The following is a 72089-nucleotide window of genomic DNA, read 5'->3' as shown; positions in this document are numbered from 1 at the left end:
TATCCAGTTCAGGGTCGCAGTGCCACATTAGTCAGCAAACTAAAATATTAAAAGAGGAACCAGCAACCCAATTCTTTGCAATAACATTACTCAAATACCATGCTTGTGTGTCAAAGTGCTTACGAAAATGCAAACAGAGCAGATTGCATTCTCATTTCCATAGACTTCCCCATCTGTCAATCATCCCATTAGGACAGGGTCGACAACACACACTGCTAATGTGAAAATGGATATAAACTCCATGTTTATCCTTGCCTGAGGGGTTTAAAAAAACAAATAAAAACAATAAAACTAACTTGAGCCTCTTGTGATGCTTAAGTCTGTATATATGACTCCATGTGAAAATATCTAATTGACCCAGACCAAGTTTCCTTGCCAGAGAGATGCCATTTCCCCCTGTAACATTTGAATATTGCCATCTGTCAAGCATGGTGGGGAGTGTAAATAAATTCAAACTTAGGATTACATTGCCATTTTGCATATTACAATTTCAATGTAATTTTAATTCATTTTCATTTGTTATGCTTCCATAGTCCTAAACCCTGTAGTCAATCAATCAGGAACCGCCTAGAAATGCTTGTCATTTCACATTGGATGAAGCGTTCTTATATTGTAAGAGGTATAGCATTTACATCTATATCTTTGGCAATTATAGATAAAGGTGTTGTTAGAATATAAAGATTTATTTAGAAATTTAGAATCTATTTAGAAATTACAGCAAGAAATATCTAGAAAACGCTAGCAGGTGTTTAAAGTGCATTTCAAAAGTTGATCCAAAATATATTTTTACATTTGATAAGCACATTATACTCCAGTGCTGTCCCTCACATACTCCTTAAATTGATACACATGAAAATGTACTGTGTGTCAAAGTGGTGCTGCAAGTGGCATGTTTACAACGCCTGGTGTAAAAATGGGCTTGACATGTTTATAAACATCTGAGTATTCTTACAGTGCCACAAAGCTGAAAACGGATGCAGCTTTTATGCTGTGGTTTGGACACTGGGTGACACTCCAGATCCCAGAACTGAGCATAGTCCCCACCATCTCGTGGAAGGAAAGTTATTGGTACCTGGAAAACAGGAGTGAGTGAGTGAGTGAGTGAATGAAAGAACCTCATGGCTCCAGAACATGCATCAGTGCTGCAAAGCAGTTAAAAACAGACATAATGGAAAGGTGTATACTGCAGTGGTTTTCTTAATGTTCTCACCTGCAGTTTTTCTTTAATCCCCAACATGCCAGACACTCTTTCACATCTAAATGCTGAATAGGTTGCACGATAGACATCTCCACTACCATCTACACCCTAAGTCAACACAATAAAAGTAGACTACATTCATTAAAACTAACAGGATGAAAAAGTATTTACACACTTGAGAAATTGGAAAATGTAATAAATACCTTGACGTATGGTGGTGCAAAAGATGAAAGGTACCATCTTACTTCCTCCCCGTTGTTCTCTACTTCTAGAAAACATTCTGGGGGAGGGAGATAAATAACTTGAATTAACTGGACAATGTTCAAGTTATCACAGAACACCTTTCAAATAGGTGATGGGTTGATCCACATTTTTTTTTTTAGTTCCAATCCACCAATACAGATACAGACTCTGATGAAAGCCCTTTTTACTTTTTATTTTATTATTTTTATTAAAAAAAAAAAAAAAAAAAAAAAAATAGAACACTTACTATCAAATATATATATATAAAAAATAAATTGCTGGAGTTGCTGTGGGGTCATGGTAAGATGTGGAAAGGAACGTAGGTCAGTGATGGTATGTTATGGCAGATACACATGTCCAGCACAAGCGGTGGACTGGAACAAATATTGGTAAATGAATCTGCACTCTCCGTCTGATATCCGATTAGTGAATGACTTCAATAGTCAACCTGATACCAGTATAGGACTGGATCCATCTCTACTTTTCAAATGACATTTTGCATTCATGTCCACTACAACGTTATTTGTTTGTCTCTTCTGTATAAAAGTTAAAGTATTAAAGTATTTAAAAAAAAAAAAAAAAATAGAGTGATGGTTACAATAAAATATTCAAATATTACAAGTAATTTTAAAGTGGGTCTTATGACCATGTGTTACCTGAGGATTCTCCAGAGTGTGTGGAAGGTAAGACAAGAGTGCGATTCTTTATTGTGACCTGGGGCTGAGGGCTGCTGTGTTGGACTTTCAGTGCTGGGCCTATAGGGGTTTCAGCCTGGGGAGGCAGAGGACAGAGTGTTTGTTCTGTCGATGGCCCAGCAGTAGAGATATCCATTGCCAGATCTTGACGTATCTGCACTCTGATGAACTGTAAAGCATTAGAAAAGAGAACATTAGTATAATTGCTTAACAATGAAACACTGGACTAAATCATTACTTAAAATGAAAGGCCAAAAGTTGCAAAGAAAACATTTTCTATTTGAAGCTTATGAATACCTTCTGCTGATTGTCACACTGGACATAGATTTGGCCAGTCCAAGGAAGCATGGAGGTTTTGCCAGCCAGTGAGGGATTTGGGCTGATGAGGATTTGCAAGTGACTCCTAAAAAAGTGGGGTACGCAGAGTACAGAAAGACAATTTAACCAAAATGTAAAAGGCTTGATACTGGGTATATGTATTTTAGAGAGGTTGATGTGAGAGCATGTATACTGGGGTTCAATGACTCCATGCTGAGGTGTGATGGTGAGGCAGTGGGCAGGCCAAGACAGCTCAAAACTCAGCTCACGTATTGTATGGTTTATAACCTTCACATGTCTGGTATCAGCTGCACCATCTGTAATTAATTACAAATGAACACAATAAAAACTCCTAACACTAATGTCATTAACAAATTTCTGACTCTTTAAAAGTTAATAACGAGTCCAATTACACCACAACAGTTTTTGTCAACATGTCTATAAAACAAAATTAGTTTTGCTCAAGTGGGTGTATTGCGGTAAGTGCAATTAGCGTGTAAAACTCACTGATGGTGGGTGCAGTGAGCACCAGCTGCTCAGGTTGGATGCTCCAGGTGTTGCCCACAACAGGCTCTGTCTGTTTTGGCACAGGTTCAGAGATGCACAGAGGCGGACCCTTTACTGGTAACACGTCCAGGGAGACGTTACTGAAGTGACGCTCTGACATCCCCAAACCACTAACACAAGGTAATATGTAAGAAAGTAACATATTAAATACTGCTAAATTTGTAGGCATGGAGTATTTCAGGTTAGCTTTGTTACAGGATTGGATGTATTTACACACTGATAACCAAATTAGCCTTTACTGCTGATATCTGAATGGAAATACCTCTTTACTCATCTAAAGGACGTAAACAACAATATTTTTACCATTTACCAAACGAATAAAATGTACCAGCTGCAGTATCATGTGGATCAGCACACCGTAATTGTGATACTATATTACGCTCAGAATAAGAAACAGAGTCTTTACCTGTCTGAGTCTTTAGCAATGTGCTGAGACGGTCTGACAAACTCAACATGGTCACTCTCTCCTGAGTCAGATGTCTCTACCGTGCCAAACAGTGATAGAATAACTTTACTCATGTTGCCATAGAAAATTTGTCCCTCATTTGGCCTCTGGGGAAGGTCATAGGCTGGATAAAGACCAATGGGAGGAAAGTGTCAAAATTTATTTAAGAAGTCAACCTATTTAGGATGTTACAAATTCAGCTTGGAATATAGTTTATTATATAGTTTAAAAATAAATACATTTTATATATAGGATCTTACATTCCTGAACCAGCTCTTCTCCCAGAAAAGGCTCATCAAAAGAGATATTCTTTAGTAAGCTGTTCTCAGACAACACTTTATTTGCTGCCTCAGGTTTGATGCGCAGTAATCTAAGGGAAACACAAAAGAAAGCAATCTTATAATCATAATCATGAAAAAACGTAAGTGAGCTGAATTGGAAGATTTACTGAGAGACCATGCAAACATGGGAGGGGAATCACATGATGACAAATATCCTCAAGCTCAGTTGTTTATGCATAGTTAATTATAGATAACGAAGTATCTTTTTTTAATATTACAAGTAGAACACCAAATCAGAGAAAAAAAATTTAAAGCCACATCTCATCAAATCATCCTGACTTTAATGAAAACCCTTGACAGAATTATAACTTACTTCCTAAATTGCTGACGAGCAACCTCATCTCCACAAAAGAGGCAGACAGTAGCAAGGAGAGCAGTGTGTGACTGGCAGAGAGCCTGCTCCCTGTGTGAGGCCTTCATCACCACTGTGATCACCTGCAAACACAGCAGAAGAAAGAAATTATACTTTGGGGGGGGGCGCGGCAGGACATTTCATTTAATTACAAAATGTAATTACAAAGAAATTAGAACAGTTCTTAAGGCTCCAAAATCAAAATAAAGTAAAGAAAAATGCAGAAACCTCTTGTTAACGGATAAATGGCTATTCATCACAAAACTGAAGTCAACTTATTCTGAGTGAATATCCTCAAATTGCACATTGAGAATCTGTAACACACACTTTGAAGGTCACCTCACCTCTTGCGTCCTTTCCTTAAGTACAAACTGGGATGGTGATAGGCTTATAACGGTTGATTCCATTACTGTACGCTTCTCCAGGTCACTGTAGGGTACTGCTCGAACAAACGCAGCACGAGAGCCTGTGTTCCGTACACACACGCAAAGCTTGCTGATACGGCCTGCCTGAACACCGCTCAGTGTGGCCACATAACCATCACAACGCTTCCTCAAGTCCTCCAAAATCACATTACTTGTACCCCCATAGCCAGACAGTGGGATCTGAAAAGAGAGAACACTTTCATGTACGAATGTGCATTTGATGGATTAGACCAATGATTCCCAAAGTATGGCACACAAAGCATCCTGAAGTGTTCCATCAGATGACATCTGAAAATTTACTACATTCACTAATATTTCAGAGTTTTGATAATTCTGTTTAAATAAAATTTGTGTGTGTTTTGGATTAAAAAATATACCATATATATCTGGGCAAATATTAATTTAAAAATCTGAAACAGTGCACATCTATAATAAGGATATTGCCACCTGAGTTTAAAAATCCCAATAAACATCTTACAAAGTATAGCAAAATGGATTCTGAGCCATATCCGTACAAGTCCCTTCCACTGCACGGCTAGGCTCAGTCTTTTCACTAAAATGGTAAGCGGTAAATGCATTTGTGCATACTATGCACAAGTTGTGTTGTGATGTGTATGTTTGAGATGATTCAAGGTGGTACTTGGTGGTTTTGGTTTGATAATGAGTGGTACTTGATCTAAAGCGTTTGGGAACCTCTGATTTTGACAATTTAGCAATGTGTAATTAATAAAAAAGTTGGACACTTTTGATTAAGTCCTACATTTACATCATTTACCAGACAGACTCACAAAAGTCAAACAGTGTTAATTCTAGCTACAACAAATAGGTTGGAGTCCAATCTCCCCTTGAGCTCAGACACTGCCAGAACAATGGCCAGTGCTGATACCTAGAAAGAACTAAATACAGTAAGTGCAATACACAGTATCTAGTCAGTGCTATACCTAGAAGCTGCCTTACACCTTACAAAAGGTATTATTGGTTAGTTTAGTTAGTTAGTTATTTATACACATATGACGTAAAATATCCTATGCCACTAGAGGGTCACAGTTCCCAACCTGCAACCACATCTCCCACCTATCGAACATTTCCTACACCTAACCACTAGGGTTGCTGTGTCCTTTTATGATTAATTCTGCAACATCTAACAAGTAAGGTTACTCATCCCCTCACCTCAGCCACCAAGTCTGCATACTTCAGCTATTTCCTTTCTAAAGCTTCTTCTACTGCATCCTCAACTCAAACTATCCTTTTACTTTGAGTTTAAGTAGACCTCGTTTTAGTCAACGCAATGCACTCTGGAGCTTGCTGTTTTTTTTTTTTAAACAAACATCTGCCAGGCGGCAACATAAATTGTCCATAAATTTGATATGTAAAATTGACTTGTAGACAGCAAGTACGCATATATGCGCAGATTTTGTGAATTCCAACAAGCCACGTCCAACTCAGTGTAACTACAGCCTGCAGCGTTTTCTCCTAACATACTGCTGCTATGAATCCTATGTTATGATATGTTTTAGCAAAAGGAAAGTCTATCATTACTATACCTGATTGAAATCAGCATATTTAATTCCTATTGCGATTAATTATAGCCACTCTGGTCTGATATTTCATGTGAGTTAACATGATGTCAGTAGTTAACTTTAGCACGGCCACTCAAACAGTACCAGGAGAAAGGGGGAGGAGGGGTTTTGATGGGTCATGTAAAAAAATGTGAAAAGCAACAAAAATTGAGAAAATCAGAGAGCAAAGATATGCTTCAGCATGCCAACCCCTGAACATAATCTACAAGCAGGTTCTTCACCTACCCACTTTACATAAAGTTGAAGTATGTTGCAAGTTGCAATAACTCTCCTCCATTGCCTACAGCTCTTGCGATGTGATCTTACACGTCTCTAGATTTTCGCAACAAAGCCACTGTCCTTGTTTTGCCTGCAACTCTGCTGTTGCATACCTTGCCCCATCCTTGTTTCTCACAAATAAGGCTAGTCATTATTTGCCTTCTCTCTGATGGTGGCTCTACTAAAATCGTTCCACGAATCTCCTGACCCAAGGTCTGCCCTTCTGCATTGTACTTGGCCATTCACATCTGTTATTTCTAACAAGCTCCTTGCTACCTGCACTGCCACTTGCTTCCTGATTTTTAGAGTGGTGCTGCTGCTCATACCACTGCATCATTAGATCATGACAATCATCTCGAGACCTATGGCACATTTAAAGTCCTCAACTATTCTTGTGAGTGGTAGCTCAAGTACCACTCTCCCATGCAACACAACTTAAACACCCCAAGCCACTTCCTTATAGCCTAGTTCATAACTCTTTGGATTCTCTCTACTTTTATCATCATAAACTGTCAACGGCCATCTAATGTGTGGCAGACACTGCATTTTAGTTTAAGATGTATATTACCATTTATGAGTAGTAATTCATGATTCTATAAGAAGAGTACTGATCTTACATTGATTTATTTTGTCATTTACAGGGGTACCTACAGTGAATTTGACCCCAGGTTGAGAGGGTCGTAGTGCAGACTGTTTGATCTCAAGTTTGGCCAGCATGGAAGCAACACGAGTGGGAGCAAAGAGTAGGTGAATGGCTACGTCCTCTTTAGGTTTGATAATTAGCTCTTTGTTCCGAGTCAACCGTTCTTCAGGGCCAAAAGAACTCTGCAGCTGGGACAGAAATTTAACCAGTTAAAACACAATCACACACAGTCTCTCGCTCTCAAAACATTTTGACATTTTTGTGAATTTTTGTATACTGCTAAACTTGGGTGGTGTTATACAAAATATTCAGCAAAGTTTAAAAAGAAAACTCAAAGCAGATATAAGAAGCTAACCTAATAAAAAAACACAAACAAACAAAATAACTAAACTTTGATTAAAGCCCCTGGTAACCTAACATTCAACTTTAAAATACAACTTACCTGAAAACAGTCCTGGTCCTGCCCTCTGATGAGAAGGCGCAGCTGCTGTGATGTTGTAGGTGAATTGTTCCTTAACACCAACTTTTGTTGCCTGCAACACAAACACAGTAACCATTGCAAGGCCATAGCTGTAAACTGAACATTGGGGAGGGACTACACCTATTTAACTTTAGATTTCTGTTTATATTATGATAATAAAAATACTTATTAATATTATTACAGAAAAAAGACATTGATATATGAAGACAAGAGTTTTTGATCAGAGAGCAAAAGATTCCAGCGCATTCTGTTTGAGTCAATACAACAAGGGTTTCAAGCTCTGGGTTTCAAGGGTGACATCATCTAAACATCTACCTTATGTTCCTTAACATTATGAAGCTGCTCATGTACTTATTCCTGTGTTCTTCCTCTTTAAATGGTGCCGTTTCCAGAACACAAGGGCTGCACCCTTGAAAGTGGAAAGGGAATTTTTGAACATTATGCTGAGAGGTAATGCAATGGTCTCAGTTAATTTCATAAAGCCTAAAAGTTAGGAAGATTTAACTGGCTGGTCGACATTAAATTATGCAGGTTCACGAATGTAACTGTGGCATCATTTAAGGTAAACAAAGGTCTCCCTTAATCCAAAGCTGGATACATGATTTATGAAACTGAAGGTGCTGGAATCTTGTGCTTCCTCAATGGTTAGTCAGTGGGCAGTGAGCTGATTTGCTAGTCATCTCTGTCATCAAGATTAGCGAGTGAAATATCTTTCTCTCAGTATACTTGGGGGCACTTTGATCTTATTGGAATATATATTGTCACTACGGCATTGTTTTTCTGTATATATCCACATGTGTCAGCAGATACTGACTAGATGCTGTGTATTGCACTTTCTATGGTGTTAAGGTCTTTCTAGGTATCAGCACTGGTCCTTGTTCTGGCAGTGTCTGAGCTCTAAGTGAGATTGGACTCGAACCTATTACTTACCTAGTACTACCAATAAACCTTCTGTTTGAACTTAAAGCACTCATGTGAGTCACTCTGGATAAGAGCGTCTTCTAAATGCTGTAAATGTAAGTACGTTGGCACATGCAGCTTTGTGTAAACCTTGTGTACTTACACAGCCCTGCCCAAGGTGACTCCTCCCCAGGCCATAAACTGCTTGTTGGAGAGGATGGGTGGCACCTCCCCATTGGGCACTACACCCAGTCCAGATGACACATTCCCAGAAATCCCATGAACCACCACCCCTTTCAAGACAACCTCATACTGTGGCCCACTGGGCAACACAAGGATAGTCAACACACTAAGAACAAAAGATGCATATTCTATTAGAGTATTGCATACAATGATGCACATGTAGTCTATTTGTGCCAAAATGGAAAATGAAAAATAATCAGTCAGGCTTACCTTTCTCTATGCTTTTGGATGTCTTGGGGGGTGAAAGAAACAGTAACACTTTTCTCCTCTCCAATTCGTAAGAAGAGTTCTTCTGGCTTCACTGTGAAGCAATCGTCCCCATCATTACTCTGTAAACAGAATACACTAGTATTAAATAGTCATAATAATAGTAATAATACAACAACACCAACAATAATAAATAAATTAATTAATTCATATATACTAGGGCTGTCAACGCATTAGTAATTTGGCGACTTTAACAATTTTTTTTTAAGCAAATGAATAATTTTACCAAATCTGGGCACAACTTTGCCCCATAATTCACTCATTTTACAAAGCTTAGTGACATTAGTGTTTTATTAGGTGATGGAAATACATAGAAATTACAGTGAGTGTAGAAATTTCTTTTTTTACCTTGTAGACACCTACCTTTAGTTTGAGTTGGACATCAATGTTGCCAGCATTCTTAAGGGGAAGAGTTTGCTTGGTGGGTTGGCCCATTGGGGACTGAAGACAAACTGTCTGCAAAGACCAGTTCAAAGATGATAAATGTAGAAATGAAGACAAGGCAAGCCTAGTTTTGCTTTAACCCCCTTGGATGCAAATAATTTGTATTACAAGTGTCACTAATAACTGAAAAATGAACATGTCTGGGATGTGGCCAAAGAGATCTACAAAAGATATTTTTGTCAAGTTTATATGCTTATTTACATTGCTGTCTCTGAACCACAAAATGATTCCCATAATTCATTCTTTTAAATATTTTAAAAGAATTTAATTCAGTCACGTAATTTCTCACCTGCAAGTCTTTAGGCGCATGTACTCTGGCTGTGCCTGACCTTGCCTTGAGAGGAACACTCTGGATTACATGACTAGGGCCAGGACTGTCTACCTCAATATCCACACGAGCACTGTATTCATCTGGAGAACCCAGCTCACCTGCATCATATGATATAGTTGTTTTAATAAGAGGACAGGATTAGTTCTCACTTAAAATTATATTATAAAAAACATTACTAAAAATAAGCCAAATTTAAAAGGCCAAGTGATTTTTGGCCAAAACAAAAAAAGTACCCGAGCTGGTGCTGAACCTCTGAGGAGCACTGAAATGGATCCACACCATAAAGCTGTCTGGTTTCTTAAAAAAAAAAAAATAAATAAATAGAGAACACACAAATATAGTAAAACTAATGTAATGCCACACTATCCATTAATTAAGTTATATTCAAGATTGTGACATGACAAATTCTTGCAAATGTGACAAAAATACAATATTTGCAAATTCAAACAGAAGAATTAATTCACACTGGAAATATTAACATGCACACTTACATTTCCAAAGCTAGAATGCAATACATGGTTTATAACAGACGGGGCAGAAACAGGTGTTAAGCTCCCACAAGAATTGATAGAGCCATCTGCAGTCATAGTGACAGGACTCTTGGAAAAGCTGAAGCAATGCCAAGCAGATGCATTCTGGAATAAAGACATTAACATTTAATCGTTGTCTATGAGAAGGCTGAAAACATACTGACAAATACAAGACGTTCACTAACCGCACTAATAACTAGACGAATGGGCACAGTGGCACGAGTCCTGTTCACCAGTTTAAGTGGCAGGGCCTTGACACTGCCTCCTGGCAGGTCTCCAAAATCCAAACAGCCCATCTTGGCAACATCCACCTATCAACAAAACAACCCAGATATCATCTTTAGATGCAGTCTCAAGTATACAAACCGAATTTCAAATAATATGTTGGAACACTGTTTCAGTTTTTATTTACATTTTGCACAATTATGGTCAAATGATTCAACCCACATATTTAATTGAAAAATAGTACAAAGGCAATAAAATATTCCAGACCTTTCGCCACTGAAAAAAAGCAATCAAATTGTGAAAATGTAATGAAATACATTACAATGATGATCCCAAGATACTGAGCAGCTGAAATCTTTTTACAAGGAAAAATAGGACAATGCTTCACCTTCAAAACTACAGCAACTGGCCTCCTCAGTTCCAAAATACTTACAGACCATTGATAAAAGAGGAGGTGATGTAAAACAGTGATTAACATAACCCTGTCCCAGCTTTTTTGGAATGTGTTGTTGGCATCATATTCAGAAAGGGAAAATATTTTTCAAATACTATAAACTTTCACAAATTCAAAATTTCAAATAGACTTTGAAATATTTTTAATTAAATAAAGATTCTAAATGATTTGTACACCATTGCATTTTTCTACTTTCATTTTGCACTCAAGTTTTTTGGAAATGGGCTTTGTAATTGCCTGACTTTCTAAACAAAGTGTAGCATAGCAGATTCCTGCTAAGACTTGCAAAGTCAAATGTCTAATCTTTTAAACCACATAGCATATCAGACCAAACTTTGAGGACTCTTACTTCTATTACAGGGTTCTCTGCCACCGCAATGAGCACCACTTTCTTGGCAAAGACTTCAGCCTGTGCTACAGTGTCACTCTCAGCAGAGGCAGGCCAGGATGATACACTGAGTGTGCATTGGTACAGGCCAGCTCTAGGAGCAATGAGCAACACCTTCTGCTCCTCTGTGCTCTTAGGTGCAATAATAGTCTTATTTTTAACAATCAGCCACTGATATGGAAGGGAATCCTCCTGGAAAAGATGCAAATTATGAAGAAAAAAATGATTATTACATGGACAATTTAGGGCTGAACTTAAACACATACCATGAATGTTTTGAAAAGAGCTAGAGAGAACACAAGTCATTCATGAGAGAAAGACATAAGTTAAACCTCTTCAACATGTTTCCAGAAACCTCTGAGTGGTAACAATAATCATCAAGTTCAAATTCCAAAAATTCAAGTATTTTGCAATTAAACTATCCATTCGGATGTACATGTCTTCAATGTGAGTTTTAAAAAGCAGGTAGAAGAATGGCTTTCTGTCTGATATGCTAGGCTTTCTCTGCTCACGGCAGAAAAACAGCATCAGCGTCAACTAAGATGAGGATATTGCTCTATAGGCTGGTAATATTGTTGACATTTTTGCTGTACATCAGGTTGGGTGGTATAACGATAATACCGTATACCACAGTTCTTAAAAATGTGGACAGTATCTCAAAATGTGGGTGATATTTATTTCAGTGCATCAATTCAAAAGTGAAACTCATTATATAAATGCATTACAGAGTAATCTATTTCAAGCATTTATTTCATTTAACGTTGATGAATATCAATACCCAATGAAAACCCAAAATTCAATATCTCAGAAAATTAAATTATATTAAAAAAAAAATAAAAATTAATACAGAAATGTTGGCCTACTGAAAACTATGTACAGTATATGCACTTAATATTTGTGGCACTGCTTGCAACAACTTGTCTGCATTGTTGCATCTGGTGTCTCATTTTCCTCTTCACAATACCCCATAGATTCTCTATGGGGTTTAGGTCAGACGACTTTGCTGGCCAATCAAGCACAGAGATACTGTGGTCCTGCTGGTAAATGGAATCCGCATCTCCATAAAGCTTGCCAGCAGAGGGAAGCATGAAGTGCTCTTAAATTTCCTGGTAGACAGCTGCACTGTCTTTGGACTTGATATTACACAGTGGACCAACACCAACAGATGACATGGCTTCCCAAACCATCACTGATTGTGGGAACTTCACACTAGACTCAAGCAGCTTGGATTGTGCATCTCTCCACTCTTCCTCCAGACTCTGAGATCTTGATTTCCAGCTGAAACGCAAAATTTCCTTTAATCTGTAGGCAAGAGTTTGGACGAGCAACAGTCCAGTCCTTTTTCTCCTTGGCCTAGGTAAGACGCTTCTGGTGTTGTCTCCGAGTCATGAGTGGCTTGACAAAAGGAACGTGATAGTTGTAGCCCATGTCCTGAATACGTCTGTGTGGTGGCTCTTGAAGCACTGACTCCAACAGCAGTCCACTCCTTGTGAATCTCCTTCCAGATTTTTTTAATTTTTGAATTGCAATTTTTTTTCTTGACAATTCTTTCATGGCCATGGTTATCCCTGCTGCTTGTGCACCTTTTTCTACCAAAATTTTTTCTTATACTGTACTTTCTATTAATATGCTTGGATACAGAAGGAGGATGTCAATGACTACCTTCTGCACATCTGTCAATTCAGCAGTCTTCCCCATGACTGTGTAGCCTATTCAACCAGACTAGGGGACCATTTTAAAAGGCTTAGGAAACCTTTGCCAGTGTTTTGTGTTGATTATTCGAATTAATGACTTTGGGATTTTCATTGGCTATACGCCATAAACATCATTAAAAGAAATAAATGCTTGAAATGGATCACATCGTTTGTAATGAATCTATATATCTATATTCACTTTTAAACTGAATTACTAAAATTAATCAACTTTTTGGTGATATTGTAATTTATTGACATGCACGTCTACCATTCCACTTTAAAAGACACAGAGCTTCTGAATATAAACAAATAAAAAGTATAGTACTTCCCCACATTTTCAAACAAATTCAATGTGCAGTCATATGAGTATGGGGAATATGGGGGAGGAGAAAAAAATAAATAAATAAATGAACACATAAATAAAATAAAATCAGATAATTAACTGACTCACACAAATATTCAGTCAACTGAAAAGGAAGTTCTAACCTTTTGTCCATCGATGGACAGGTTGATTACAGAGATGGCCACCTGCTGCCAACGCTCTGAGGGGTTAAATATGCTGAGTGATGTCTGACAGGCAATGCCAACACAGCAGGCACTGGGAAATTTCAACTCTTCTGGCACAACCACTTGGGCTACATAAAAGGCAAAATAAATAAATGAATTGGACAATAGCCACATTTTCCTGGTATAGAAATGACAACAATAAACAGAAGAACAATAATACCAACCATGTTATTTTTTTTATAATAAATATACACAATGATCAAACATCAAAAGCAGCACTCACTTCTGAGTTCAGTTATATCCCTTGCAGACCAAGTTCCAAGGCTGGGCTGTCCAAAGGGTTTGTTGAAGGTGTACGGAGGATTCATAAAGCCAGCTGACATATTTGCTGGCCCAGGCACATAAGCAGGTGCAATTTGTGGACTGGGACCTGTAGTGACAGCCGGCATTCCATATGGTCTAGACAGAGTTCCTAAATGGTATGATGAACCCTGCAAAGGCCCCTCTGAGTTCACATATTGTTGTCCCAGGTGGGTACTAAAAAGTGATCGACCAGTGAGAGGAGCTGGCACACTAGTGGCTGTGTCTGGCAAAGTACACTGGGAGTTGTAATTAGCAGCCAAGCCATACCTCAAGTCATCTGATTTGTAAATTGAAGAGATGGGGACACCATATCTTAATCCACAAACAGCCTCACTACCTGTTCCAGAGATGTTAGGGAGTGGGCGTGTATTTTGCTCCATTGCTGCTCCTGGATGATGCTGAATGTTGAGGTTGCTAGAATAGCCAGAGTCGCCCTGTGTGAAAAGTCTTGGCCCAGGATCACACTCACTTTGGCTACACCGTCCAAGTTCAGAGGTCTTTTGTGTCAAGTCTGGAGTTCTAGTACAATGTGGAGGTTGTGGATTCTTTGATGAAACTGCAATATCCCCATCATATTTCTGATGGACAGATTCCTTTACATCTGTAGGTTCCACAGGTGGAGTGGGACTTGCTCTGATGATGGTGGTGCTCAGAGACATGGACTTATTTTTCTGGGAAAGTTAAAAAAAAACAAAAAAAGTTAATAAAACAGAATTCATATTCATAGGCCATTTATGGTTAAATTGTGTTTATTTTCATAAACTGTTGTTAACATAAAAAAAATTGTATGTTTTATATGAACACATTACTTTGCTTACTGTGTCAAAGGAAATAATTTGCAGAATGAAAAAAATATAAAGGTAGCAATGAAACGCTTGTAGATAAGCAGTTACTCAGGGACCTTAACCTATAAGAGCAATGCTGAAATTAAATTCAGTAGTAGTTGAATATTTTCAATGCCTGATGACCCATACATTAACAATTCCTAATGTTGAATAAACATGGCATTCATGAAATTACTTTTATGTTCTTAGGTTTGCAAAATGTACTTGCACATTTTATGATTTTTTTTTCATAAAATAATACAGGAATTTCAACATGCTAAAACAAAGCCTCATCTTAACTTCCTCTCCTTTTTACATGCACAGATGTACTACTCTAATGTTGGAACAGTTACCTTATGGTGATCAGGAGTTGGCAGGACTGTCTCATTAATAGAGAGGTAGGTGAGCCTGCTGAGGGATGGACTAGAACAATGAGACTGAGGAGAGAGTGGATTGGCCCCAGGACACCTCTCCCCGATACCTCCAATGGAGGAAGGAGACATTTCACTAAGAAAAATAATATATAACGCAATCAGTATACACTGACTGTTATATGAACTGGAGCATCCAAGAGTAACTGAGCAAAATAGATTACCCATATACACTAGGTAGTGATTTCTGGCTTGGACTTGAATGGGTGAGTGGAGAGGTGGATGGTCTGAAGTTGCAATGGCTGGACTCCACAACACAGGAATCACTGCGCTCAGGTGATGCTATAAATTGGAGGATGGATGAATGAATAAAAAAAATAAATGAACAAATTAATAAATAAATATCAATGTTAAAAGAATTGCGATTTCCAAATGTTTCCATTCCAATACAATTCATCATTGTTACTTGCTCATCAGAACATGTCAAAAAATAAGAGGACATAAGGTTAATGCACTTAAATACACAAGACACAAATCATGGTTGCTACGTCCAGTTAAGTCACATTATTTGAGTGTAAGCAAAATAACATACAAAACAAGAACTTGCCAAATTTATTCTCAATGTTTTCAGAATTTTGGTGAGCAAGTATTTCTTTTTCCTTTCCAATAGCCTGAGACTCTTGAGGATTCCTCAAAGATTTAACTTCTTCTGTGTCCATTTGTCCAAAACAATTTTCACTTCTGGGTATGTGTGAGGAGCACCTTGGCATAGGCAATTCTGAATGCCCAGTATTTCGAAAGCCAGGAGAGGTTTTTGTTTTAGCAGAAGGGTCTGTAGGGTCACAGCTTTTTAGCGAACGATGTGTAGTGGACACCTGTGGTCGAGCTGTACCCGTTTTAACCTTGGACTCTGAAAACATTCTGTTTCCAGCTGCAGTTGTTTTGTGGCATTCACTTTTGCTTTTCCTAGAATTGCTCTCCATTGACTTGGGGTTCAAGGATGAAGTCAAAGATTGCTCTGCACCTACTGATCTCCTGGCTGGGTGAGCAGTAGCTGTGGGAATGCAGCTAGTCTTCGGTCTGGGAATGGCACTTCTCATATCTGGATTTTTAAATCCTGCTGTACTGTTATCGTCATTAGATTGGTGGTGTACATCACCTAACAGATCTTGATCCTTCTTAACTATATGAAGTTGTTTTGAAATTGAATGGTGTTCAGTATGAAGACTGGTCTCATTTTTCAAAGTGGGTGTATGTTTCAGTGTTGGCCTACGAGAGCCTGCCAGGTTGTCAGCCAAGCTGAGAACGTCGAGACAGGACTGAGAGTTAGAAGAATCACTATCACTGCTAGACACTTCAGCTTTCTTGAGGTATTTCTCCATGTCAAGGCTCAGGTCGACCAATGAAGAAGTTTTTTGCAGAGCATCCTGAAAGTTAGCCTGCCCAGTAGCTTGTTCAGGATCAGGGAATGGCCCCTCTGTCTGGTGACTGCTTTTCCAGTGACGCTTCTTAGACAACTCCATGATCATGGCTGCAAGCTGTGCTGGGTCTGAGCTGACTGAGGCATCCGCAATGGCTGAGGCAATCGTACTAATGCTGAGTGCTAGGCTGCCATTGAAGTTGGAGGATTCAGAACTGTGGCCTGAACTCTCCTTTTCATCCACTGACAATGCAGGGGAAAGCTAATGGGAAATAAAACAAAAAAAATATTAAAAAAAATATGGTCAGGTTCAGAAGAATCTGGTCAGTGACTATTTTCATAAATTAGCTTCTGTACACCATCATAATGGATATGTCTGAAACAAAGACATTGATTTGTGACTGAAGTGTAGAACTTCAGTTTTATTTCAAGAAGTACAGGAAAAAAAATATTATTTACCATTAACCATTTAGCAATTAAAGCCATTTTCTTTTAAAGTCCCTCCATTTTCAGTAGCTCAAATGTTATTTTTGTCAATTAGCAATAACATGCTAAACAAAAACAAAAAAAATGACTTCCTAAAGTCTGAAGCCATGTAAACTACTAAATGCAAAGTATCCTCCCTTGAGATTTTTTGTCATGCCTTTAGAGCAGCCATCAGGGCGTTCGTTTTTGCCTTCAATAAATGAAATGCATACCCTATTAGGTGACAGTTCTACTGGAATTCATACATGCCCATTCAGGTGAAAGTGAGTCTTTATTTTCATTTGGTTTCACTGGTTCAAAAATCTTGCTCCAGACCTGGGTAGAATGTTCTAGATCTAATCTAGCCTTTCTAGCAGTTAACATCTTGAGGTAAACCTGATTGTAGATGTTAACAAGGTTATACATACCCATGTGAGTGTACCTGACATGGATATATATTAGGAAGGAAAGAATTTTGTGACTGTCAACTTTAGTTGTCTTGTGGTCTTCCAGGCTTTTTGGAATTGCTAAGCATACCAGTGCATAGTTTATTTTTATGAATGCACTAAATTTTAGGATTTGGCCACTTCCAAAATATCTGTATGCGAATTTTAAGCCTAACAATGCCCTCCTTAACTTGCAATGAAATCTTTTTTTAAAGCACAGTTCTCATGGATAGTTACTAAACACAATTTGGAATCAACTACTTAAGTGTTCAATTACTTCTGAAATCCCCCTCCCCAAAACAATCTTAAATGGTGTACAGAGGAAGATACAAACCCACTTGTAGATTTCATAAAACGTATTTTAATAACTTTATAATTTTAAAAACACATGCCACACACTGTATAATGTCAATGTTTTTAATTAACCCTTACTTTAACTTCTTTTGTCTCTGGGTGAGCCCGACTCTCTAATGAGAGCTTTGTAATTGCAGGTTCCAGGGTCTTCTCCAAGTCCTCTATGATTTGCAAGCAGAAAAAACATGTCGGCATAGACTTCCTAAGTACTGGTCATAAGGTCCTAATAAGATAGCGGATATATTGTCATATACCTGGATTCATGGTCTCATCTGCATCACTGAGTTGGACTGTGTCACTATGAACAGAACTTCCTCTAGAAGAAAAATCTGAAGGCCGAATAAGAGCAAAGGGTTCCCTCTTCTCTGGAGAATTGATGACATAACCAAATGAAGGCTGAAATATTTGGGGGGGGGGGGGGGGTGGTAAACAAATAAATAAAAGGAACTGTTTGGTGACAAACATGCTTTGACATAATGCCTCACAATCCTAAGCATCCTAAAAACTAATTAAAAAAGAAAAAAAAAAAAAGAAAAAGAAAAAAAAGAAAACACAATATTGTCTCCCAAAATCAGCATATACCCGAGGGCCCCAATTGTTTTTCCTGTTTAACTGAAGACGTTTTTGAGGAGCTTACCCTTTTAACTTGATCCTCTTCACTGCTCCCTAAACAACCCAAAGCTTCGGACCGCTGCTGAAAGAACTCCCCCAAGGAAATCCGCAAGTAACTTTGGTTGCCTTTTTCAAACTCTGATGAGACTTGAGAGGCCCTCATTAGATGGTGGCTACTAGTAGGAACTTTCCAAGAGGTGTCTCCAAGGACCATACTGGCATTAGCTGCTTCAATCTTCTCTTCCTATCAGGAAAGGGAATGAATGAATGAAGGAAGGAATAAATAACTGAATTTAATAGATTGAAAGACTATCTTCAAACTGTGTCAAGACTTAAACATGCTGACAATTTTACCGGCATAAATTTATGCTCCTTTTCAAACTCCTTTTCATCCTCTAGGATCTTTTCCATGGCTTGACCTAAGAGAATATGACAATATTTCAGACTATAGTAAAAACATTGCATAAGTATGAGCAATGTCTTTGTACTTACTGCCACCAATAAAGTCTTCAGATTGGAACTGGTCAACAATATCCTTAGGCATATTTTCTTCCATTTCCTTTTCAAATGATGTGTAGTAGGCAAGGTCAGTTACCCACTTACCTTCCTCATTCTGATAAACAACACTATGGGTAAGATTTGTGCCTAGAAAAAGAGAATATCATGTGGAGGATACATTAACATCTTATAATGTTTTGGTTACCAAAACGGTACTTACAGTTTGGAAATACCACACTGATTAACACTCAATTAATGAAGTCCATAATTAATAAACTAACCTTGAAATTCTAGCTGAATGTCATCTGGACAGTGATTCCAAATGTCACTCTGTTCATGATCTTTCTGTTGTAAGCTTTGAGAGATGTATTTATGCTCCAGAGATTCTCCAGTATGCTCTCCACTGCTGACAGGACCATGGCCAGCAAATCTGATTGAATCTCCACATGCTCCTCCACAATGCCTTAGAGACTGTTCTGGTTCAACTGCCTCATTACACTCTCTTTGTGGTTCTTTGAGAAAGGAGAATTGTAAACTCTTCTGAGTCCCCTGAAGGACTGAGTCAGCTGAGACATTCGAGTTGCATCCAGCACCAGCCCTGAGGTATATGGAATCAAATCGTTCATCTGGAAATGCTGTACCAGACTGAGAATTATTCATGGCGTCCTGTTAAAGGAATGGTAGTGGTGTTAAAACATACCTGAAGAATATAAAACCAATAAATAAACAAACTGGACACATTTACTGATACGCTCCAAGTTACCGTACAAATATGAGCATGTTCAGAACTCACCAAAGCATCTTGCCTATCCTGATTCATACTCCAGTTAACTGTGGAAAGGCTGTTAGGTCCAGAAATTTGAGAAGCCTCTGTTTCACCTGTACCAACTGGGCCCACACGGTCTCCCATCTGTAAACATTTCAAATACAGTATAAAGGAGTGTGCACTGTGCCACAAGTCCAATAACACGTAACAAAAGCATTACAAAATTTTTTGAATAAAGCATGTATATAGCATAAATAAAATCATGTTACTACTACAACAGGTGAAAACAATGTGGTAAAATTATATCACGATTTAAGGAAAAACAGGCAAAACAAGACAGCAGTCTCATTTAAAAAAATAATGGCTTAAATTTACAAAATTTTGCTGGCAACAACCAACAACAGGGTCAATCAAGTACATATTGCAATTTATCATTTGATAAAACACCACAGAATTATCCTCTACAGCTTTTAACAAATAATTTGCTCAAAGACCCCTATGGTTCTTTCATTTTAATGCAGGTTAGTTATTTCAGCTGTATGCAGGTGGAGTGAGTTAATTAATCCAAAATAATTAAAGTTAGAAATACACAAACAGATTTGTAATGTTTACAGGATGTTTTGGGCTAGTGAAATACATACACATGTTTATAAAAATTAATTTGACTAAAAATATTGACTTGTACATAAAAAATAACCTGGCTATGTCCCTTGAAGTCATGTCGACCTAATTCAGGTAGCTGAGAGAGAGGATGCACATCCTCGCCTGCTCCACTTCCTCCTACAATGCCTAATCCACGTAGGACATCATAGGTGGTCTGGACACCAGTGAGTTGGGGTACTATAGACACGCCACCATCATTTCCATCCTCCTCACTCCCACTGCTACCATCACCCCCTCCACCATCTCCTAAAAATAAAAACACACAAACAATGCTTTTTGGTTTACAGGGTTATTTGGTTTACAGAATGCTACAGGCTCCTGGCAATGTGTGTATATATAGCATGTATATATAGAATGAGTATGTTCGTAAGAAAAGTTTCAATTCAGCAGTGTGCAAAGGTTTTAGATTTAGCAAAAAATTTATTTTCATCTATCGAATTTAATTTGCAAATAAGGCAGAGTAATATTTAGGCCATATAACCCAATACTACAGTGAATGGTGCAATGCTGTCTGAGCTGCTTTCGGGGAAATGTACTGGGATGTGAATACTTCAGAACAGTAGCAGCAGTACCTCAGAGTTTAACAGCTTCATACAGAAGTTTGTGCTGCTGTTTTAAGTGGTGAAATAGGCTGGGAGTACTCCAGCATTTTGATACTACCTCCTTTCGGCATTCCCTGCAAATAGCCGTTTCTGCTACTCTGCCCGGTAAAATCCGAACCATTAACATATAACCAAACCTCTGTTCTTTTTCACGCTCTGCGTTATTTGGCTCCATGAGAGAAAATTCGGGTGGGGGCTGTTAGCAGAGCGAAACAGATGAGCTGAGCAGAGCACAAAATGGCCCTGTACAAGATTTAGACTTTCAAAAATTTAAAATATCGATAAAAACAATATAGCCTCACTCCATAATCAATATATCGCCCAGCCCTAATGAATACTATTTCTGGTGTTAAGAAAATAGGAGGGGAAAAAAAAAGTCCAACAAAATTAAGTTAAGTTGCAATCCAAATATCCTTGATATAAGAATAGAAGTTTATTTCACATTAGAGTCATAATAAATGTTACCTTTATATATAAATGTATATAGGCTTGCGTGTTTACCTGTGATGGGTGAATCGATTACTTGTCCTTCAGCAGAGTGCCGCTGCTCAATGCCAGTCCTGGAGTCCACAAATTGTGTACCAAGCTGAGGCTCATCATCAGAGCTTCCACCTTCCAAGCCGGGCCTGAAATTAGGTCGATGGCTCTCCCCAACCTGTACAAAAATATATAAACCAACAAGATATAAACTCATCTCAGTTCTGGGAGCTTAGAAACAATAAAATAATAATAAAAAAAAAAGCTCTCTATAAAAGTGTAGTGCATTGTATATAATGAATTGGGGGGGGATCTGACACTCAGGACAAACATCTGTACATCTACACAAAAAATAATGTAACTGTCTAGTGTGACATTCAAGTGGTGTTGATTTTATTGGAAAACAGTTTCCCACCAGGAGGCACCACATGAACAGCCTCTGAAGTTGGGCAGATGGAAATTTTCAATGCAGCATTAACTGCTCGAGTTGTGACGTAAACAGTGCTTTCAACATGGCATAACAGTCCATCAACATTAAAACAAATACAGAAATACAATATGTAATATCGTTTTTAAACATCTACAATTAACGCATATGTCTTTTTGCTATATTTATGTTAAAAAATCAACATAAAATGACAAAAAAGAAAAATATTCAGGACAGATTTTTTTTAAAACCACACAAACATGTGGGAAGTCAGAAGAAAGGGTTGGACCTTAACAGAAACCACCACCCGACTTGAACTTGAAAACTGCATAAGCATTGACTGCCATCACTGGGAGATCACAAGTATGAACAATATTAGAGCACATTTAGCCCTGCTTTCATGGCCCTCACTGATCCCTATCAATCAGCATAATGCTACCAGAGGGGGCATATATATTAGCCAACATAAAAATGGTCTCTATTGTCCTCAAAGTGATGTGAGCTATCGAATGATATTTTTTTTTACTTGAAGTTAAGCAAACAGTTCTGTCTATTGCCGCTCATCTCAAAGGAAGAATGTGCTAGCTTTTTTGGCTGGGAATAGACCTGGTTTGTGGATGACATTAGGAATTAGGAAATTTGAGCATTAGCATTACTCAGAATGAAAGTTGTGTTAGGTTACCAACTTACTAGTTGTCTGGAGATACTGGGCAACAGAAATCTGGCTCTGTTGCGGTTCTGCGAGGCTTCCAGCTCATCCTCTGTGTCCTCATCGCTAGCAGGATAGGAGTCCATTCCTGTAGCAGCCAGTCGAACATCAGGCATGGACAAGTCGCCCTAAAAAGAGGAATGTAAGTTTTTATTAAAAAATAAAAAAATAAATAAATAAAAAAAAAACCACACACACACACACACAACATAGATAAAGAAAACTCGCAAGGTCAGGCTGAAACTGCCCAAGCAAGGACCCTCATGCCAGTCATAATAAAAAGTTTTTGCTTATAACAAATAATTAATAAATAAACAAGTACATTTGCCATCCATTATTTGTCAGCTATAAGGTAAATATTGATTTGACAGCATTGTGCTTATATCCCCAAAGTTCAACAGGTGCCTTAAGTTCTTTTGTCTCTAAATTGTACGGATGTCTTTAAAATGTTTTGTGAAAACACTACAGATATCAAACTAAAAATGAAATTTCACAGACAGAAAATATTACATCTGAAAATCCAGACATTTTAGGGAACTCAAGAGATATGAAATGTAAGTACAGTACAATCAAATCCTTGGATTTGGATGAAGGGCACTATTTACTATATCTACAATCACTTGAATTTGCAAAATTGATTTTTAAATTGTTACTTTATATGATGTATACATTATCTAAACCAACTGAGTTTAGACATAAAAGGTTTAAATGTTCCCTAATTTAGTAATGTTTTGCAATAACTTATGCTGTCCATAATAAATGGAGGACCGACGTACCCTGTTGAAACTGTAATAACCATATGTCTACTGCAATCAAATTAATAGATGGCCGTGTTGAGCTCAAGATGCAAAATGATACTGCTGCTTGAATTAGTTTACAAGAAACTGTATCTGCAATTCTGTAATAGACTGCCACTGTGTCCTGCATAGGTTCCTGCCTTGCGCTCAAAGATTTCTGGTAGGCTCCAGATTCACTGCAACACTGATCAGGATGAAGCAGTCACACAAGTTGACTGAATGAATGAATCTGCAACCATGTGCTAACTTGCATTAAGAGTATGCAGATTTTTTTAATGAATTAATCTTCCAAACAAACAATTAATGTTAAAATTGATTTGTTAAATAAACACTTTACACCAACATTTAAATGCTGCATGGTGACAGTGTGGGTATAAGTTTGCTGCATTTTCAGGTGACAGCAACTGCCCCTCAATTTTCGCACATGCTTAGTATGAAAATCTCTTTTTTATTAATTTACCTAAGACATGATTAAAACATCATGTAGTAAATTACATAATGTTTTTCCCCTTCACCAAACAAATGATGTGACTAAAGGGATGTGAAACAGCAAGTTTGGGTATAGGCTATTTAAAGGAACACCAGGATTCCTGTAATTATTTCTCTATAAACTACAAGACTGTGTTTAATCAACATTCAAGCAGCTCATTTAGACAAGAAAGCAGGAACTTAATGGTAATATTTTGAAAGTTACTAAATGTAAACCCAAATGTACCAGATGTAATATATACTTGATAAAAGAACAGAGCATCACTGAGAACCAGTCGTTTGTGTAGAAATATTTATATTTGATTGATAAAAAGTGCTGTAAGTCAGTCACAGACCTGTTTAACATATCTAGCAAACAATTCACTCTGTTGCAGCTTTAGTTAGTCAAAGGTTTTCATCTGTTTTCAAATACATTTTAAACAAAGTCTGTGCAGATTAAATCATCAGAAAAGGTATAGACAAACGGATGTATCCAGTGTGTGTGTCATTACAGGGACAGATGAGATCGTTTAGAGAAATATAGAGCAGAAAATGGAATTTTCATAACAAATACCTACACAAAGAGATTACTATAACATTTAAATCTTTAAAGCTCAGCTGCAGACCACTGTGAATGTTGTTTAAGCCATAGTGATGTACACAGCTGAATTCGGCTCTCAACTCTCTGACCCTCTGTATACTTGAAACCCAGTGCCCCTTTTGCTCACCCTTTCACAGCGTCAACAAACATCAAAGTACACACTTCAAGGAAGGCCTTAGGGCAAGAATTGGGTCAGGGGGGTAGCGTTCCTTCAAGTTAAAAATTAAACAATGCTTATGCAACATATGGCATATAACAAATAAAAATGACATACTGTTACAAACACAATGTGTAATCTAGTCCAGTTGGTGCAAACTGTCGATTCAGTGCTATCACATTAATGCCTCTTTCATACAAACTCCAGAGAATCCCTAGAGAAACCCTGGTGTGTCCCAAGACAACCCAGATTGGTCCTTCTACACGTGTAGAACATAGCAAGAGATTTTGGCACCCTTATGCAGCAGGAAATGAAACACGTGTTTAGGTGTGGAGCAGTGCATGCAGAAGAAACTCCAGAATGTTTCCCGCTCCTTTCTCATGTAAACACACATGTGCTGTGTCTTTACTAGGGTGCTAGAAGGACAGGTAATGTCTGGAACAGTTCTACATTACCATGCATGCGTAAAGGGTCATATTAATCCTCCAGGATTTCAAATATTGAATAATACATATACATATATATATATATATATATACACACACACACACACACACACACACACACACATATATATATATATATATATATACACATACATATATACATATATACATATATACATACATACATACATATATATATATATAAAAATTATGGGTCCTACCTGATTATAGTTATCGAGAAAGTTGTTTCTATTCTTGGATGATGCATCTGGTTCAGTTAAACAAGGTTGAAATGAAGCCGTCTGACTGCCGGGTAATGCCTTAAAAATAAATAAATAAAGTTTCTATTAATAAAACACACATAGCTCAAAATAAAATAATGTTTTCAGAAAAATTGGGATGTATTGTAAAATGCAAAAAAGACATGTTTTATTAATTTTTCAAACATTTAACTGACAAAATTACAAAGGAAAAGATTTCCAATGTTTTTACCGACCAACTTGATTGTAATTCTGTTAAAAAAGAGGCTCAAAACAGATGTAATAGTCCAATATAAATAAGTAGAATATTCTACTGATGTTATTTTGAAACATGTTGTTGTTCAAGACTTATGCTGCGCTCGAGTGATGAAACTGGGAAATACAATTTTTCCGACTTGTAAATTGCACCGAAACGCTGGACAAAGTCGCATTTACCACTGGTAAACTTGGGATTCTTGATGATATACGAGTTTATGAGATGTGACGTATATTGCAACTTTCTCCTTTAGCTGGAGAAAATGGCAAATATGCATTTGAATAGTTTTCTGATAATAAATATCAAATATTATGATCAGATTTATTATTACTCAAAAAGCATTTAGTTTTTATTTAATGATAAATCACTTTTTTGGGAACGTGGTGTACGGTGGGTGGAATTTCAGCCAAGCTCCCGAAATACGACAGCATTTACTACTTAACCACCCCGTATATACAACCTTCTGATAAGCACACAAACATAGCATAAGTCCAAATTTCTCAATGAAAGCTTGTAAGGTGTTACGGTCTACCATACATATGTAGAATGATTCAGCAACTCTGAGGAAATATCAGACTCCTTCAGCAAGACTCCTTGCTTAGGTTTTATAAGCAAGTCAATGCCCAGGCTTATTCTGCATGTGCTACAACAATGTGGCTTCAAAAGACACAGACGGTGTATGATTTAAAGTCCTGCCTGCAGACCAGAAGGGTATACTGCGAAGCAGGATTTCTCTGCTAATTTAAAGGAGCCATTTGTAAGATATTTACTGTATTTAGTCATAAAATGTCCAGGGTGTGTGTGAATTAGGAAACAGGAATTAGGAATAAATTAAGGAAACAGTCAAAGCTAATACACTGCCTATCATATCACTGCTGAAGCAGTATATTCTCTTTGAGAAGTTAATGTTACATTTTACTGGACCCAAAAAGCCCCATTCCCCAGTTTATCTTTTTGATATGATTTTCCCTTAACATCTCACACCCTTAGATTGACACTGGACTTCTTACTGTCCCTCATAGCAGACACTCAACCATGGGTGCAGCTGCTCCCAGTCTTTATAACACCTCATTTGCTCTGTCTCTGTTATTCACTGTCTTCCTTTAAATCTCTGCTTAAAACTTTCCTTGTTAATTTTTTCCCACTAACACTCTGTAAAGCATCCTTGGGTTTGTAAAAGGCACTATATAAATTGAACTTATTATTAAAAATCTCCATGACCAGGGACCAGAGAGGAAATACAGTGTTTGAGACGAGGAGGCAGTTTACAAGCAGCAACACTACAGAGCCAGAGCTGGCTAATTTCCTCCTGAACAGGTAATAGCAAATAATTTCTGAAAATATATAAGTACAGATGCCTATGTATAGATTAAAAGGAGTAAATGCCATAGGTTGTGTAGTTCATTTAAAGTGCATTTTATAAAAGAAGGTGAAAAACAACATAATTGAAAGGTATAAATACGATTGTTCATTTTAAAGACAATGATGCATGATTCATGTGTGCTTTTTTCTCCATGGTGTGTGTGTTTTAAACAAATTAAGGAATAAGAATTGTTTGAAAAGCCTTGCATATTCACCTATTTAAGGTGGAGTTTCCCTAGTAGGTAGATGTTTTAGTGACATGATGGCCATGTGTTTTAAAGGAATAAAAGGGGGAAAATAGGTGTTTCAAAGCAAGTACTGTTTATAAAACGTAGCGCTAGTTTTAGCTTTGCATAGCTTTTTAAGCTGGAAATGAGTATCGAAGTAGCTGGAGAATAACACAAATAAGACTCTCAAATGTACCAATTTAAGTTGAAACTAAATGCCAGAATAAGAAAAAGAAGCAAGGATTAGCCTCCTAAAATGGCATTTCTGGTTGAAGGGGAAATATCAACCTTGTCTAGTCTCTTTTGCATTTTTGCCTTTCACTTAGGTAAATGTTTGATTTAAACTAAAAAAGAAAAAAAAGAAAAAATTCTAGGATACAGTTGCTTCAAAAAGTTTCAAAAGCTACAGTGCTAGCTTCAGCTCTTAAAGTGGAACAAAGAATTCAATAAGCTGGCAAACAATGACAATAAGACTTGTAAATGGACACATGTAAGGTGGAACAAAATGTTTGACTACGAAAATTGTGAATAAGAAGCAAAGATCTGCCTCCTGAATGACATTTATTATGCAAAGGAAAATCGATAAGTAACACCAGCCTTGTCTAGTCGAAATACTTAATGTGGATTTAGACAGTAAAGGCGTGGAAATGCAGGGAAATAGAGGCCCCTCGTTAATTTTTTTGTCTTTTGTCTTGCATAGGTAGATTTTTTAGTGAAATTATGAACACTTTTCTATGTAAATGTGTTGATTATGGCCCATTCTTATTTGCTATTGTGTGGCAAAGTTCTTAAACTCATCTCTGGCTTGTTCCTTTAGTTTTGCTCAAACTGCCAACCTGGTCACATCGGTGGAGGAGGCAGAGGGCTCTCTCTACTCTTTTGAAACTGTATTATAGTTCCAATTTTAAATGGTTTGTGTCAACATTTGCTCCTTTAAGCCCAGGTTGAGTACTGTCCTATGAAAAACTCCCACAGGTCTGTTCCTGTTGAACATGCTTGATTTTGGGCTCAAGTTATTTGGCCAACTGCAACTATCCTGCTTTGTAGTACACACCCATATATCACATTGCCTTATATTTACAAAATATAGTACAATCAAGTTGGTCAGCAAAATCTAAAAAAGCTTGTCTTTGAACCTTTTGTCAGTTAAATTAAGGAGAATTTGTATATTTAATTAATGTTCACACTGGGAACAATTCACACTGGCCCAACAAAAAGTTTGTACAGCCATGTATGTGTGGTTCTGCACAAACCTAACATAGCAATCAAACCGTGCACCACAACCAATTCCTACCAAATTTGATCTGAAACTGAAGGTATTTTACAAATTAACTTACAGCAGCAGGTATTTCTTGACCTTCAACCCGACCTCTCTGCATGGAAGGGGGAACCAATTTTTTGAAGTACAGCTTAAGCTCTTCATCATTAAGATGGTTCATATCATGATCATCATCTGAAATTGAGATGCATAATAAAGATTAAAACAATCACTGTGCAGTTTAAGATAATTATTGTAAATTCTCTATTCAACAAAGAAGGAATCTTTATAAACACTTAAAACATGCCAGAAGACAGGGCTGTGCGATATGGCCAAAACTTCATATCCCTATATAGGTCCACTCATATCCAGATAGCGATAAATATCACAATAAAACACATTTATGTAAATTCAGTTAATTTTCTAATAATATGACCAGATGGGACAAAAATAAATAAATAAAATTCTACACCTTAATTATACAAAAAAATAAAAGATTCTCACATATTTCTTCTTGTATATAGAAACTGTGCAAATTACTTAAAAATAATTAACATATATTATGTACTCACAATTTTCAACTGCAGTTGCAAGCAATAATATAGTCCCAAAATATAGTCCAAAATGTCATAAATCAAAATATAATTCCTTTTTAACAATAAATCTATGTACATGTTTGTGTGTGCTGCCTTAATATGTCATCCAAACAACAAAAAGATTGCAGTAAAGTGTGTATTTAAGCAAAAGAACACGAGAGGGAGTGCGTTAACATGAAACAACAGCATGGTTGTGAAGCTGCGCAAGCAGAAGCCGATGGCTATAGGTGTGAATTATACAAACACACAAACAATTATAAATAATTTGATCAAGTTAATGATGCCACTTTAATTACACATTATCCAGTTACCTGTGCCATCACTGTTCATGCTGTCAAGAGACATGAGCTTCTCATTTGCCAGAAAGCTAGCATCACTGCCACTCAAGCCACCACTGTCACCTGCATCACTGTCTGCTGCCTCACTCCCTGGACTTTCTTCCTCTATGGTTACTGGGAGCAATGCAGCCTGGGGGGAGGAAGATGGAGAGGAGAGAAAAAAAAAAGGTATTTGTTCATTCATTAACTTTGTGCAACCACTTTTAGCTGTTCAGGGTTGTCGTGTGTCCACAGCCTAGCCGGAATGGGTGCAAGGCCGGAATACACACTGCACAAAGCGCCAGTCCATCATAGGCCACCAGATATTGACTCACATTTGAGGACTATTTTGAATAGCCAAACTACCTACAAACAGGTGTTCTGGACCATGGAAGAAAGCCAGAGCAGCTGGAGGAAACCCCAACAGACACTAGGACCACAGACCACACTCCTTACAGAGTGTGCCACAGGGCACAGTTCGAAACCACAACCCAAAGAACTCAGAGCAGTGTGACAGCAGCACAACCTGTTACACTACCATTCAGTACAAACATGTCATGTATTTCTCAAAACTATGAATTACTGCAATATAAATACAATTTTAAGAAAAGGTTGTATAAGGATGTAAAATTTTGCACCCTTACCTGAGAAGCCATTATATCTTTAATTCCAGCATGAGAAAATGTCATCAGGCCAGTTGAAATATCTGAAAAAGGATTTGTATATTGAATTTATCTATTGGGTTAGGATTAGTTTTCTTAAGACAAAAGCCAAATCTACTTTGCGTAGTTTCCCCTGAAGTAGTACAGCTTCTTTGCTAGCTTTTCCTCTAGAGTACTGCTGTTCTCACAACAGGAAAAAAAATATTAGTAAATAAAAAAATACAAACAATACAATATATTTATTTTCCCCATTTATAGTCTTTCAGAACTGACCCTGCCTGACAACCACCACCACCAACGCCATGCATGGTCTAGTGCTTTATCATTTATTTATTTTATTATTATTATTAATAAATAAAAAATAAAAATAAAAAAAAGAAAGTAGAACAGTACGAGTATGAATTCGGCTAATTTGTGTTTGAAGTTCAACCACAAAAGTTAATTTTTAACCAAACAGCTGGAGTTATCAGAAGTTCGTAGACATTGGTTAAGTTTGCATCAAAATATTAGCATATGTCTCTAGATTTTGCAGTCATTTCTTTCTAAAGTAATGTATCTGAACAGCAAAAATAAAGTCCCTTCACATATGAAACTACATATGGTCCTTTAAGCACACAGTGGGAGATGTGTATTTGCAGTGGGGAAAATACATTAGCAGCTCCAGCACATTACCTGCTCTGTTCACATATACACCGACTCTGTACCTTGAGCTTTTACTAGAGCACTAGTGTGATAAAGTCTGCATAAAATCCAGGGTATCTGCATTTACACATGCAGAACATTTCTGGTTTGTTTTACATATGAGAAAGAGCCTTAAATCAACGTTACCCACCTATGAAGAAGAAAGAACCACATCATGCCTTTTAATGCCTTTCAATGTTCTGAAGTCTCTCTACCATTTAAATGGCTGCAGATGCAGATTCTCAGCTGCACCTGAGTCTACAATGGAAGAATGAGACCCAGAGCCAGCAATAGGCAGTGAACACATGAACTACTGATGAGTGAGGGAACTCCACAGAGCCAGTGACACAGAGATCCTGCCTGAGCCAGTGACAAAGCCCTGGAGCCAGCAATGTAGAGTGAGAGCATGAGTCAAAGCAAGAGCAAGCGAGTGAGAAAGAGCACCTCAGAGCCAGTGAACGAGGGGGAGAAGGTCTGAGCCAGTGTACGAGAGAGTGCATTTGAACCAGAGAGAAAGGCTGAAATAGTGCTTGGTGATATGAGCACAAGTCAATATCATGATTAATTGTACATTTTACCATTAAAGGGATATCTTTTCTAATGTTGTTTGATCTTGTTCCACATTTTTTTTGAGCACTGTTTATATTTGATCTAAATCACAGACACTGTGCTTTTGTTTGGTACGAGCTGCTCGGTCTGCCTCAGGGTTTAGGTGGCTTCCATGTGGGAGAATTACGTGATTACAGTTTGGTAGCATGGTTTTAAAAAGGGACAGTACATGAACACACAGTGGGGACACACACATATATACATATATATATACACACACACACATACATATATATATGTATGTATATATATACATACATATATATATGTATGTGTGTGTGTGTATATATATATGTATATATATATATACATACATATATACACATACATATATATATATATATATATATATATATATATATATATATATTTATTATTTCTTAAGTAAATAAATAATTGATATAAACTATATAGACAAGATTATGTTGCTTAGAAGTTCTGAATGTTGATTTCGATTAATTTTCGATTAAATGCCCAGCCCTGGGCTGGAATAATATTTTGGTGTATGGACAGAGACAATTTGTTTCCCCATAGAAAAAGGGCTGTGGAACACACTGGACATTTTTACAGTGTGTAAACAGACCAGAGAGCCAACTGTGCAGAAACATTCTCTGAACTTCATAAAAAGTGCTCTGGATTAAAATAGTGTACTTCACCTTAAACCAGTATGAATAAATATAGAAATACTGTCCTGAAAAAATAAGATTTGTGCTTAATTTTAGTAGTCAACAGTTAAGACCATTTCTCACTATATGAATGCATACTAAAAGCCGCCCACATTTAGATGCAGAGAAAGACAGCTGAATGCAACCATTTGGCGTTTATATCGGGCAACAGCTGAACAGTTACACTCTCACCGCAATATCATTCATACCTTATCAAGTGAAAAGCATATGCAGATCTAATGAATTTATCCAACAATAAAATATAATTTTTTACCTTAGAAGTTTAATAATGTCATTTGAATAGTTTTAACTATGAAACTTTGACACTACACCCTCCAATCATGCCACTATTCCAAACTGTATTGTATTATATAAGCTATTGATCACAAGATCCATTATGTTAAGCCGTTACATAAATTTCCCCAAAATCACAAAAGCAGCATTCAGAGCTGTTTTGACTGTAGATAAAACAGATAATCAAAGTCCTAGGTCAAAACCCGGTCAAGTTCATTTTAAGTTTTCTGTTTGTTGCCAAGACATGAAACTATATAGAAAAAAGAAAAAAAGTTTAGTACCGTCAGGGAAATCAGAGGACTGGGCAGCAGCAGTAGAAGCTTTAGGCCTGGATACACCCTCTGAATCATCCAAATTGACCTTCACCAATAGGTCTGAGAAACGATTGGCAGCAATAAAATCAGCTGCATCATCCCTGAAAGTCAAAACATTTAAACATTTTATAACACACTGCATAAAAGGTAATTAAATGGTTTTCATCTTAGATTTAAAAATATATATTTCTTGTTAAAAATTCTATAGTTTTACAGATTACAGATAAACTTGAATCCAGTATTTGACACTCACAAATCATCCTTGAAGCTGAGTGCAAACTTTTCTCTATCATAATTTGATCCTCGAGAGCCAAGAGAAGGTGGTCCACCATCCAAATATGATGCCTGGACGTCAGTTAATCTACAATAAATAAGGGGGCAAAAAGGAACAAGAATTAAGGAGATATTAATATAAGTGTACAGCACATAAGCTATGAGTAAACTACCCTTAAAAAAAATTATAGCTCAATTTCCATACTAAGCTTGACTAAGAGTAATCAATGGTGAGTAAAGGCAACAGCTTAATCGATGTCTAGAAAACTGATCTTACAAGAAATAAACCATTTTGCTCTAATAAATATACTGACTGAACAAAACCTTAAATAAATGAACAGCACATTTAAACACTAGCAGTGTTTTCCCACATACTGCAATCATAGAAAATCATAGAAAGCTACTAAAGTGAAAAAAATTTAATTGAGAAACCATCCTTTTAAATGTACAGCAGAAAATCCATAAATGGAAGATAAAATCATGCAGCTATCAAATGATGGGAAAAAAAAAAAAAAAAAAAGTAAACCTACAAATGGGAGTCTCCCACCTGTTGTCTGCTGTAGCTCTATTTTTAGCCACAGTAGAAGCAGCCACGGGCACCCCGAAAGTGGACCCCAGAGTTACATTGGCTAGAGCAGCACAGCCACTGCTGCCCAGTGAAGCATTAGAGAGAAAGCTGGGAAAAGTCTCATCTTCAAGGTTTCGGAAGCTATCCATGTCTGTGTGACTCAGTGACACAAGGACTCACCACATGACCTGCAAAAAATAACCCACATGTATGAACTCTACTTTGTATATACCACCCAAATACATAAAACTGTCCACAAAATTTGGGAAATGCAGGCCAAAAAAGATGGACCTCCAAAACCATTTTACCACAAATTTAACTAAACCACATTATGTACAAGTATTTAAGGCCCATAATATTATGGTGTAATTTTGTATGATGAGCATGTTTAAGATCCACCCAATACATATTATAAGTTCTATCCTGTTGGAGCAGCCAGTCAATTCATTTTATATTCCTTGATAGACTGTCAGGTTTGTGCATCAATTTGCTGATAGTCATTGGAATCCATTCTTTTATCTACCTGTGGGTGTCTGTTTCCTATGTCACTGAATGCCATGCAACCATAAAGGAAATCAACCCCTCATGTCTAACAGTAAGTGTTGTTTTTAGTTTTTTCTCTTTCAACACAACATTGTGATTACTGAGGTCAAAACGTTTCATAAGTACTCTATCTGTTCACAGCAATTGTCTCCATATTGTATTTGGTTTATCTATATGTTGTTTCTATGACATGGATGAGGATTTTGTGCTAATGTTCCATTGGCAAACATTTTTAAAATATGATTGTAGCAGTTTGTGTTTGTCATTTGGCTAAAAATAACAAATAATTTATCTTGGCTCAAACGTACACAACATCAGGTTAGACACCACCTTAATTCCAGTTAAACGTCAGTGCGAGATGAGGTTTAATTAACATTTTTTTAAATTACAAAATTAAATTAACATTACATTTTAACTCATTAAAATATTCAGTTTCAAAGTAGTTTTTAACCTTACTGGGAAACAGCGTGATTGCTGCGACAGCACCCTCGGTACTAGTTAAAGCGTATGTGTGTTTTCAATGAGATTTCTTTAGGTTTGAAGGCAAGGCAAGTATCTACCTCTAAATGTTTTACACTAGCTCCTGGCAAACTGTTGCTGAAACTACCTAAAACAACTAATTTACTGTCAAAATGACTATTTTACAAAGCCCGAAGTTAAACCGCTAAATTTAAGTGATTGACTGAATCAACCCGTCTTAACGCAGGCTAATAGCTAACGTCCAGTGTTAACGTTAGCTGAAACATCGGCCAAAAGTAAGTCACGGATTGCACCCTCATGTTAGGAGTTAGGGTATATAAATGTTCGTTACAAATACTACAACTACTGTTTTTTGAAGATTCCCCGTTACATTTGCTTGTTAAACACTCACCCTGTTCGTTAATTTTCCATCGCTCTTACAACGGCTGAAAACAGCAACAGAAGCTAACGACCACCAAGCTGCAGCATCAGAAAATGTCTGAAAATGATCTCTCCTCTGAAAATTCAACACAGCAGAAATTAACGAGCGCTTAACCAGCTGTTTCCGTTAACGCTTCATCACAGTCACCTAGCTGAAATGTTAATGTTTTTAATCTTCTGGATCTCTCAGCACCAAGCTCTTAACTCCACAGGTCTCCGCTTGGTGGAAAAAGCCCTAAAACAAAGTTGAGCCATAACTAAAGCAGCCCGCCTCTAGGCTTCTGTTTGTGGGTGGGGCTTTTGTTAAATCCTTCACTTTCATTGGACCACGGCGCTTCATTCATTTGATTAATTTCAAACAATGGACCAATCGCCTAAAGAGTTGTCTGGTTTGAAACATGCAGTACAAGAGGTTCATTTATCCCACTAGCGCAATTATCCAAAACCTGACGGAAATGTATGGTAAAATCCGTCTCATTATGTTCATCGATTAAATACTCTAAAACATCACCTAGAATGACATTCGTACACATGTATTTATGAATACTCACTTAGCCCTGCCCCTCTCCGCAGTCAGATCTAAATCTCTGCCCCAAAACTGGACTGGATTGGTTCCTTATGTTTATGACGTGACAAACCCTTGCTGTATAAACTCACACTTTGGTGACTCGGTTTTGAAACACTGCAGTTCCAAAGTGTTTCATGGATTTGACATCTCATTTCACCAAATGGCATTCTAGAATTAAATTCATATTACACAGGCAAATTCACAAGGTAAAATAATTAATTTTTAATGGTTGGAGTCTTAAAAGTAATTATTCCAAATCTCACAGTACTTAACAGTAGTCTGAAGCAGTGTAATCTTATTTAGAGCATTTCAGTTTTGCCTTAACAAAGTTTATGTTGGAGAGATAAATTAGTTTGGTAAATTTAAAATGAACTATATAAATTCATTCATTCATTGTCTGTAATGGCTTATCCAGTTCAGCATTGTAGTGGGTCTGGGGCCTACTTGGAATCACTGGGAGAAACACCCTGGACGAGGTGCCAGTCCATCACAGGTTTAAACAATTCAAAAAATAATAAAGAATGATGAATATTCATTCATTACCTGTATCCAATTCAGGGTCGCGGTGGGTCCAGAGCCTACCTGGAATCATTGGGCGCAAGGCAGGAATACACCCTGGAGGGGGCGCCAGTCCTTCACAGGGCAACACAGACACACACACATTCACTCACACAATCACACCTACGGACACTTTGGAGTCACCAATCCACCGACCAACGTGTGTTTTTGGACTGTGGGAGGAAACCAGAGCACCAGGAGGAATCACACGTGGACAACACACCACCTCACTCAGACAGTCTCCCGGAGCGGGAATTGAACCCACAACCTCCAGGTCCCTGGAGCTGTGTGACACTACCTTCTGCGCCACCGTGCCGCCCCTCAAGGACACAACCATGTTAAAATGTTTAATTTTAATGTGGACTGGAATCAGTTTAATATTATAATGATCTCTCTCATGGCCATGTGATACTCAAAATAACAAGGTTAAATGTCAGTTATGACCATTGCTGGTGTTTTAGTTAATATAAATGATATATCATTAAGCTACTGAACAATAAAGCTAATAGCTTTGGTGACAAAAACACAGGAACAATAATTGGAGATTTAAAACTGGAAGAGGGCACACAAGGCACAAACATTCCCTGTCTCTTGGAACATACTATAAAATATAAAAAAAAAAAAAAAAATATATATATATATATATATATATATATATATACGCACACACACACACACAAGCAGAATGCTTTTATGTTATCCAATTTAAAAAAAGAAGAGTAAATCCTCATGTTTGACAAAGGTGGTCAGTATATGCATGTTCTGGGGTGCAACTGCACTGCTGTAAAAACATCAGCCTTTTCAGAGAAAGCAATAGCAGTCATGATTCAGAATGGAGGTGTGACAAATGTTCACTGGCAACAAACATCCCAGCTGCCACACAAAGTGCAGGCTATTTATAGCAGCGCACCCCCAAACACATACACGATGTAGAGCCAAAACAGCTGTTATATTACTACATATGGTAGAATATAAGTATTAAATAAAACCATGTCAAATGTTTTACAAGTGCATATCTAAATATTTCCTTACAGTCTTATTTTTCCATTTAATTTATTTGAACAGAAATCAATTTAAAAATACCACAACATACAGCACATGCTTTATTAAAATGCCCTACTGTTTTCTTTGGACTTCAAACTAACCTCTAGGGACTATTATAGCCAAATATATCAACAATTTTCATAAATTATCCATTTTGGGGATTTGTGCCAAAATGTTTGTACATCACTAGTCCCTTAGACATTGAACATACAATGATGAATTCTAATTTTTAACTCAGTATTACTTAAATAAACAGCCGCTTTAATGGAAAGTTGTCTCTTGCAGTTACTTGGAAAGTGGTTGTGTTAGGAACCTGGGGTCCCCAAATAAAATCTAGCGTTTTTAATTACAATCTAAATGGGAAAGTGAAGTGTTTTTAAATGTGTGCTTAAGACAACTGGGCCAAGTTACCCCAAAAACATTTAGGTTAAGACAGGGAGAGAATGTTTAGCATGATGTTCAATCTACCATTTATTTAAAAAAAATAAATACATTTTTTTAAAGGTGCTTTTGGGAAACCCAGTCCTGGTTTGTAACTCACTCTTAGGAATTGCACCACAAGGGGAGCTGTTTCTCATTCAAGGTTTGTTATGAATCACACTCAATTTTGGACTGAAAAATGGTATATTTTGAAGTACAAAAGTCATATGCTAAATAAAAAGATTCAAATATACCATTTAAAACACAGGATTTATTAGAGGTTGTGAGAACACAGTAATTTTAAATACATCAGTTGAATATCAAAACTTGTAAAAACCCTTCAACTGTCCTCATTCACTCTTAGATATGAATTAACTCCTCATGCTGCCCTCCACTCTAATCAAAACATCCTGTTTAGGTACACCCAACAACCAAGGAGTAAATCCCCACCCAAATCATAGCCCAAGTGCAAGATGTCACTTTAATGTTAAACAGTGCACAAAAATTCATAATACTCCTATTATTTGAACGATGGTTATTGCCAGGAGGGTAATGGATGCCATCTGAACTGCAGGGCCTCCATTGCAGTAGTCTTCATCACAGCAATGCTTTGTTATAGTGTAGATAGTCTTATTTGCAGGGAAGTCCACAGTGGTGGTCTTGTTACAGTCCTCTTCAAGAAGACAGCCCATCACCTTTATGTCCAGGACTGACACTAGAATGCAAGACAGTTAGAAGAAAATGCCTGATTACCAGATCTGCTGCAAAGGCTCAGTGCAGAGCCTCAGTCACTGAAAACAAGTGACACGTACCTGCTTTTCCAATTCCGACAAAACATTGCTCCCCATCACTGCAGTTTGTATGGGTGGTGTAGCACAAATCCCAGAACCCAAGGTCACACTGAAAGCATTTTAGAGCTTGCCCTATGAGAAGTAAGCAATTTTTAGATCAGTTTAACCCAGGTGCGGCTACAATACCCTTAAAACAGACTTGGGTTTATTTAAAAAAGTACCCACTTACGTACAAAACCAACAGAACATGATTTGTTTAAAGCAGTGGCCCAGAGGCTAAAGTAATTTATTTCATCAATGATTTCTCTAATGAACTTACAATTGCTTCTTATTTCAAATAATATTCAATTCTGAAAATGTAAATAATATGCTACATTGACTTTTGTATTATTGTTTTGTATTTGGCTAAACAGAAATTTGCATTTTGTACTCCCAGTACAATCATTTTGTGGATTCTTAGTCTAAAGTCATTACATTTTGTATACAATTATTACCATTTAGGATCACTTCAGTCTGTAACATGCAAAGGTCTAACAGCATGATGACCATCACACTAAATCTGTGAGTAATTAACCATATAGTTTCATCTGAAATAACTGGGCTCCAGCACTCTCTAAGAACACAATGGACACGAACATGTTACTTAACAATTCGATTTTTCAGCTTTTGCGTTTTTTGTTTGCATACTGTCTGATAGGAATGAACATACAAACTATAACTCTAAAAACAATTAACAAACCTGTGCATTTCTGATGCAAACCCAGACATGCTTTGTTGCACATATCCAGATTATGTCTAGATTACGTTCATCAGTCATAATACAGCAAAGCATAAACGTGTCTTTAAACCTGCCCAATGACGTTTTATGTTTAAACCAGATTTATTTACACGACCAAGCCATAGGTCTTCTCAAAAACGGGTACTCCAGTAAGAGTAAGAAGACTAATCTAAGTAGAACTATTGTAGAGAACAGCTTACCTGAACACCATAGGGTCGCCAACAGCACCATATACAGAGCTGCCCTGAGTTCATTCCTGTTTAACATGTTCGATGCAACACGAAGGAACGTACAGCTCGGCGAACAGTGGTTTTGGTTTTATGTGGATTCTTTGGACGAGGCTGGAAAAGTACACCCAATCACGCCTGAACGGATTGACTGTGTAATTGCAGAGTAGGCCAAACAGATAAAAGTATTATCTTATTAGCCATTCATCGCGGTCAGCTGTGAAAGTGTAGCGTGTAGCTTCAGCACGTGGCCTTTATAGTGAATATTAATGAGTGCAGGTGTAGATTACTGCTGCAGACTAAAAAGACAGACTCTGGGATTTTTATCATTAAGAAATTTGCCCCGTGTATGGACAAAATATATCAGTTAATCATATTTTACCTGAAAATTTCAGTATGTTCATTGTGGGGCAGACGTTTGCTCTGTGTGCAACTCGTTTATTTTCACTTGCAACACGTATAGTACCTGGGGCACAGCTGTGCATCTAATAAAAGGTCTGTTAAACACTAAATGCATTGTGATACACTGGCGGCACACAACGCTGGTTTTGGGGGTTACACCCAGTTTGGGTCACTGTGAGTGGTTTGTTCTCCTCATGTTTGTGAGAGTTACCTCCAGGTGCCAGGTCCACAAGCCATAAACATGTTTTTAAAAAGTGTGTGATGGACTAGTGTCCTGTCTAGTGTGTTCTTACCTTGCACCCTTTAATTCCATTTACACCCCAGACCCATCACAACCCTGAATAGGATTAAATTGTAACAGAAAATGAATTAATGATTTAACACTAAAGTGCCATAAGTCTGTCTTGATTGAGAAATCTATAACATTATTGAAAATTATCATTAAATAATCATTATTTATTTTCTTAGTTTTAAAGCACCATTTGCCAAAACTGAATCCCTCTGATATACATGGGCTAAATTGGAAATGTGAGGGAGTTGTGTATTTAACATTCTACAGTTCTTAATTTAATATGGCATTGTCTAGAAATGATTAATTCAGAAATGTCAGTCTTTAAGATTAACAATGAACATGCTTATGAGAAGTTATATCGGATGGGGTGGTGCTTCGTAATCTTTCTATTATTTTCTGTGGGCAGGAATATCAGAATATCTTTGGTGTAATATATATATTAAGTAAAAACAAACAAATGAACTATCATTACACTGTATGCTATGTGGCTGACTAAAATATAAAAAGCTCTGATTGGATTGACACTGGGCATTATGGGGAATGTAGTGCCTTATAGTCAACTAATTCTCCTAAAGTGCAAGTAGGAACTTTATTAAAACAAACCAAAAGTCTGGGGGCTGGGTGTATTCCACAAAGCCGTTTTTTTTCTTAGAGAGCCAGGTGATTTAAGCCCAAAGTAGTGGATTGTTCAAAGTCCTTCTGGCCTTTTTCTGACCATTTCTCAATCTACTAAAAATAACTAAAGCCCTATGTCAAGTATATCTACTAGGGAAAAAAAGCTTAAGTGAATATTTTTCAACTCTATTCCTATTGGACTGGCTTGACTTTGGGCTTACGTTATCTGGCTAAACAGAGAAATTCTACTTCGTGCAACAGCACCCTGTAGCACGTTTATCCCATGTGTACAAGCTGCGGCTTAAGCTGAGAGGGGCGGGGCTCTGACGCCGGGATGAAAGGGGTCTGCCCAGCTAAAGTGGGCGGTTCTATTTACGAAAATGGGCGTGACTATGAGCCACGGAAGGAGCTGCGCCGGAGTCGGTCAGAGCTGAGTTGAGTCGCTGGGTTTATCCTCTTTAAGCAGGACGGCTTTCAGACAGAAATGCGCTCGTCCTTGTACTGCTGCAGCATCTCACACACATCTACACACAGCCGTAGTGTTCAGAGTAAAACGTGGTAGCAACAATTCTGTTTAAATCACTGATTTAGCTCGAGAAAAATGGATCAAGAGGAGTTCGAGGACATAGATTCACCTGGACAGTGGCAGAATCTCTATAATGTGAGTTTACCCACACGGTATCTTATTTTAAAAATCTATATGTCCCTTTCAGTCTGATTTTTTAGCCTACATTATGGATTTACGGTTAATATTAAACACTCAACCGACTAGCTGTTAGCCTTGCTGTGGTAGGGAGATTGGGAGTGCGCATGCGCTTGATACCTAGAAACGGTGATGATCTGAAGCTATAGCTGGTTCCGTAATCTCAAATATAGTTACAGAATACGCACAGATTACCGCATTTAGAGTCTGCTTCCTTTAAACAGCGCGGCGGGCAAGGAATGTGGAATAATGATCTACGGGCATCGAGTTGTCTTGTTTCTAAAGCCATGAAAAATAAAATAAATAGAAATAGCCGCTTTCTTTGTACACTGCATTATATCCGCCGTGTGTGAGGGAGAGGTTTTGGCACATGTGGTCTACTAAAGTTACATGTTTACTTTGAGCATTGGCAGCAGCGTGAACTGAGAGCAGTGTTTAATTTCATGAACACGTTGGTTCACTATCACACAGCGTTCAGAGCTGCTCTCACGCTTCCTGTGAAACGTGCATTGATATGTTTTCTGAGAACTGAAGGGGGATTTCTTCAGAATAGTCTCTCTCTCTCTCTCTCTCTCTCTCTCTCTCTCTCTCTCTCTCTCTATTTATTAAATTCTCCTCAGCACTGAACTCACTGCCAGAATTCTCCAAGAGACTTGCAGTCAGGATTTCATTTTTCAACACTTAAAAATAACATTATTAATGCCATAGTCTAGACTACATAGAATTTTTAGTGGATAGTAATTTATCTAAGACTTAGGCTTCTTCTAGTTCTGGGAAACCCTGGTGTAAATGTTAGGCTCCCCCAGCAGGCTGTGTAGGTTAATTTTGTTGTGTACATTTTAACATATTTTTAATATAGCATGTCAAGTATGCGCAGTTTTTTCCAGATTAGCTTGCAGGGCAATACAAGCAAAACATTTAATATGTATATGTGTGTGTTTGTTTTTTATATGTTTGTCCAGTGTAGCTATATACAGTTTTATTTGATGTAGTTTTGGTCATGTTTTACTGTAATGTTTCATAGATTTTATTATATTTATTGAGTAAGGTTTTGCTGTTTTAAATGTTTTAGATTAATATTAGTACTCCATGTTTTGAGATTTACGTATTTTAGTTAATTTTTTAAATTTCATTTAGTTAACTGGTTTAGTTACACGTTGGCAGAAATGACCAGCTTGTATTTAATTTCTTGTTTATAACTAGGAAATCCGTAATCAGTCTCAAGAGTGTTCATTCAAAGTGGCAAAATTTCCAGAAAACCGCAACAGAAACAGATACAGAGATGTCAGTCCATGTAAGTGACTTAACATTAAACTACAAAATTATAGTATTGGGTAGTATTGTCTGCAAATACAATGAGAGATGGCAGATTGAGTGTTTTGCTTGTTTTTATTTATATCTAAACAATATCTAGGAAAGTACATTTATAATATTTAAAATCCACAATAACTCCTTGTTTTTCTTAGATGATCACAGCCGTGTGAGGTTAGAAAATTCAGAAAATGACTACATAAATGCAAGCTTAATAAGCATGGATGGTGCCCAAAGAAGCTACATACTAACACAGGTAAGAGTTTCCCATATAACTGGTATATAACCTGATTATATATACCAGTCTAGAGAATGCGTCCTTTTTAAAACATGAACAATTCCTTTGAATTTATTTTCTCTGAACGAGCTTCAGTTTATGATTCATGTTTCCCTGTAATGTTAATGTGATAATCAACTCTCAGAGGCCAAGTCATATTCATTATTATATAAAAGACAAATACTGGGTCAGAAATTACAAAAGCTGCTAAAGTAAACGTGGGCTTTCATTCTAATAGACATTGACTGCATATAGACACAAACACATTTATGTATTTGCAGATTTTTTTTCTTTCCTTTTTCTTTTCTTTTCTTGGTGGATTCCTGTTGCCAGAATTAAAAATGACATTGCATATTTAAGCATAAATGGCCAGTTGGCTTATTAAAAATTATGATAATTTGATGATATATGATGTATGATAATAATTTGATGATGTATATTATAGGTGATGATTTTATATATCATTGCTATAGGTGATGAAGTTATTCAAATAAGAGATGTTAAAATTTCCTATGCCTTTTGATAACATAGCATCTTAATGTAACAGTGTTTAAATCTTTATTTCTGCCTGTATTTTTTACCCGACTTGGTAGTCATAGTCAACTGGATTTCTGGCTTGTTATCTGAAAATAAGATAGAATAATCCTAATGTAGAAAAAAATATATGGTCTCAAATAACTTTAAATCATGAGGCCATTCCTTGTGTTACTACAAAACCACTTTATTTTAAAGTTTATGTTATAAAAGACTTTGAATTAATATACAGAAATGCCTCTAAATATATTTTGATCCAAAATGTTTTTGTACAGTGTTAAAAACAGTAAATCTTACTTTAAATAAACCAACCAGTGTTTATTATGATAATGAATTTATCTTTCAGATGTTTAACATAACGGCAGAAAAAATGTGATATTGAATAGATGTTTCATGTAAATACACTAGCGTTATTAGTGGGATATTAAAGTTTTAATATTTTTTGATCTGTGCTTTTTTTTTACACACTATATAAATCATGTAAGCTTACAGCTGTATTTTCCAATGTTTATACTATATTACAAGTATTAGTTTCCCAAAGACCCAGCACAAATTGCTTTTAAAAATGTTTCTGAAAATGGAAAAATAGTCTGACTTCTGTACATAGTGCTGTTTTTCCATTGTCAGTTTGAGCAGTCTATGTAGTTAATTACATTACATTGTTTCTGATACACAGGGACCCTTGAGGAACACTTGTGGTCACTTCTGGTTAATGATCTGGGAGCAGCGCTCCAAAGCAGTCATCATGCTGAACAGAGTAATTGAAAAAGGCACTGTAAGTGAAGACTGTTTGGAGTGTATATATATTCATTGCTTACCTGCATGTTTCTCTACATGTCCAAGATTGGCACATGCCTAATATATTTGTGTGTTTATATTTGATAGGAAAAATGTGCCCAGTATTGGCCCTCAGAGGAAGAGAGGCAGATGAATTTTAGTGACACAGGGTTTATGGTGTTTCTAGTGTCTGAAGATGTCAAATCATATTACACAATAAGGGTGCTGGAGCTTCAAAACACCCAAGTAAGATTTCATTTTCAAAATTGTTTTAAATATCAGACTCTGTTCTCTTCATTCAGTGTTTAACAGTTTCATAAAATTAACACCGATTACTTTTTTTTTTTAAATGTCAGTGTGCATCCAGAATGTAATATCTGATATGTTTCAAACTAACATTGTGTTCATAGTGTCAAAACATAAAGAGGATTGGAATTGTGTTATTCTCAGACCCATAGTGCAGCATTGAACATTTAACATTAAATGAACACTAATAAGGCAGCACAGTGGCGCAGCATGTAGTGTCGCATTCACACAGCTCCAGGGACCTGGAGGTTGTGGGTTTGATTCCCGCTCGTGTCTGTGTCTGTCTTTGAGGAGTTTGGTGTGTTCTCCCCCAGTCCGCGTGGGTTTCCTCCGGGTGCTCCGGTTTCCTCCCACAGTCCAAAAACACACGTTGGTAGGTGGATTGGCGACTCAAAAGTGTCCATAGAGATGAGTGAATGTGTGATTGTGTGTTGCCCTGTGAAGGACTGGCACCCCCTCCAGGGTGTATTCCCGCCTTGCACCCAATGAATCCAGGTAGGCTCTGGACCATCCGCGACCCTGAACTGGATAAGCGCTTACAGATAATGAACGAATAGACACTAATATATATATATATATATATATATATATATATATATATATATATATATATATATATATATATACACAAAATCTATTCAAAGTGTTTCTTGCAGTAATAACAATATTGTTCTGTTCTTTTTAGACAGGAGAGAAGAGAGACATCTACCACTTCCATTACACCACATGGCCTGATTTTGGTGTGCCTGAGTCCCCTGCATCGTTCCTTAACTTTTTGTTCAAGGTCAGGGAGTCGGGCTCATTAGAGATTGAAAATGGTCCTGCTGTGGTCCACTGCAGTGCAGGGATCGGTCGATCTGGAACATTTGCACTGGTAGACACCTGCCTTGTCTTGGTAAGATCCTTTCCTCAAAGTTGCCTTGATTTTTAACTAAATGTGCAAAACTGACACAGCTTTGTGTAATAAGAAGTTTGGGGTCTGTGATTACTTATATGATTACTAATTAATTAAATGTCTACTTCATTATTATTTCTGGGTATAAAACTACACTGTTATCTTTTTTTCCCCCAAGAGAATTGTTTAAAAGTTTGATAAATTCAGATAATTTAGGGAAAAAAAGTTTTTTTTCTAATGTTTTGTTTTATAATAATTTTGATCTCTGATTAATAATCCTAGACAATCTTAGTCTTACATTTAAAACTGATGTTTGGTGTTCTGCAGATGGAAAAGAGGGCCCCATCTTCAGTGGATATACAGAAAGTGCTACTGGACATGAGGGAGTATCGCATGGGTCTCATCCAAACCCCAGACCAGCTGCGTTTCTCATACATGGCCATCAAGGAAGGAGCCAAGTGCATCTTGGGAGACGCCACTCTACAGGTAGTATGATATTGTGGACATTGCTATGTTTTGTCTCTAATACAAATATGCAGTTTTCTTTTTAATGACAAATCTCAGAAAGAGCCTCTAAAGCTGTGCACATTCGGTATTGTTTAATATTTTCTTTTTGTACTGCAGCAACAGTGGCAAAAGCTGTCTAAAGAAGACACTGAGCCTTTTGCTTTCATGAGGTCGGCTCCAAGGGACAATGCAAGGCAAACAGATAAATTGAATGGTCAGATGGAAGAGCCAGCAGAAGGAGATCATATAGAGGAAGAGCAGCCAATGGAGCTAAAACCAGATAGGTGTGATCAAGTTTTTCATTGAAACTTCACCATCTATCAAAAGTAGTGTTCCTCAAAGCATGAATTTTGTGTTAGAGAAATGCTTGTGGTTTATGGATAAACGTGAACCAATTATACAAAATTTAGAACAGTTCCCTGGGGTCTTATTGAAATAGCTGTTGATCAAAATACAAGGAACAAACAATGCAGCACATTTCTTACTCTGTCTAAACAGCCATCTTCGGAATGACCAGTTTTTGCATCTTTCCTATAATTGAAAATGTGCCACTGTTTAGTTCAGCACAAGGGCCCAGGAGTGAGGAAAGAAAAGCAGAAGCTCTGTTTTTTAGCCATTTCCACATTAACAAATCAACTGAATCAAATGCTTTCACGATTAATTGTTCTCAGTAGTCTGTCACAACACAAGGCACTAATCTGTAAAAAAACATCTTTATAGAGAACATGCTTAAAATCTGTGTTTATTGTTTATCATTAGTTAGTGTTTCTAACTGAATTTTTAACCTTACAAGAATCAGTATTTTTTACTCATATTTGGAGAAGCTCTATAGCATTTGTACTTAATAATAAAAATGCTCTTCACTTCCACTGCAGCCTGCGCAAGAGGCATCGTGAGGAGCGGATAGCCAGCACGGCAAAGAAGCTTCAGCAAATGAAACAGAAGCTGAATGACTCAGAGAAGAAGAAAGAGAATTGGCTGTACTGGAGACCCATTCTCTTAAATGTAGGAGCTGGGGCAGCTGTAGCACTGGGACTATTGATGTGTTGGGCTTTCCTCTCTCAATGACCACACATCAACATACAACAGACTTTTTTCACTGCTGTGTTTTTGTATTTTTTTTGTTTTTTTCCCACACTGGGACCCCAGTCGAAGAACTCTGTCTGATAATGACGCTTGGATTTTTGCAAGCCAAAGATGCTCACCAGTCCCTGGTCCATGGAGAGGGTTTTTTGTTGGAAACTTTTTGGATATTATGCCTGATTTCCTGATTGTTATATTTTACATTATCTACTTCTGTAATTCCATAACTGTTCAAGTACTTGACCTCAGACCTTAAAACATGTATGCCGTTAGGAAAGTCGATCCATTAGAATGAGTACATTTAGATGGGTGTTAGTTCCAGAATCATTTCACAGCACTCTGCTTTGGTATTCATGTCCTAAACATTGGATAAAATGTGCATTTATTTGTGACTTACCAGGGAAATGTATCCCTTTCATTTGGTCAAAAGCCAGAATTTGTTTCCAGTCACAGTCTTTATGTTCATATCTCAGGTGTTTTTAGTAATAAACTGACAATAGAATATGTCGCTGAATTTTATGGATGGGTTATGCCCAATTTTGAAATAAGTATGTATGTAGTGGAAGACCTATTGCTCAATAATTTTTTTTTTTAATTCCGAGATCTGATTGCTGTAGAAGAAATTATAAGATTTGTGGGCCAGGCCTTACTCCTTCAGTGTACTTTTTGTGAGTTTAGATGTTTAGCCCAGATTTAGACTACATGAAGACACTGCACACTTAAGAGTTCTATCTGGATACAATACTTTACCCCATCAGATGGTAGTCATTTTATCTTTTATTATACTGCTAAATAACCAAGATGGATGTAGCAATCACTTTTACACATGATGTAAAATGGATGAGTACTTTGTATTCACTTGAGTATGCTTGTCAATTTGGTTAGTCAAGTCCCATGATGGAAAAGGTCAAATAAATTAATAAATACAGGGTTAAATAAAAATAAGTCTGTAGCTCCTGTTTGCTTTATAGGGCTGTAAGATATATACAAAATTATACCGTAGACATTGAGGAACATTTTGTTTTTCTTTTGTGCTGTATCAAACATTGGGTGGTTTTTTGACAATGACATTTTTTTTTTTTGGGTTGAACTATATTTCTGGTTAAGGACTAATGTCAATCCCAAATGATATACACTATAAATTGATGACATCATCGAATAAAGTCTAAATTTGTAATAAATTTTAATGTTGTTCTTTTTTGTTTGTAAATAATTGCTGCAGGTTTCCTTGATTTCTATTGGTGAAAAGCCTGAGGCACAGTTACATGTTGAAAAATGTAAAAATTTGTTGACAGAAAGGAGTATCATCCAAGTGTCATCCAGTTTGCTAGAAGGCATTGTTTGCATGTGTAATACCAGCACAACTGTCACTGACAATATTCAAGTTACTCACTTCCAGAGTTGTACTCCAAATGAGTCAGTATATATACATGAATTTATCGCTAAATCCAGTACATTCACTACCCAATAGGTTAATGCCACATAACCTCAAAGCTCGTCTTCCTGCCTTTGATGCTTCCAACTCTTACACAGTAAACTGCTGTCTAGCTTCTGGTCAGTTTCCTCTCACTATCTATCATTCTCAAGTTAAATTATGATGTGTTACAAGCCATGTCTTAACCTGAATGATTTTACTGAAACTCCCTCGGCTAGTGCTTTGCAAATTATCTTTGACTCTGTTCTACTTTACAAACTTCAGTTCATTTTGAACTTCAACAGCCCCCTCCTCCCTTACACCCGCTCATCTCATCACATAACACCCATCCTCCACAATATCGACTGGCTTACTGTAAAATATCGCATTTGCATCAAAATCCTACTGCTCATGTTTAAGGATTTTAACAGCCTTCCTCCTGCTCTGTCTCATCTCCTTTCTCATAACAAGCCCACTTGTTCTCTCAGGTTATTTTTAGCAGGCCTTCTAGCTGTTCTCTCATCTAACTTTCAGACATTTGGCGAGTGAGCCTTCTCCAGAATTGTGTCATGTTTTTGGAATTCTTTCCCACTTGTGTTAGACTATATAGTTCTCTATCCATATTTAAAACTAACCTGAAAACTCATTTGTTCTTACTTGCCTCTAACCAAACAAAAACTCTCTATTTTCTCATCTGATGCCTCTGTTCTATTCCTTACCTGCTTGTTCTATGCATCAGTATTGTATTTTCTGTTTGTAATTAGACTGTGATGTGTTCTTGTTTTGTAAGTTTCTTATTTCTAAAGCATTACATAAATACAATGTATTTGTTATTGTAAAATACACATTTTTTATTATATCGAATATATTTTTATCAGGTCTCTGCCACAAATTACAGAACACACTGATATATATATATATATATATATATATATATATATATGTAAAACTTTGTTTTCCAGTGAATGACTTACACCAGGAAAACTGCCCATATCTCTCATGTCCTCCAGCAACTTCACTGCTCTCTGTTACAATCTGTATCCAGTTTAAAATTCTCATCACTACACATAAACGGCTTTATGAGCTTGCTTACACAACAGTCAACAGATGGAACCAGATCCTCCAGGGTCACTGGCCCTAAACACTGAAATGAACTACTTCAGCAGCTCTGAGCAGAAGTGTGTCCTCATTCCAAAAAAAAAAAACAAAACAAAAAATATATATATATATATATATATAAACATCTTTACTAGTGCTTCTCAAATTCTGCACAAAATAAACTTTGTTTCCAATGAGAAGAGACATCTACCCAAAATACATACATAAATACATAAGAATAAATATAAATCACTAACAAATGCATTCTTGAACTCATTGTAATGTGAGAGTTTTGCACATGTTTGTTATGATACACTTGAATGGTGTTTTTGTTAGGATACATCAGTATGGGTATAAAATTAGTACTGAATACATCAGTACTCACTATTTACCCTTACGTTGTATTTACATTAACTACTGTCTGAACTGTGTTTGTGAGTGAGACTCCATGGCGTCTCAATGGCGAGTGGGTCAGTTCTGTTGGATTTTGTATCAGTTGATGACATCATCACTAAATCTGCCCAGAGCCTCAGAATTCAAATCAGAGCACACCGACTGAGTTGACACAGCTTTGTAATTTCTGACATAACTGTTTAGGAAAAAACCCAGCAGAGTAATTATTTTTCTGTAATTTCACTAGCTAAAACTTTTATATTTGATGCTTTAAGCAGCCAAGCCATACACAAGCTGGAATTTTAGAGTTAGGAGGAAAGTTTAAAATATTAATTAATTTATGAAATTCTGTTGAATATAGATAGTAAATTGTAGAAATGTATTTATGGGCTGAAAATCTATAGAACAGAGTCTGTTGCTATGCAAATAACACTCTTAGAAGGAAATCATTTAGACCTAGCTAGAAAGCTAAAGATGTATAAATCTAAACTGTAACCTAAGCTAAATGGAATATAGGTCCCCAGAACTTAGGAACCGTAAAATATAGGGCCCTGCAAAGATTGAATATTGAGGGGCCTGGGCAAATAGGCACCAATAAACATTTAGAGCCCTTGGAACATAGGGCCTGGGAAAACAGTGCCCTTGAGAAATGTCCCTGAAAACAAAGGAAATAAGGTCCTCAATATTTATGGCCCTTGAAATATAGGGAGTTGGAGATTAAGATGATAGGACTCCGGGGCCATGGGTTCCATTCTCACACAAGTAGTAGTAGTAAATAGTGGTAGTACACTGAAAATATATTTTTATTAACAATAATAGACTTACACCACAAAAGTGAACTGAAATATTAGGGTCTCTTGAATCCAGTAGATATTTTCATGATTCTTATTGGGACTGTTTACTAAGATAGGAAACAGGAAGAAATGGAGGAATAGTGAAAGAAGAGGAAGAGGAGAGAGAAGTTGGAGGAGAGTGAGAAAGAAGAGCAGTAGTTCACAATCAGCACAGAAGATGAGGAAAAGGGGTGGAGCTCCAAGGAGAGATCCTCCTCTGAGTCCTGTGAGCATGTTCCATCAGAGGATGTTTTATCATCTGAAGATGGGGGTTTCACTCCAGGATGATGTGGCTGATTATTTGCTCCAGAAGAATGTTATGTTTGGGGCTTCTTCAGCTGAGGAGAATATTTTGTTCAAGGAGGTTTTGTATGAGGATGGTTTGTTTGAAGATGATTTTTTTGTTTGAAGCTTTTTCTTCCAAGCAGTATTTTTTGTTTAAGGAAGGCATTTGCCTGGAGCTGGAAGGTAAACCAGAGGAGTCACAGAGTGATCACAGGGACAGCAATGACCCTGAGAGCACACTGGGAGGTGAGAATCATGGCATTAAATAGAATTTTCATATGATGTAGCATGATGTGATGAAAGAATCTTGAGCTGTGTGGTTCCTATCACCTCACTGTGAACAATTCTGAATCTGTTTCTTCAGAGCCAAGCAATGAATATCAAACCTGGACCTTGTTTATGTTTTTCATTCTTTAATTATTCAAATATGTCTGAAATTTGTTGGAGATCTCCTTTAACCCTTTCTCAATTCTGTAGAGGGTCTGGAACAGCAGTAAGAGGAGAAGGCTTTTCCTCAGTGTTTGGTGGCTTCCACAGAGATAATAAACTGCCTGTAAATGACACACATAAATAACACTTCAGTACTGTGATGTTACAAAGCAGTGGTCAGTCACTGGCTATGTTTGTCTCTTCTTGCAGGTGGCTATTAAACACATCCCTACCAATCATATGATTCGCACTATTGCTCTACTGTGATAAATTTATACAAATACACTAACTGTTCTTTTAATCCTTTGTTCAGCTCAGCAGCCCATTAGTGTCTCTGGTGTCAGGTCTCAGGTTAAAAAATGATTAAAGGAGTACTGCACCAAAAAGAAAATAGCAGTGTGCATCTGTTGTATACATGTCTACTGATGTCTTCTGCTGTCAATATATCCCATAGACTTAGATTTTCTAGTTGAAAGAGTAGAAAAACTGCCTTCTGATGACATATCTTGAAGTTGGGAGGAGTTTTAGAAAAACAGGAAGTGCTGTGAGGTAGATTCCGGAGGCTAATGGGCTAATGTACATAGATGACAGATATGTAACATTATAGCTAAGAAAGCAAAATATGGAGCTCCTAGACAGAAGTCTGTCTGTGGTGGGATGTGAAGGAGGACTATGTCTAATAATCAAATCAAATCAGATCAAATTTATTTGTATAAAACTTTTTAAAACTGATGCTGTCACAAAGCAGCTTCACAGAATTCCGGAAAGACAAAGTTTTGACATGAAATGTAAAAATGTAAAGAATGTAAAAATTGATACCGAATTTAACAGGCAGCCAATGAAGTGATGATAGAACTGGGCTGATTTGTTCAAATTTTCTAGTTGTAGTGAGGACCCTGGCTGCAACATTTTGAACTAGTTGAAGTTTACTTAAATTTCTGCTGGTGCATCCTAATAATGCCTTCTGTTATAGATTGTGAATGGAGAGGAGAAGGACTGGTGTCTATGGCATGTCCAGAAGAGGACATTGCTTTAGAAATGCCTTACTTCTCTGTATCACTGCTGGATTGGTTTAATCTTCAGTATGATTTAATGCTGGTGATGGAGGGTCAAGTGCCCTCCATGAATCTGACTAACTGACGGAGGAGGATCTTTAGAGCCAGAGGAAGCCAAGTTGAGAAACAATGCTACTGAGACAATTCCTTACTGAATCTGGATTTAAAAAGCAGACATTCTGCTTGTTTCAGATAACTTCACCCAGAGGTAAAATGCCCTATAATTTATTTTTACCACCATTAAGTAGCAGAACATGCTCATGCTTTGTAGTTCTTGACTTATGCAGATTATGGTTCATAGTGTGACTAAATAAAGAAAACAGGTGGTTATGTTTAAAATAGATTTAGTACAGATTTCCTCTAAATTATAGTGCTACCCAATGTAATTTTGTCCATTTCTGTAGACAGCAGCAGTGTCAGAAACCACATAATTGAATAAAGCACACAAGCATATTGCCCAGAAGCATGATTATTTAATGTTTTGCTTTTATTGATTTAAGTCATTCTTCCTTTTCACATTGCAGAAAAAATAAAGCAGCTGATGGGGGCTACAATCGACATCCATGCTAAAGGTGTCCTGCACCGCAATATCAAACCAGACAACATCCTGGTTCAGACTGACCCTGAGACTTACAATTTGGCTGTGGCACATTTCTACAAGAAGACTCCTACAATAGTTTTGGTGGTATGGAATAGTGAATAGTGAACAGAATTTCACTTCTTAAAAAAAACAATACTAGGTAAGCCTAGTTTAGAAGTACTGCCATTAGCCATATAGCCAATGTCACAGAGGTGTTTTTGGCATTTCAAAAACAGTAAATGCCCAAAATACATTCTCTTGTCATTGGAAGGTTTGGAGAAGATTTTGGGCTTCATATGAATGTCTTTGTTTACATGTGGTTTGTATTATGTGATTGTGTTGTACAGAAACTATGGAGGGCAGGACTAATAAATGCAGAAATTAAAAAAGGAGCACAAAGTTTTGTTCAAAATATATAACACAGGCATCAGTGTTTTTCTTGCTCATTTTATATAAAAATAAAAATTAGATCACCTAGCACTAAAGAACAAAGAAGACCAAGAACATTTTGTTGATTTTAAGAATTACAATTACTTTTTTATTTAATGTAACTGATTAGAGTACAACATGTAAATTTTAAGGAGGCTGTGCACAGCTAGATGGAGTTTTACAAACACCCTAACGCCACAAAATGTCTCCCTACCACTTCCATTATAATATTTCAGGCCAAGACACACACTCACGTGTAAATAAGACAAATTCAGCAGTCCTCCTCTGTGAGATATATGTGTCTTAATGTTGCAGAGTTCTGAGCCATTCTGCTGAAAAATGTAGCTAACCAATGCTGAGCTGAGGCTCTGGCCAACAAGCATGGTTTCACGCCAAACACAGCCCCAGAAAACACACAAACAGAGCATGTTCCTGTTTTATTTCCTTTTATTAATTTATATGATACTTTTTAGGGTGGCACGGTGGTGCAGCAGGTAGTGTCACACAGCTCCAGGGACCTGGAGGGTGTGGGTTCGATTCCCGCTCCAGGTGACTGTCTGTGAGGACGGGTTTCCTCCGGGTGCTCCGGTTTCCTCCCACAGTCCAAAAACAGTGGTAGCGGGATTGGTGACTCAAAAGTGTCCGTAGGTGTGAGTGAGTGTGTGTGTACTGCCCTGTGAAGGACTGGCGCCCCCTCCAGGGTGTATCCTGCCTTGCGCCCAATGATTCCAGGTAGGCTCTGGATCCACTGCGACCCTGAACTGGATAAGCGCTTACAGATAGTGAATGAATGAATGAATGATACCTTTTAATGACCCAATAAGCTTCACTGGGCAATAAAACTATTTAAAGCTGAGCTCTTTCTTGAGTTACTTAACCTCAACACACGCCCATGGACAAAGCCACGGTTTGCACTGAAGAACCTACTTTTCTATGGTTCCAGCTGAGAACAAATTTTTCTGGTTTGCGAACCAGTTTATGTTGGTAGAAATGTGCTGAATGGTTCCAAACTTAGTTCAAAACTGGAACCGTTCCGATTCCTTGTTGGTGGAAAAGCGCTATGCGAAATATGTCTGATCTAACAACAGACAGTATAGTAGCACCACATTAAGTGCTCTCTGTGAAATAGTGTTTCTACTCGCCCATGCACGTTTCAACATTAGGAGTCAGTCAGTCAGTACGAGAAAATGCCCAGTAGGCGGTCCAGCAAAAATTATCAAGCATATTTGATGTTGTTCAAAAGTGCTGTTTGCATGAAGCGACTTTCACAAACAGATAACTGTGCTGATCTTTGTGTACTTACAGAGACTTTGGGTGCATTTAGTGAAAGAGTATAACCAGCGGACAGGTGCTTGCTTAGCATAAAATAACTATGAATTTTAAATAATCATAACATATAAATGTATGCCCCCTCCAGGGTGTGTTCCTGCCTTGTGCCCAATGATTCCAGGTAGGCTCTGAACTGGATAAGTGATTACAGATAATGAATGAATGAATGAATGAATATAAATATATAATATAATTTTAATAATAAATAATTTTTTGAGACCTTGTTGCAAGGTTAAAGAAATCAAGAAGCTCAAAGTTCATAATCCTAACAAGCGTGATGTGCAAATCTTTATCTGTCAAGAAAAAAAAAGGTTTGGGCCTGTTCATCACTTAGGGTGTCCCACATTTTTCACAGGTCAACTGTAAATCGTGACTTTTAACATAACCCCAAATATATATATATACCTTTACTACAAATAAAATAAAAATAACTTTAGAAAGTGCTTTGGCTGTCCCTCACTTTTCTTGATTAGTACAAAATCTACAGGATTTCCTACAAGCACAACACACACAACATCAAGAATATGAACATTAGAGAGCCAGATCAGTTTGCAACAGTTTTAGCCTCAGTCCACTGGCTGCTATTGAAAAGTTTCCCCCATAATTCCCCCATTGAAAAAAAAAAGACCAGGTAAGGCAAGTTTAGCTGGACCACCATTGGCTGCAAATCATTTGGCACACAAGCCTTATTGAAATTTCAGAAAAGGAGAAGCAGTTGTTGTGTGTTTTCCAGCCTGACATTCTTAAAAATATTATGTCTAAACACAGCATAGATGATCTACCAACTGAACAATGGGAAGATGATAAATGATTTAGCATGAGGCTATTAAGCATGATGACTAATGAATATCGTCTGTCTTATCTCCACCTCTCTGTGTCATTGTCACCGCCTCATTCACACAAATACCCAGTGAGGATGGGACCTGCTCAGATCAAGGGTTTACATATTCTTTAATCCCAAGCATGCCATCCCAACTTTGAAGCACAGGGATGTAGGATGAAGGAAATGAGATATGTTATATCAGAATTGTAGGAGAAGCGTGTATGCAACACAAGCCAAATACATGTTGAATCTCTTTGATTGTTGGATCTGTGATGGGAAAGAGTTGCTTAGGTTTACAGGGATGAAGAATTTGGACAAGTATGAAGGAGCAAAATTTGTATGTGAGCAGAAACTTTTGTATTTGTATTCACAGTGGTTTGCTTCCTGGCTAACAACACTTTGTTGGCACTATGGCAAGTTTTGACACGGCTCTGGCACTGTCCTGGTAAAACAGAAAGGATTAATGTAAACGTAATTTTACAATAGGATTAATGGTTAAAATTATGAGGAGCCAATTCTGGTTGCAGCGCCAGTTGTTAAGATATCCAGTATAAAGTGGAAAAGAAAATTAAAAAGAAAAAAACACACGATAAACTTCACACTATATTTTTCCACACTATAAACCCCATCTAAAACAGAGAAATGAAACCAGAATAAATTAATTGTTTTACATAATCCAACAAATTAAATAAAGAACCAATGATATACGTATCACTGCACACTACTGTTCTTACTACTGTCAATGACCACATATTCATTTTAGTATAATCAAGCCTTCTCATAATTTACTTTCTTGTGTAGGTTTTATTCTACACTCCTGTTTCAATAAATGTTATAGGATGCATGGTTTCTGGAGACTGTTTCCACATAGGCTCCAAATATAGACTTTATTTTTCCTTTGAGGGCTTAAAATTGATTTTTTGAACCAGTGAAATCAATGTGGGCCAAATAAGAAGCATTACATAGCCTCAGTTCCTGGAAGTGATCCAGTATTCGCAGCAGTCACATGGTAAAATCGTTAGCAAATGGGAAAGACAGATTCCTGTCTTTCAATCAAGCATGCTGAACTACATTTGGGAAATGCTTAATTTGATTCTGAATCCATATTTGCACTGGATCCAAATTTCCTACTGACCTTTTGTCTTTACCATTGTAAGAAATTGGAGAAAAATAAATTGGTTAGTATTTTTATACCTGTGACCAGTGAAATGCACAATAAAGCTAAAATACAGCATTCATTCATTCATTTATTCATTGTCTGCAACTGCTTATCCAGTTCAGGGTTGCGGTGGGTCTGGAGCCTACCTGGAATAACTGGGTACAAGGAAGAAACACATCCTGTAGGGGGCGCTAGTCCTTGGCACACACTCACACCTATGGACTCTTTTGAGTCGCCAATCCATCAACCAAAGCACCTGGAGGAAACCCACGCAGACACTGGGAGAACACACCAAACTTCGATCCCTGCTCCGGTTGACTGTGAGGAGTTTGGTGTGTTGTCTCCATGTCTGCGTGGGTTTCCTCAGGGTGCTCCGGTTTCCTCCCACGGTCCAAAAACACACGTTGATAGGTGGATTGGAGGGGGTGCCAGTCCTTCACAGGGCAACACAGACACACACACACATTCGCTCACTCACTCACACCTACGGACACTTTTGAGTCGCCAATCCACCTGCAACGTGTGTTTTTGGACTGTGGGAGGAAACCGGAGTACCCGGAGGAAACCCACGTGGACAACACACCAACTCCTCACAGACAGTCACCCGGAGCGGGAATCAAACCCACAACCTCCAGGTCCCTGGAGCTGTGTGACACTACCTGCTGCGCCACCGTGCCGCTCTATGATAAAATATATGTGCAAACCTGAATGTCTGCGTGGATGTACTTTAAAGCAACACCATGTAAGAATTGGTATAATTGCTCCAGGGATATCCTTACAGACTCCTACAGAGACTATTTCACTTTTACAGTTGTGAAATCAAGTCAACCCCCACCTAACCCACAGTCTTTCAGTTCATGCATAAAAAAAACTATCCAGTTTTTAATCATAATAACAATACATAGCATTTATATAGCAATTTTCAAGAACCCAGAGTGCTTACAAAATAGTACAAAGAATAAGGATCATCAAAAGACAAGCAAAGCAAAGAGAATAGGTATCAAGCCAGTTAGCAGTGCTAAACTGGCTCACTGAAAGAGTCATGCTGCCGTGGTTTGGCCTATATTATGTTTGGTCTATAGCAGCCGTTAGCAATAAGTTACTCGTTCAGATTTAGGCTTCTTCCAAAGATGAGAGGTTTTGCTAGGTTCTACTAGCCAAGCTTAGAGTAGCCACAATGGAGGCTCTAATCTCCATATTACAGGGTCAGTGGTGCATCACAATGATTTTGAGGCTGTAACTGTAAGTTAATAATGCTACACAATGTTGCTTAAAAGTATCTGATTTTTTTTTTGACATATTAGCTAAGTTTGAATCAACACACTTCCTCAGAGAGACAGACATCAATTCTAGTTCAATCCAGTCTTTATTATTCATATGTGGTTTTGCCCCTGATTTCACCAATGTGCCATTTTTGTGGTATTGACACTGTGAGACATTCAGTGAGAACAATGAAGAATTTTCATATACCCGGGCAGCAGTGACAGCACTAAAACTGCAGAAACATGAGCAAAGTGAGATGATTCCACACCAAAACGAACTCAGCCAGAAATCAGGGACTGTTATTTAGATAAACATCTAAACATTATTGAAACATTGAACCTGATCACAAAAAAAGTTCAGATGTGTACTGCTGCATCCAACATTCTACCTGAATGTTACCAACTATCTTTTTATTGTGTACATATACATTTGAATAGTTGTGAAACTATAAATCCTTCGAAGCCCATCACAGGTTCAGTGCGTGGGGTGCAGGATTTGTTAACGTTTTGCTTGAAGTACTGTGAAAACACAGTCCTTAACAGCTAGCTGTAATCAAGGAAACCTTAAACTCAAGTTTTCTCCCACTGAAGTATGATACTATTAATACATTACAAATGTAGGATTCAATGATGATGATGAATCATATGTTATAGTGTATATCGGGGCTTATAATAAGGTGCCTTGAAGTCCTCCTCTGAAATTCCCACTTACGAGTTCAGAGGTTACCACCCGATATGTTTTCCTGTTGTTTTTAATCAGGGGGAAAATCGATAGCATGTGAAAAAATATATTTTGTTTTTATTTTTGTTATTGTATAATCCGAAATATGAAGTTTATCTTGCCTTACGGAAAGAAAATGAGATTATACACATTAGGTTAATTTTTTTTAACCCTTTTGGAAGCATTGAACCACATGATAACACATTACCTTTTTAATGTATTGCATAAGGCTTGTTCGGTTTTTGCTATTCCACGCAAACGTAAGTGCAGAAGTTGTGCACAAAATGTATACAGGCTTAAAGTCTACAGATAACAGTTATTTACGCGAAAATATTTGAATCGTGAGGAACATTAACGGTACCGCCCCCGTCCTCATCAAAACTACAGAAGGGTCTTACAGGCCATGACGACATTGTTTAGAGGTTTGTGAAACGCCTGTCTTAACTCCGTCAAATACATTATTTTTTAAATAATGGTATTTCACCAATTCAACTGCGTTTTTATTTTTAAAAAATATTTCTTTGTATTTGTTTAGGCCACGTGCGCAAAACATAAAAATTCTGTAAATGTACTATAAACAACATCGCAGGTGCTGACGAGGACAGACTCCCGCCGGCTTTTCCGCCAGGATTTAAACTGGAGACGAGGAGGAGCTGAACCTGAATCTGACAACAGCTTTGAAGTGAAATAAGTCGTGTTATGAAGTAATAAACTGCTATAATGTAGCTGCAGTACGTTTTTGATGAGGAGTTTGTTTGTCAGATTTGGACACTAAGCTTAAACGCTAGGTTTTAAGTGGCTGTGGAGGGGTTTGTTCTGGTTTTGATTATTTTGGTAGCTGAAACATGTCTCTGCCTCCGGAGAAAGCGACTGAACTCAAACAGATAATTCAGGAGCAATTAATTAAGGTTTGTTTATTTACATCCACTCCTACGATGTTTCTCCATTTAAACATTTGTACAGCCCTTTTGGCTTTGTATATGTTTCGTTTCAACCCCTGCAGTGTGTGTAACGATAACGTTGTGTTTAGCTTCAAAATGCAGCAAGCGCTGGATGTAAAAAAAAAAAAATTAAAAAATAGGGCTCATAACACTCAGAACTGCAACAGAGTAAAATAAATATTTGTAGCTATTTTATAGTCAACATATCTCTTTAGCATGTGTCCTGTCAATGATTGAATGTTTATTCTTATCCAGAGAGATTTTTTTATATAATGAGTAATAATATAATTATGAAATATCTTAATCGTTATATGTGAGTAAGGGATGTTTTGTGGTTATGTAGACATCCTAGTTGGCTCTTACATGTTAATATCCATGTAATAATTTGGACATTTGTTTTGGACTCTGCAATTGATGTGTAATTGATGAGTTTTAAAACTGTACTTAATCTTGATTTTATCAGATGGACATCCATGGTAAAATCCGAGCTGTCCTTGCTGAGACACTGAGGGCTGAAGGAGAGAGTGGAGATCGACCACTCTCTGAGGAAGATTTCCTCACTGCTCTCCAGCGCCGGGGCATTGTAGAGGAAGCCATGAAAGAGTTAAATTTCACTAATATGGTAAGATGAATACTTCCTTCGTAATTTATTTTATATCCTGAGAGAAAACCACAATGCACTTGAAATTTACACAGACTTTTTAACTTTTTGTTTACTGAAGTCTTTTTTTTTTCTAATATAGGCTTACAACAAATATAACATCTATCACATGATTTTAAATCCAGTTCTAAAGTCCAATTAAAAAAAGCTTGATGGGTCCCTTACAGCAACTGACAGTAACAACAGTCTTTGTTTAAGCCTTGGGGTCTGCAGAACATTTTGGGGGTTAGGTGCCTTACTCAAAGGCACTTCATCCGTGGATGAGTTTTTTCTTTTCCTGCTGGTCTCAGGAATTGAATCAATGACCTCCAGCCTCAAGCTCACTTTCCTAACCTTAAGTCTAATATACAAAATACTTGAAGAGAATTAATCCATGTAATTGTCTCCAGCCATATGTTTGTCATATTTACAGTAAATGTATAGAATAATTTAATATATTTTTCTTCAGGCAGAGCCACAAACAGATGTGGACGCCCTGAACAAGTCTCCACCTCGCGTCTCTGACAAGGGCCTTACACAACTTAAAACCAGTGAGTGTTGTGTAATCTGTCTGAAACATGCAACCATTGTCTTATGTAATAAGTTTTTCCAACTGTAAAATAGTTTTAAACATAAAACCTGATTAAAATGTATCTTTTCTTTCACTAGGCACTATCAGTCCACTGAGGAGATACCTTTACTTGCAAGTTCTTGGGGGCAAAGCCTTCCTTGAGCACCTGCAGGAGCCAGAGCCTTTGCCAGGTCAGGTGTGCTCAACCTTCACACTCCACCTACACTTCCGCAACCAGCGCTTTCGCTCCAAGCCTGTGCCATGTGCTTGTGAACCAGATTTACAAGAGGGCTTCCTTCTTGAAGTACACAGAGATGTTCCAGGTATCTTCTGCTGAGGTCAACCTCAAAAACGTCTGTATTGTATTTCTCCTGATATTGTATTGAATATATGCATTAGGAAAAGGTTTCAAATGTTCTGTAGAAACTTTGTCCCCTTAGGGGTTGTTGTTGTGGTTCAAATGAATTTGTGCAAAGCTTTGGAAATCAATATTAATATAATGTCTAAAAAAAGTAAATTCTTATGTGCATTATAGGATCTTTGTCTTGTGTACCAGGTGATGCTAGTAAAATGGCAGATGCCACCACCATGTTGTCCATCTGTGATCCTGTTCACATGGTGCTGATTAAAACTGATACCTCTGGAGACACAACATTGGTCTCATCTTTTTTCCTTGATTGGAGGTCTGTCCTCTGTTCTACCAGTGGCAAGACAGCAGTCTCTGTAGAACTGCTTGGCGTAGGTAAGAATGTTCCCTTTTAATGATCTGGATCATACCATTAATGTATCCACTGTTTCTGTTTATAGGCCATCTTCATGTTTCCAGATCTTGATTATTGTTTGCTGTTCCATGAGTCATACTGACAGCTTTCAATGATGTTCATTGTCTGCGCTGTGTGTGGATTCCTTAGGCAGTGAATGTAAAGTGCCAGCTGGTGTTCTTAACCTTAAGCTGGAGATGTATCCTCCCCTGCTTGAAACTCTGAGCCCAGAAGTAGTCAGCACTCAGGTAATCATTGGTAAAATTAGTGTTGTACTTCATTACATCACTGTACACAAGTGTTTTATTTCAGTTATAGTAAATCAGTGGTTTTTACAGCACCACATATAGTTGTATTTTTAATAAAATGCCTCTAAACATGTGAAATTATCATAACTTTGTGACCTCACTTTTTACAGCAATCATTGGAGCGGCAGAAGACTGCAGAGAAGGAGCGTTTATTTCTGGTCTATGCTAAGCAGTGGTGGAGAGAGTTTTTAGAGATTAGACCCTCTCATCAGTCCAAACTGGTCAAGATTTTCGCACAGGTGAGTTGTAGCCTGGCTTCAGTGTTGTAATTTGTCTTGTTGATTCATACATCTGCCACACATTTTGTTCATCTGAAGAAACAGACCCAAAACTACAGTAAAGCCTCCAAGAATCAAATTGTGATGTGTCTAGAGATTCCAAATCCTAATAAGCAAGGTGTGGTCTTTGTATTCTAGGATGAGAATGGTGTAAACAGGCCGGTGTGTTCCTATGTTCGTGTGTTGCGTGCTGGAAGGTTGTTGGAAAGTCCACGTCAGGCAGCTCGTTTTGTGAGTTTGCTGGTCCAGGAGAGAGCACCTGTTGTGGGGGGAGGAGCCCGGCAGGAGCAGTGGTGCACAATGATGGCCTTCCTCTGTAGGAACAAGGTACTGTTCAGAATGATGGATAATTGCATGTTTTGTATCAAACAATTATTTCCTATATTTTACATTCAGAGTGTTAACAAGCAGATTTAAATGAATATCCCTAATAAATATCTGAAAATCTTAGAAAAGCCAAGGCATGGCTTTGATGAGCATATCTGTCATAACCCTGACTCTTTACTGGCTAAGCCACTCAAGCAGAGCCATTAAAACATAGCTAAAAGTGGACCTGATTGAAACTTTGAGAAAGTTTCACTTACTAATTTGCTCAGATTCATCATTTGGTCACTTGTGAGTGAAGGGTCTACTTTGTGTGCAAATACTGTCTCTACATGTGCCAAGATTCAGCATTAATTTATTCACTGTTTTAACTGCTCATCCAGTTCAGGGTCGTGGCGGGTCCGGCACCCTCCTGGAATCACAGGGCACAAGGCGAGAACACACCCTGGAGGGGCCACATCATAATATATTGCCTTTTATTTGTTTTATCTGTTTATTGTCCTCTATTTGAATCAGTTAAAAGAGAATCTATAAAGGCTGTAATTTGTCTTTGGTAAGGGTGCAAGTGACTTATGCAACATAATTTTAAATTATTCTGATGTTGGACTGTGTTTGATTGGATTTAAGGTTTCTGATAATAATTAACTTTATATTCATCCGTTTCTCTCTGGAGATTACTATGGGTTTTATGTGTTTCTTCTTTTTCTTTTAAATGCTAGGGTGATTGTGAGGACCATGCTACTTTGCTGTGTAGCTTACTTCTCGGCTTTGGACTGGATGCTTATGTGTGTGTGGGCACCAAAGCCAAAAATATACCGCATACCTGGGTGATGACTTGTGGCACCGATGGCACTGTAACGTTCTGGGAAAGCCTGACAGCACACAGGTAACAGCTTTCATACACACACTAACTGTCTCAGCATAAAAATCCAGCTTGTGTACAGGCTAATTCAAGTCCTTGCCCTTTGGCCATCTTACTGTACAATTACTCTTGGTCAGTGTATATTAGATCCACGTGGCTGTTGTTTAGAATTCATACTTGTTAGATAATGTGATTTGCTTCGGATTCCACATGCTTTATTGCACATTTTTGGTACTGTACTAAATGCCTATGCTATGTTTCACCAAGCACCATACTGTTATACACGGGTGCTGGAAATCATGCCTATAAACCACCACACTGCATAATTTTGATGTAATGTTGGCAGTAACGGGCATAGTTAACTTGTCAAACCAAATTTTGTTAATGTGAAAGCAACAACTTGTGCTAGGCTCTGTTGTGATCTTAAATCATTCACAGGTTTGTAAACGCTAAATAATATAGTAGGGGATGTCACAAACTTGTGCATTGGAGATTGAGGTTCATAGTACTGGTCAGGGAGCAAGACTGACAGAAATTGCCCTCTATTTGAAATTTAGGGCACTATTGAGTAAGTTGACCATTTCAAATAGTGTCTGAATTGTAAAGTTGCATTCGAGCGTGATTTTGAGGGCCCCACTATATAATTGGTGGAACACATAGTGCCTCACTATATCTGACAGTACTAATGAGGGATTGTCTTTTCCGCCATTTCCGTCAAAGCCCTTCTATTTAATTTTCTCAGAAACATGGTTATGCTATCTTGTAATATACCGTGAACTATTATAGGTCCTCCCTTTTCTTTCATTCATTGTCTGAAACACTTATCCAGGGTTTTCCTTTTAATTATTTCTAATTGTTTTTTTTTTCCTTTTGAGATATTACTGTTAATCAGTTTATAGAAGTTACAATTAAAACTGATACTTTGCAAACACATTCCTACAAAAATAAATACATTTAAGAATTTGTTTCCATCTTTGTTTGACTGCACACCTCCTTTTATTCTAAGGTATCTGCATCAGACAATAGACCCTAATGCCCCTCCATTGGCTCCTCAGCCCAAACCCACCTACCCATATCGCACCCTCGGCTGTGTTTTCAACCATAAGGCTTTCCTGGCTAACTGCCAGCCCTCAGACTCTGTGGAGTTGTGTGTGTTTGATTTCACCGATGGTTCTCGCTGGAAGGCTATGAGTGAGGAGGCAGTACGGTCGGTTTGTGCCCCCGGCTCTACCTCCTCCCTACCCCCAACACCTCCTCTCTGCTCTCCCTCTGTGCATCCCAGTGAGGCCAGCAATCAGCTGGAGTTGGAGATGCGCTACTTACTGGCTGAGCACAGAAAGGTAGAACATGTCTATTTATTATTACTAAATATATACTTATTGTAGTGTGCAGCATAGCAAAAAATTGTGGCTTTTTTGTTTACTAATTTAAAATGAATTTATGGCTGAAATTACGGTTAATTTTTCTCCTGGGAAAGAAATAGTGCCAGATGTTCCAGAATATAAGGTAGTGATGAGCCCTGATATCAGGTATTCTCAGTCCAGAACTGAGATATCAGAATCGGTAACTAAAGGATCAGTACATGCCTAATTTGAAGTGTTTCTGGCAAACAGTAAGCATTATATAGATACATTTATACTGAACCATGGGGTATAAAGTCCTGTATCTCACCCCCTTTCCTGTCACTCTTTTCTTTGTCTCTTTCTTAGGATCTTGGTCTAGCGACAGTGTGGGATGATCACTTATCATACGTGCTGTCCTCTGCTCTGGCTGCCTATGAGTTGGAGCGCTGCACAGGGGTGTCTTGTGGAAATGAGGAGTTTCAGGATGCTGTTAGGAGAGCTGTACCTGATGGACACACCTTTAAGGGATTTCCCATTCACTTCTTACACCGCAATGCCCGCAGAGCCTTCGCTACCTGCCTCAGGTACACACCTACATTCATATTACACCTTGCCTTTTTATTTTACCTGTCCTACACTGGAAAGCACAAGCACTTTCTGCAGTATTCACCCAAGGCAGTATAAGTATAAGACAATCCTCAACTTTGGGCTAAAGTTACCTTTTGGTTACATTTTGCTGAGAAATAATTATTTGTGGGTTACCCAGCACAGTCCTGTTTCGGTAAGGAAATGTATATGACTTGATGCAGGATATTTATGTGTATTATGTGTAAAAGTTAGTTATAAAGCTATGTTATGTGTGTGGTGTTGGTTTGAAAATAACAAAAAAGAAACAATTGTTCTCAACCTTCTGGAGTCTGAGTCCTTTCAGCCACTTTTGAGGTAGTCCGACATGCCTTGACATTTTTACAAATTTCACTTACCTACAAAAGTCTATTCCCAAAAAGCTACACAAGCTAATATTCAGCACAAACCCAGCAACAATAATGTGAGAAAGTCTGTATATCATTCTTGTTTTTTTTTTAATTAACTCCAAACATGGACTTTCCAAAAACCTATTTTCAAAAGTGCAGATATATAGTGAGAAAAACACATTGTGAACATTTATGAAGTTTTCTTTAGAGCTGAACATGGGTGTTGGCTACACACCGGTGTTTACAGCTTTCTGATATTTTAATTCGTTTTTCTTCTATAATGCTCTGAATCTGATGTGACACTGTTTTTCTCTATACCTGTGGTTCACTCACTGACTATTTAAATCCCCTCCCTGCTGTCAAAGATAATGGCCCAGTAGCCCCCACCCCACCCCACAGCCCAACACCTATTATTTTAGAATGTGTAAGTAGTTTTGCTTGTGTTATGAAATGGCCATTTGCACATTTCAGCAGCAACGAGATATATTTACAAGTATTTCAGTTATTTACACCTGAGATAGCCTACACACACTACAGGAGTATAATTCAATGGTGGCATATCAAAAGAGCATTAGTTTGCATGTGTTATGAAATGTTTTGACATTTCAGCAGCAGCGACACACATTTATAAGTATTTCATAACTTTACTACAAGCTGTTTTTTTCCCTATCAGCTGGATTCTGTTCCTCTGCACAGCTTTAGGATTTCCGTCTCTAGAATACTGCTGAATACTACCTAGCAGCTCATCAGCTCCAAACATGCAGCAGAAAAACGAGTCAAACGTATTTCATTTTCTCATCACAGTCCTTTTTGGATCAACATGTTGCTTGAAATGTAACCGTTCTTCTCCAATTGTAGAGTTCTGTCGAGGTTTAAGTGCTACAAAAGCATGTGCGTTGGTTTGTTCTGTCCTTGGCATAATATTGTTTTTCAAAATATGTATGTGAGGATTTTTTTGTTTTTGTTTTTTTAAATACAATGACAATGGTCTTTTTTTTTATTAACATGCAACAATTACCATAAAATGATAAAAGAACAGGAGAATGTTTTTAATTTTTAACTCAAATTATGTTAAATACATAAAAACGTATTTATACACATTGGCTCAGGAAGTTTATACGTATCTATACAGGTCACCTTTCTGTGAGGAGATTGTGTGTTGCCGTGGAGACAACGTTCGACTGGGGTTGAGAGTGCGTGTGTTTCCCTATCCTGAGTCTGCATGCGCTGTGTGGATCATGTTTGCTTGCAAGTACAGATCAGTTCTGTGACCATTGACAGTGTGTGTTCAGTGTACACTGTCAGAACCAGCATTATTCTCACTCCTCGCCTACAGGTACTGTGTGTGTATTTATTTTAGTGTCTGGGTTTATTTTTCTTTCTCACTAATCTTAAAGACTGTAATTGCACATTTGTATTTTTATATATTTTGTAAATAAATAAATGTAAATAACTATAAAACATCCAATGATACATATTTATTTTATTGCGTGTACTCATTGGGTCCAGTAGATGGCAGTGTTCTCTTTCTGAACTGATGTGTAGGAATCCAGTTATAGAAGCCATGCCTCCATGAAACAATTGATCTACCGCTATGATATGCCACCTGCCTAGCTGAAAACATATACATATTGTTACTGGCCTATCAAGCAAAATTATTTTTTTCCCCTTAAAGGACAAATATAATATCAGCCTAAGCACTGTTTGTGGCAAAAAGAACCTTTTTGTATCTTCTAAATAAGAACTTTGGCTAAACCTTTCAATGTAAATGAAATACTACACAGAAAGTCAGAGCATATTTTCACATATTGAAGATCTTACTGGTGCAAAAACGCATTAATTCCCATGACTGGACAATACAGTTGTTTTCTTTCACAAATGTGGAAACTTTGTGTAATGTGTATTGATTTGTGATGAGAATGATTAAAAAGGTCAAATAAGACAAGCGATGAAACTGCAAGCTGTCCAACATGAATTAATTAGAGCATTTCAGAAATCTAGTATAATTTTAAATTAAATTCATATTGTAAAATAAATTGACAGTCAAAATAAGTCAGGTCTACTAAATAGAAACAAGTGTTATGATGTATTTTTTTTTAAAATAATGGAATTTTTGATTTACAATGATATTTCTGTAAAAAAAAAACTTAAAGCAAACTCAAATGAACAAATGAAGTAATGTATTTCAGATCAAATAGGCATTAGTAGTACTAATACTAATTAAAAAAAATGTAGCATTATTTTTCAACAAATGAATTTATCCACACACTTTATTGTGCCATAACATTTATTAAAATGTTGATTATAAATAAAGGTTATTAATCAGGTTGTTTTCCCCTAGGCATCTGGTGATTTTTATTACAGGCGGTAACCTCAACCACTGGTTTTCTCTAGTTGTATTCTCACAGCTACAAAAGATTATGTAGTTTATAATATCTGTACACAAGGTGGAGACAAAGTCTACTCGTGTTTCAGGCTCATCCTCTCTCTGAAAAGTACAACTCCCTATTCTTGTCCCTGCAATAAGACTAATATAAAGCATGATTAACTGATAAAAGTAAATATCCATCTTATTAGTTTTGTTGTTTTATTTTATTACAATGTTATTTTAAATATGACAACATAAAGCTTATGTATTTTTTTTTTTAAACATAAATTTCAGTCAGACGATTTTACCAATTTGTTTGAGTTTTGTCTTGAAATTTAGTTTAGAATGTTGTTCAGACCAGAATTCAGAGTTTCAATTGCTGCAGTTCAGTTTAATAAAAGATCTGCATTCCATGGCCTTGTCTGCCTCTCAGTAAATAACTGTGCGATTTCAAAATTCCAGTTATCATTTAGTTGCTGAGAAAAACAAAGGCATAAAAAATTTCCTGTTGTGCTATACATTCTTTCTTTGTTTTTTTTTATATTTACTTTGTAAAAATACTTTGTAAAATACTTTCACAGCTATAAAAATACATTCCGTGAGCCCTATGTTTGGAGTGAACACATTTGAGGACAAATGTTAATGTGTCAGGCTTCAGGGATTTATGATTTTAATTGTGAGGGAGCTTTTTGAGACCTTAGTCTTCTAAAATCTGGCAAATGCTTTAAGTTCCTCTGAAACAATACACATGAAACAAATCTGAATGATATTTAAGAGTCTTAGGTAATTAATTATGCAGAAAAACAACCCTATCTGTGGCCTGAGGTCCGTTCTGGAGGGATTATTTAAGCTACAATTTCTCTCCCTCATTTTAGATTTGAATGAGCATTGCAGATGAGAATGCACAAGGCTAATGTAGAAAAGGTTTGTGTGTTTCAAGCATGGATGACTGTGAACTGCACACAAACACATTTGACTGAATACTGAAGGGCCTATGTTCCGCTTTCACAAACCATCTTGTTATCTTTCTGCAATTTATTCTGATCGCACATCACCATCAACCCGAGACGCGTGTGCAAGGACGTCCAATTATTTCTGTTTTACCCATCGCTCATTAGCAATTCCTCATTCAGCCCAGAGCTGCAGAAGGAGTGTGTGTGTGTATGCGTGCGTGTATATGATGGAGAAAGGAGGGGGATAGTTTGGGCTAATGAATTATTCGTCTTTGACTGGAGTGCACCTTCACTCCTCATCACATTTCCTGTCTGGGTGAGGAAGTGTTTGATGCGATAGGCAGGTATTGTCTTCACCTCATACTAATACTCTTTGTCTGCAGGTGTAAGTGGCTAATAAGTCTTTAGGGAGGGATGCCTGTGGCACAGGATAGTTAACCAAAGTTAACAAAAACATCATCACCTCTCACACTGCGTTGATAAAGACAAGGGATTATAGTTTGAAAAGTTTCACCTAAGAATTTGGAGGAACTTTTCTGACTTTTCCTTAGCTCAGAATGTGACATGAGTCTTGGCTGCAAAGTCAAATGGCCTTTAGTGTTAATATGAGTTTTGTTTTTAGCAGATTACTGGTTCTAGTTTAGTAGGGAGACTTGAAGGACTGTTGCAGCTTCTGGTTTGTCTTCATCTGCAAAAATATCATAAATTACACTCACCTATATTAATGCTTCTGTTACATTTATGTTTTTCTCACTTCACATAAATACTCATGTACACAATAATTGAAAAGTGTTGAAGTGAGTCTGTAAGCACTTCTGGTGGCAATGTGCTGTGCTGGATTTATGTTTGCTCTGTGTTTATCTAATTACATGTATGATTAAAAAAAATTACTTTGGAATACAAAAATAAAATGGTAAAATTGCTTTCATTATCGTATACGTGACAAACATGACACGTCTGTGACAAGACGACAAATGCATATGCCACTTTTTCATCATTAACTAAAGGAGTTCAATTATAGAATGTATATGTGAAAATGGTGTTTGAAAATAATGAATGCTTTCCTAAATCAAAATGTTCACGAACACCTGTTCCACAGTTACGCTTAAAACAATTAACCTCCTGTCACACAGATCTTTCACTGTCTCGTTAATGTTTTCCAGTGGCAGGCGTTCAGCTGCAATTTGCAGAGATTACAGAACAAGTGTATTATCAGGTGTTTTTAATGGACGGAATATAAGAGATATATTTTACCTTGTGTACGAAATGCGGTAAATGAGGCGGTTTTGAGTATTAGCTGAAAACCTTTTCAAAGCTGCTTATAATGTGATTTCTTCAAGGCACTGTCTGCTGGTATGTTTTCAAAAATCAAATAGATTGTGTTTGACTGGGGTTGGGTTGGTAAAGAATAATGGAAGAAAAACATAAGAGTGAGAGAGCAAGCTGTGTATCTGGCTCGGAGAGAATGGGCTGCATGGCCTGGGGAAGTATGGGTAATAAAGTCATTAATTCAGCTGATTAAGTTGGCCTTTGGGTTAAAGAAAAATCATATCCGTCTCCCTCTCAGATGTAACTGGGGATGCGCAGGAGAGGAGGGGGAAAAAGACTCCTAATTAGCAGTCGAAAAACAGGGGGAATGCGCAGAGGGAGGGGAGAGAGGGGAGTTGGAGGGGTGCTGGAGGTGCTTCCACTGAACTCTTAATGAGACATGTTTGGGGTGAGGGAGTGACACACTCATCAAACCATACACACACACACGTGCACATACACACTTGCAGAAGGCCTGAGCTTCCTCAGAGCCGCCCCATGCCAGCTAATGATGAGAGAGGGAGGAGGTTTAATGTCAGGTTATGCAGACTTCTAATGAGCTTGTTGTGTTATTTAAGTCCGTAAGAACAGAGCTAAATCCAGACACTCCTGACCTGTTCTGCTATTGATTCGAGTGAAGATGCTCCTTTGTGCTGGATGCTTCTAAAACGCCACTGGCTTTGCTTTCATTTCCTCCATTTAAAAGAAGGAAATGCTATTTCCGTAGGGATTTACGCTGGAGACGGCACCAAACAATATTTTTAGGTTTTTAGGCCAAAGAGAACCTTACTGAAGTCAGAGGGCTCTGTAGACAGTGAAGTGATATGTGCTGTTCATTTTGGCTTTTATTTTCTGCTTTCCACTATCAGTAAGCCCTGTCCTTCAGCCAGGTTGCTCTGCTTGTGTACGGTCTCTGGACTTCTCCATTTTGATGGACAGCTCCTCGCACATTTGACAAGCCTGTCATATTGATGGACAGAGTCCATCTACTCAGGTCTGTCTATCAAAAGAGGAATACTGGGGCTGTCAGATTCCAGTGCATGTTCAATGTCAACGCTCATGCTGCCTACTTGTAGTAATATCACAGACGTTTGACTGGTTACAGATTAATGCTTAAGGCTGGGTTTAAGGAAGATAATCAGGTTTTATCATGTTGAATGAGTGTGACTTTTGAGACTTAAGATGGCACTGCATAAGAAGCGGTCATACTACAGTAAATAAATATAGCTGCATGGGCTCGGAGGTACTTCAAAAACTGTCGAAATTTAGCAGTGTCTGCCACGGCACCAAGAAATACAACCTGAAACAAAGCTGTGGTCAGAGTAGTTCATATTTCAGTTTGTTTGCATGAAAAATGCACATCGTTTTTTCTGTGCTAATAATGATAGGGACCATCCATACTTATCAGTGATATTTGCATATGACAACGTCTCTAATGGAATGGAGGGCACAACAACAATTTCTATTGATGTGGAGGCAAATCTTGGGTTTTTAGAGAGACAACTGCTGCCATCAATACAATGTCTTATCCTGGGAAGTTCATGGTTTTTTCAGCAAGACAGTGCCAGCCTTTATTTTGTACATGCTACATCATCATAACTTTGTAGACACAGAGTGCGTGTGCTTCACTGTCCTGCCTTCAGTCCTGATCCGTTTATAACAATTAGAATTCTCTGTTCCTGAATGATTTAACACTTTAATTAAAAGGAAAGGGGATGTAACACTGTGGTGAACATGCTTCTGTCCCAATATTTTTTGGAGCGTAGACTCCAAAGCCTTT

At 37.5% G+C, this 72089-nt stretch overlaps 3 protein-coding genes across 4 annotated transcripts in view; 2 read left to right on the top strand and 1 right to left on the bottom strand.

Annotated features, from left to right (window-relative positions):
* Window positions 1-35007, bottom strand: part of cep192 (centrosomal protein 192) — a 38308-nt gene extending 3301 nt beyond the window's left edge. Inside the window, exons 1-44 of the mRNA XM_066683006.1 lie at window positions 34752-35007; window positions 33317-33525; window positions 32750-32857; window positions 32464-32597; window positions 29916-29977; window positions 29266-29422; window positions 28438-28553; window positions 25217-25315; window positions 22508-22654; window positions 21415-21568; window positions 20346-20557; window positions 19676-19792; window positions 19164-19548; window positions 18877-19029; window positions 18739-18803; window positions 18410-18628; window positions 18027-18168; window positions 17851-17933; window positions 15695-16769; window positions 15312-15429; window positions 15070-15223; window positions 13813-14563; window positions 13509-13657; window positions 11290-11520; window positions 10447-10572; window positions 10223-10366; window positions 9965-10028; window positions 9690-9829; window positions 9320-9412; window positions 8900-9018; window positions 8610-8795; window positions 7508-7598; window positions 7074-7253; window positions 4504-4764; window positions 4121-4242; window positions 3727-3836; window positions 3428-3590; window positions 2962-3131; window positions 2648-2771; window positions 2434-2539; window positions 2098-2305; window positions 1402-1478; window positions 1211-1306; window positions 953-1072 (exon numbers count right to left, since the gene is read on the bottom strand). Of these exons, the coding sequence (XP_066539103.1) occupies window positions 953-1072; window positions 1211-1306; window positions 1402-1478; window positions 2098-2305; window positions 2434-2539; window positions 2648-2771; window positions 2962-3131; window positions 3428-3590; window positions 3727-3836; window positions 4121-4242; window positions 4504-4764; window positions 7074-7253; window positions 7508-7598; window positions 8610-8795; window positions 8900-9018; window positions 9320-9412; window positions 9690-9829; window positions 9965-10028; window positions 10223-10366; window positions 10447-10572; window positions 11290-11520; window positions 13509-13657; window positions 13813-14563; window positions 15070-15223; window positions 15312-15429; window positions 15695-16769; window positions 17851-17933; window positions 18027-18168; window positions 18410-18628; window positions 18739-18803; window positions 18877-19029; window positions 19164-19548; window positions 19676-19792; window positions 20346-20557; window positions 21415-21568; window positions 22508-22654; window positions 25217-25315; window positions 28438-28553; window positions 29266-29422; window positions 29916-29977; window positions 32464-32597; window positions 32750-32857; window positions 33317-33486 (7701 nt within the window). The 5' untranslated portion in view covers window positions 33487-33525; window positions 34752-35007. The remainder of the gene's footprint in view (window positions 1-952; window positions 1073-1210; window positions 1307-1401; window positions 1479-2097; window positions 2306-2433; window positions 2540-2647; window positions 2772-2961; window positions 3132-3427; window positions 3591-3726; window positions 3837-4120; window positions 4243-4503; window positions 4765-7073; window positions 7254-7507; window positions 7599-8609; window positions 8796-8899; window positions 9019-9319; window positions 9413-9689; window positions 9830-9964; window positions 10029-10222; window positions 10367-10446; window positions 10573-11289; window positions 11521-13508; window positions 13658-13812; window positions 14564-15069; window positions 15224-15311; window positions 15430-15694; window positions 16770-17850; window positions 17934-18026; window positions 18169-18409; window positions 18629-18738; window positions 18804-18876; window positions 19030-19163; window positions 19549-19675; window positions 19793-20345; window positions 20558-21414; window positions 21569-22507; window positions 22655-25216; window positions 25316-28437; window positions 28554-29265; window positions 29423-29915; window positions 29978-32463; window positions 32598-32749; window positions 32858-33316; window positions 33526-34751) is intronic.
* A 5891-nt stretch (window positions 35008-40898) lies between these two features.
* Window positions 40899-48027, top strand: ptpn2a (protein tyrosine phosphatase non-receptor type 2a). Its single transcript, XM_066683940.1, has 9 exons — window positions 40899-41136; window positions 42382-42472; window positions 42645-42745; window positions 43977-44075; window positions 44186-44323; window positions 45069-45278; window positions 45606-45764; window positions 45903-46069; window positions 46661-48027. The coding sequence occupies exons 1-9, from the start codon at window positions 41077-41079 to the stop codon at window positions 46851-46853; spliced, it is 1218 nt and encodes a 405-aa protein (XP_066540037.1). The 5' UTR covers window positions 40899-41076; the 3' UTR covers window positions 46854-48027.
* An 11293-nt stretch (window positions 48028-59320) lies between these two features.
* cep76 (centrosomal protein 76) lies at window positions 59321-67088 on the top strand. 2 transcript variants are annotated; one of them, XM_066683502.1, is made up of 12 exons: window positions 59321-59586; window positions 60083-60241; window positions 60729-60810; window positions 60929-61153; window positions 61387-61572; window positions 61742-61839; window positions 62010-62138; window positions 62316-62504; window positions 63221-63387; window positions 64370-64703; window positions 65073-65290; window positions 66813-67088. In XM_066683502.1, the coding sequence occupies exons 1-12, from the start codon at window positions 59524-59526 to the stop codon at window positions 66949-66951; spliced, it is 1989 nt and encodes a 662-aa protein (XP_066539599.1). In that variant the 5' UTR covers window positions 59321-59523; the 3' UTR covers window positions 66952-67088. The 2 variants fall into 2 exon arrangements, with proteins under 2 accessions (XP_066539599.1, XP_066539598.1); XM_066683501.1 differs by having other exon boundaries at window positions 61366-61572.
* Window positions 67089-72089: the final 5001 nt, after the last annotated feature.

This window comes from Hoplias malabaricus, chromosome 10 (assembly GCF_029633855.1).
Source record: "Hoplias malabaricus isolate fHopMal1 chromosome 10, fHopMal1.hap1, whole genome shotgun sequence".
NCBI classification, from domain to species: domain Eukaryota; kingdom Metazoa; phylum Chordata; class Actinopteri; order Characiformes; family Erythrinidae; genus Hoplias; species Hoplias malabaricus.
Note: the sequence above shows the minus strand (reverse complement) of the source record. Positions and strands in the feature narration are given on the sequence as shown.

What these genes read in the sequence shown, in the direction of transcription:
- ptpn2a (XM_066683940.1), top strand. Translation starts at nt 41,077, where the DNA reads ATGGATCAAGAGGAGTTCGAGGACATAGATTCACCTGGACAGTGGCAG. An exon ending in GAAGCTACATACTAACACAG is followed by an intron (nt 42,746 to 43,976) that starts GTAAGAGTTTCC and finishes TCTGATACACAG; the next exon opens with GGACCCTTGAGGAACACTTG. An exon ending in TGGAGCTTCAAAACACCCAA is followed by an intron (nt 44,324 to 45,068) that starts GTAAGATTTCAT and finishes TGTTCTTTTTAG; the next exon opens with ACAGGAGAGAAGAGAGACAT.
- cep76 (XM_066683501.1), top strand. Translation starts at nt 59,524, where the DNA reads ATGTCTCTGCCTCCGGAGAAAGCGACTGAACTCAAACAGATAATTCAG. An exon ending in TTCAGGAGCAATTAATTAAG is followed by an intron (nt 59,587 to 60,082) that starts GTTTGTTTATTT and finishes TGATTTTATCAG; the next exon opens with ATGGACATCCATGGTAAAAT. An exon ending in GAAAGCCTGACAGCACACAG is followed by an intron (nt 63,388 to 64,369) that starts GTAACAGCTTTC and finishes TTTTATTCTAAG; the next exon opens with GTATCTGCATCAGACAATAG.